Below are 72,089 nucleotides of genomic sequence, written 5' to 3' on the forward strand. Positions count from 1 at the left end.
TCACTGAATTAGGGGGGAAAGCTTTGAGACCCATGGCAGCAAATATGAGAACAAAGAGAGAGAGTAAATGACCTCTACGTACAGTTAGCCAGTTAACAATATTTCATCAGACTCTGTGAATGGGCAGTGACAATAAATATAATAATAGTGCAAATGACAGAAATGTATAGTGAATGGTTTGTACCCTGCCATTGGTTTGAACATTCTGACTTACTTTTCACCTTCAACTCACTTTGGTGTTCCTCCTGTGAATCAATTATCCGCTTGTCGTGTCGATGAGGAGTAAAGGGAAAAAATGATCTTCTTTGTCTTACCTGCTACAAAGAGCGCCTAGGAACCAATAAATCAAAAGACATTTTTCACCAGGAACTTTAGTGCTTCAGGTGTCAGCCAGATTAGATTGCTAACTTACCTCTATTGTCAAGTATGTATTAGTTATAGTATATTGAAAGCCCTGACAGTCTCTTGTCTACAAAGAGGAGGATGAATAATGCAATACTGTTTCCAGGACCTGAGGAAACACTTTCAAGCGGGGGTCTGATGCAGCCGCAGAGGAAAGGAACGCCACGGCGGAGGAGGGAAGTAGTAGTTCCATCTCTGCGTTTTGCATGGGCGTGAATGCCAGTGACAGGGCCTTTCAGGGTTTTGCCGCTTTGACAGATCCCTCTCTTCATTACTGATGTGCCCATGATACACAATGACCCCTTTGGGCAGACGTTTTTCAAATGTGTTCGCTGGAACTGCATTTGGTGCACTTAGTTTTTGTATTCAGGCAATTTTTACAGCTCATAGGTTTTTAATTAGTATAGCTATCAGACATTGTCCAGTTAAACATTTCTGAAAAATGTAGAAGCAAATTCACAAAAAGCCACAAGCATTTTGAATGCCTTAGTCAAGCTAGATTTAGGGTCAGGGTTAAAATCAGGTTAGGGTTAACAAGCCACTGGGCTTAATTAGCAAGGATTAGGGTTATACTGCTAGTCTGTTTGATGAAAGGTCTAAATAGTGTGGGTTAATAATTTATTACAGGGCTCAAAATCTGACACTCTTGTCCTCTCTTTTCAAAAAGAACATTAAACTAGCCAGAGAGAAAATACCCCAAAAAATTTAGAGTAAGGAATCTTCGAACAGCAGTTTTTGAGAGAAGGAAAAATCGTCAGTCCAAATAAGGACTTCTCATGAGGACTTAAAATTAGGAGCTGTTCTAATTAGCAACGATTGTATAAAGTTTCTACAGGAATGTAGCCTGTAGCAGAAACAGCAATTTTCTGTGTTGTACAAAATGACAGGTTTCAGCTTCCAAACTGCTTTGTGTGTTGGTGGGAATACATCCTCTGAACTGTGGCTAGGACAAGAGGGAAAAGAGCAGCAAAACAGTGCACTTTTATGTGTTTCCATTATTGGAGCCTTAGATAGAGTTTAAGCATACATCATCTATTATTAATGTCTTCAATGTTTTGTTTGACTCTGTATTTTCTTTTCAATGGAATCTGCATCAGCAAAGGGACTCATTAGTGAAGCGGTGCCATGCATTATTTATGTACACAAGTCCACTTTGTTGAGTGCACACTGAAGATTCAGTGGGAGTAATGACGTCCCCTCAAGATGGGGTTTGTCTCTTCTAAGATGACAATCTACAACTAGAGATGCATTTCCATGTATGATTGCTCAACAGCAGTAGTACAGGATCGCTAACCCTTGCCCAGCAAATGACAGATTATACAGCCCCAACGCTGGTTATTATAATTATGCAATCTGGAAAGAATGAGCATACAGCACACAGAAGGCCTTATGATTAATAAAACAGTATTCAAAATGTGTTGACAGCCTTCCGTAGTTGTGTGTAATGAGCTACTTGCCCAGGCATGTATTGTATCATCTGTCCATTTAGCCCAACTTCCATGCAAGTGTAAAAAATGTCAATGATACTTAGATAACTTAGAAATTCTCAAAGTCAATGTCACTGAGTCTGCTGGTGCAATGAGTGTTAATTTAAAGTCCGGATAAATAGTGACACTGTTGAAAAGTCAAACAGTGAAAAGTGTTTTTTCCAGCAGGACAATGGTCCATGCCACACATGTGAAAGACTGGTAAAGAGAATGCCAAGACACATGATAGCTGTAATTGTAAATCAAGGTTATTCCACCAAATATTGATTTCTGAAACCTTCCTAAGTTAAAACATTAGTATTGTGTTGTTTAAACGAACATGAACTTGTTTTCTTTGAATTATTCGAGAATATTCTGAAAACACTGCATATTTTTTGTTATTTCGACCAGTTGTCATTTTTCTGCAAATAAATGCTCTAAATGACAATATTTGTATTTGATATTTGATAGAAATATTGTCAGTAGTTTATAGGATAAAACAAAAATGTTCATTTTACTCAAACACATACCAATAAATAGTAAAACCAGAGCTGTATAGTCAATAAAAGAAAGCCTAATGAAATATATCAAGAAACAATATCGGGTACCAACTAGGTAGGTCATTCCACCACAGAGGTACCATGAATGAAAAGAGTCTTGACTGCAGTCTCATGTTGTGGAGAGATGGCAGAGACAACAAACGCTCATTAGAACAAAGTGGTTGAAAGGGGGAATTGAGCTGAATCATAGCGTTTAAATAAACAGGTGCCAGTCCAGTGGCTGTCCTATTTTTCCTAAATTCCTAAATGAAATTCTAGCAGCTCCAGGGAGCCAGCGGAGCCTGACCAGCAGAGGTGTTACATGTGTCCTCTTGGGTTAATCAAAGTCCAAACGTTCCGCCACATTCTGAATCATTTGCAACGTTCTCACTACACATGCAAGCAGGCCTGTTAAAATTGCATTGCAGTAGTCTAGTTTAGACATAACCACTCAAGCACTCAAAGGCTGCTGAAGTCAAGTAGAATCAGAACTGACTTTGCAGAGGCCTTCGTTTTCTCTCAATGCTTCCGTCACAGATAAAAGAACAGTTTCAGTCGAATGACCACTCTTTAAAGACTGGTTTGGGTCTATCAAAATATTCTGAGACAGAAAGATATATATAACTAAAGGAAATATGGTTCAATTGTTAACTCTTTCAAATAAACCATTTAACTTATTTCAAAGAAGAAGACGGTGTATGAAATCCACTATTAGAGATCTACTGGATTTCAAAATATTCTGAGACAGAAAGATATAACTAAAGGAAATATGGTGCAATTGTTAACTCTGTCAAATAAACCATTTAACTTATTTCAAAGAAGAAGACGGTGTATGAAATCCACTATTCAGTAGATCTCTAAGTAGATCTCCAGGGGCCGGTATTTCAAAACTTGTAATCCAGATCAGAATGATCCGGATAACCAAATCCCCCTGTCTTCAGCCACGGATCAACCTGATCTATCCCGGTATTTCAAAACTTTGCTGGATTGGATCAGAGTGATCTTGATACCGGCAGATTGGGATGTCCAAATCCGTCCCGCCCCCTGGATCACAGACAGGAAGCAGGAAAGGGAGCTAACTTTTTACCAGGAAAAGGAGAAGCTAGCTCAACTTTTGTCTCTAAATTAAAGTATAATCTTGGCCAGTGTTGATGCGTCCTTAGACTAGATGAAGGGCAATCATTATATTGAGTTAACCAATTACTTAAATCAGCACAAAGTTGAAAGAAGAGCTCGGCGATCTCTAATTAAGCAGAGTTCGCGCTAATGCGAGTTAACGCTGCTCCATTGACTCCTGTGTTAAGGAGCTAACAAGCTAGTAAATAGGCTAGCGTCTGTATGTCGCGGTCCACAGTCCATTTGAATGCATTCACTCGCAAGGCATCGAGTGTAGATTTCAAAATGTGTTGTACATATCTTTTTATGAAACAGTTGTCAACAAAAGGGACAGCCCTAAAACTTTAATATTAGTTTTTCTTTACAGATGTCTGTGGGAAGAGAAGACAGCCAGTTAACAGACCTGCTCCAATTGGCATAACCTTTTGAGTTTTGGCTATGAAAATTAAGTGTGTGTGCTGAATGCATGTTAATAAATAAATTTGACTGATTTTCAGTGGATTCTTTTATCAGTAAGTATAACTTAACAAAAAACTGTAAGGCATTCATATTCAAACTTTCGCTGTGTTTTCTGAAAAAGAAAGGAAAGTGCAACGAAAATAAACATTGATCAAACATCAGACAAAGAAAGAACTTTGGGAGCAGTTACACCTAAACTCTTCAAACCTTTACATGTAATCTCCCTCAAATCCACCTCTGAGGTGGGATCAGGGTGATCCTGATTTTAAGGATCAAACTGATCCAGATTTCCCACTTAAATTTTGAAATACTCAACAGCAGTGTTTAATCCAGATCAAATGCAGGATTGGATTCCCAAATCTGAATCTGAATCTTCAGGATCAGATTTGCTTTGAAATACCCGTTTTTAGGATCTGATCAGGATTTAATCCAATCCAGGAGGATTAATCCTGTTGGATCATTTTGAAATACCGGCCCCAGTAGATCTCTAATAGTGGATTTCATACACCGTCTTCTTCTTTGAAGCAGGGACGTGCTTAGGAGTGGGCTAAGGTTGCTCGGGCAACTGCCTGTTTGCCCTCCTAGTCTGTAGTTGCCCCTCCGAAAGAAATATATATATTTGCGATCAGGGGACGGGGGTGTGGCAGCTGCGGTTAGTGAGAGTTTAAAATGATATTGGCAAAATTTGCGATCAGATGACGGGGGCGTGGCAGCGGCGGTTAGTGAGAGTTTAAAATTATATTGGCAAAATGTGCGATCAGATGACGGGGGCGTGGCAGCGGCGGTTATTGAGAGTTTAAAATGATATTGACAAAATTTGCGATCAGATGACGGGGGCGTGGCAGTGGCGGTGACAAAATATTTTCCAGGGGAGAGCAACTGCCCTTCCAATTCCTGTGCACGTCCCTGGAGATGAGCATCGGGATGTGACCACAATAATCATTCTTTGACCTTATTTGACAGCAGATACTCATTTGACAAATGGGAAAAGATTGTTAGTATGTGGTGTGTTAAAAGAAATTATTTGTATATGATTTGAAATTTAAACAATGTTATCTTTTAAAAGACTTAAGCTTAGCTTGACCAATTCAATCAAGGCCTACATGAGGAAGCTCTCCATACACACCCATGTTGACCTGGCAGAATGGGATGTTTAATGTTGAGGCTACCTGGTGCCTGACCTCTAAGCATTACAGGTAGGCTATGTTTAAAATATCTAATCAAATAGTCTAAGCCAACAGATGCTAAATGTAAGGTTAGGCCTGCTGCTACTGTAAGCTACCTGCTGGTTACTTTGCGGGTCTACCCTGTCAATGTGTGCTGAGTCACAAAAAGCCACAAATAGCAAACAGCTGCAACTGGACTTGCACTCCAAAAAGACTGATATACTCTCCTCTCAGTCAGGGTTGAGAAAGTTGAAATTTACAAATCTGGCTGCCATGGTCAAGCATACCTCAAAAGGTGTAATACTTCGAGGACTCAGAAAAAAAAAAGCGTTGCACATATCAAATGCTCAAAATTGAAAAGAGTCTGATACGACTCTGGCAGCTACATTAACTTGAGTGAGTGAAGAAGAGATACCTCAAGGGTTACATTTGAGATGTGAATGGTGCCTGGGTGGACAGGACACTTTTTACACTGAGCTGGTTTCAGACAGAGATTCAGCATCATTAGCCATCAGTAGCAAGGCTATGCACGTGCACGTGGTGCAGATTCGTGTGTGCACACAATGACACACACACACACACACACACACACACACACACACACACACACAGAAAATACAATCCATATCTTATTATAATATGAGCATATTTATACACTGAATGGCCTCTGGACTGAGCATCGACTTTTACTGAGCACATCTAAAGTAACTTAACCCACCACTTTAACTAAGTGGCCGCCATCATTTGGAATGCACAGCACAATTTGTCGATTGTTATTTGCAGACAGAACTTTCTTTCGTACTAGATACAAACAAAATAAAGGATACACATACAATAACCCCCCTCAGATATAGCTCTCTAATCAGCTTGCTGAGAGAGTGCAGCATGCAGACAACACAACCTGAGGCTGTTGATGGAAACACCTTATCACACAGGCTGCTCAGGAAGTCTTCTGTGGCAAAGAGGCATCCTAACAGGCTAGTAAACAAACAAACCAACCATATAAAAAAGGTAGACACTCAGTGCAGTGAACTTTAATGACAATATTTTCATGAGTGGCACGTTGTGTTTTCTGTTTAGTTTCAGGACAACAGCAGCATCTGATTAGGACTGAGTGTCCAGATTTTGTCCTTACAGTAACAGAGACGGTCTGTAAGTGCAACCAAAATGTTACCAACAACTGAAAACACCAGGCTGGAAGGTTGACATATGTCATAACATTTTGGGACAGTAGGATGCATTAGAGTGGTAAATATAATATAATAAAATGTAATATATAATATCACATTTAATTAATGTTACTAATGTAAATCAATAATATTAATTATATAAATGATTAATGCAATAAACAGTAAGCTTAAATGTTACAATAATTTAATGTAAAATACAAATGGAGAAGTACAACTGCAATTGAATAAACAGGTTAGATGCCAATTAGACCAAATACTTGAATAATCAAGTTAACGTGAACGCATGAGATAGAAAGAACATAGACCCAAACCTGAAATGAATGAGTGAGTGAAAGAGAAGGTACATAGGAAAAATGTATAGACAAAGAGAGCAGGAGAGAGGAGAGGAAGAGAGGATCAAGTTCAAACATAGAAGAGGAGAAGCAGAAGAAGAGACCAAACGCTCTTAATGAATCAGGTTTTTTACCTCAAGACCCATTTGCCACAAGCCAATCCCTTAAAGAGGACATATTTTGCTTTTCCATTTTTTCCCTTTCCGTTAGTGTGTTATGCATCTTTTTGTTCATGTAAACAGTCTGCAATGTTCCAAAGCCCATCGTGCATGGCAGAGGGAGTAACTCTGTCCCACAAAAAAAATCAAAGAGTAAATAGAGATATACAGTATGAGAAGAATGTTGTTTTTAGAATACTAAAGAATGTAAATATATTCTAGTAGAACCCAAACCTAAAATGATGTACAATGACAACGAGCATAATAGGTCCTCTTTAAGGCCACATTCTTGATCTGCCATAAGGGACACTAAAGGCCAATACAAACTGAAACTAGAGGGTCACTACACCACCACTGACACCCAACACATGTGGCAGAGATTGGAAAGTATCACAGGCTACAAAAGCAGAAGCTGGCATAAGATCATTGGCAGTCACATCACACCAGATGAGCTTAATGAATTCTATGCCTGCTTTGAGGCCCTCAACACTAAGCCACTGGGAAGAGAAGTGGCCAGAAGGAGCAAGTTGAACCCACCAATCACAATTTCATCATAGATGGCTAAGTTCTAAGAAAATAAACCCCCGGAAGGCAGCTGACCCAGACAACATTCCTGGACAAGCACTCAAAATCTGCCGATCGATGCGAGCAGATGTCTTTGCGGACATTTTCAACCTGTCCTTCTCACCAACCTCAAACCCCACCTGCTTTAAAACAACCATCATCACATCATTGCCAAAAATGGATAAAGCATCCTGTCTCAACGAATACTGGCCCATTGCCCTGATATGAGCTATATCCAGACGATTGTATCAGACCCTCTGGACCCTCTCCAGTTTATGAACAGACCAAACAGGTCTACAGAAGACGCTATTAGCACATCAATACCCACAGCCCTCAAACACCTAGGGCCTGATTTACTAAGATTGCGACCGCAGCTTAATCTGCGGCCGCACATTAACGCACTGTGTTTTTGTGCATTTTCCGTGGTAATTATCAAACCAGATCCGCGCTGGGCAATCTGTGTTTACCCCGCCCTATAGGGCCTGATTTACTAAGTTCCCTATCGCAGTGGGACTGCGATGTGATTGACGGGAAATTACCTGTTCATTGACCAATCAAAGCACTTTCTATTCACGCCGGAAGGCCGAATTGTGGCAAATCACCACCCTGAGCCCACCCCCTCAGGTCCCTATATATTGAAGGTGACTATGCCCCCCATCCTCTTTCGACCCTTCGCCTTTGAGGTTACGGACTATCGAACAAAAACTCTACACGCTTGCGTATCCTTTTGTCTTTGTGTGCTTATTACGCTTTCGAGTTGGTGAGTTTGGATTATTTCCTTACTAGCTCCGAGTGCTACAAGGATATTCTACGCTTAAGCAAGTTGCTGTCTAGCTGGTGACCACGCTCGTCTTCGACTAGCTAGTTCACTACTGCTGGCAACGTGCTACGTTGGTTAGCTCTTGTTAATTGTGTCTCTTTTTCAGATCAAGATGTCCAGAGTCTATCCAGACTGTGGCCATTCCCAGGAGAAGGGTGACCGGCATCGCCGCTGTACGCTCTGCCTCGGCAGAGAGCACGCTGAGGCGGCGTTGTCCGGGGAAATCCCTCCTGCTTGTGCGCTCTGTGCCGCAATGACACCGGCACGAGTCACGAGGCGCCTCTCTCTATGGGAGAGAGAGGACGTGCATCCGGGGGCGCAGCCTGTGCTGTCCGGGGTGGTGTCCCCCGACGGACGAGGCTCCCCTCGCCCTGGAAGCAGCAGTGGGCCTGGCGGTTTCCTTCGGGTAGCCGCTGGGTCCTCCTGCTCTTCCCCAGCGCGCACGGTGGCCCAGGTCGCGATGACTGCGGAGGCCGCCGAGCCGCTATCTGAGCTGGACGTTCAGCTCGACGAGTTGGACGTCGACGCCGGAGGAGAGAGTCTGTTGTAGGATTCGTTCGAGGACTCGCAGGCTGGGGTGCGATATGCGAAGGATATTCTGTGAACGGGCTCTGGTCATCAACGCATGCCACGTCACATATAAATGTGTTGGAACTGCGAACGATTTTCCTAGCGCTTCGACATTTCATTCACATTCGAAGCGGGCGTCATGTTCTCGTCAGAACCAGTGGAGGCTTCTCCATTGAGGAGAGGGAGGAAGATCCTCCTTAACATTTTGAGAATAAAAAGTGTGCTTTGCCCAGACTACTATGATTAATTAAAACCCTTAAATATGACTACTTTAATACCTTTGTATATGTAATGTTAGTTTCCCTGGGTATAGATGACATTAGCACCCCCTATCGCTATCGAAAATTACAGCCGGAGGACCTTCCTCCCTCTACCCTCCATTGACTCTGTGAAAAGATTGCGCCTCGCGCTAACTCCCACACCAGGATGGTGGCCCTAGGACTTCCAGAGGTCTTGGGTGAGGGTGTGAAGAACACGGCAAAACAAGGTGATATCCAGTGAACTTAAGTGAGAATTTATTTACAGTGCAAAAACAATGATGACAAAACAGTGCAGTGACAAAACGCCAGCAAACACACTCTAAACAGACAAACAAACAAACTAACAAACAAAAACCAATTACTAATGCACAATTCTCCTTCACAATCAAAATCACTTCTACTTGCTTTTCAGTCTACCTGCTCTCCAGACTCCCACCCAGAAGTGAGAAAATCCTGAGCTTAAATAAAGCCTTCCAATTATCTTCATTGGAACATACCATCTACAATAGGGTACTAAACAGTCTGTTTACATACAAGTAAACATGATACACAATGACATTACCCCTGCACAAATCATTCCCTTTCCCCCATCCCAATTACACAATTATCTCAGCATTTAATCATGCAATTGTCCAGAGCTCAGGTTTCTTGGGGGACGGAAAGTTTGCGGGACCAGGAAGTGTGTGTGATGTCAATGCTTGTTTGTGTGGTGCGACAATGTATGGATTAACAGCGTGAAATGAGTTATGGAGCGGATACAACTGGTACCAAGCTGATCGCTATGATGGTGCATGGTAACTGGGTGAGTAACAGAGCGATTTGTGAAATATGATCGTGCTGTGTTGGAATGGATACACGGTTGCCGGCACCGTGCAACATTCCAAAGTAACCGGGTTGTGTATGGATGCGTGTGTGCGTGTTTCCGTGTGGCAGAGAAGTAGCGTTCAGTTTAAATGTCGCGGGTGGTGTCAGGTGCGTTAGGGAAAAGGAGGGGCTGCCTTTTCACATTTCCTTCCACCTCAGGAGGCTCGACACTGGGGTGGCGAGACAGGAAATCAGCCACCAGGTTCTGTTTTCCGGCCCTATACTGCACGGTAAACCTGTAAGGCTGCATAGCCAAAAACCATCGGGTTATACGGGCATTAGTGTCCTTCATTGTCCCCAGCCACTTCAAGGCTCTGTGGTCTGTCTCTAGCACAAAGTCTCTACCCAATAGGTAGTAGCGGAAAGTGTCCAAGGCCCACTTCACCGCCAGACACTCCAGCTCCACGGCTGAGTACCTCGTTTCCCGGGAAAACAGCTTGCGGCTGATGTACGCCACCGGCCGCTGCTGCTCTCCCTCCCCCTGGAGTAGTACTGCCCCCAGACCAACTCCAGAGGCATCAGTCTGCACCGTCCAAGGCTTTTCAAAATCAGGGCTCTGCAGTACAGGGTCACTGCAAAGAGCCCCCTTCAAGTCTTTGAAGGCTTGCTCATGTTGCTTCTCCCACTGGACCTTTGGAGACCCAGCCTTTCTGGTCAGGTCAGTGAGAGGCGCCGCCCTTGTGGAAAAGTTTGGCACAAAGCGCCTGTACCACCCTGCAAGCCCCAAAAAGGACCGGATATCCTTTTTGGTCTGGGGCTGCGGGCAGTTTTGGACAGCCTCCATCTTTTCTTTCTGAGGCCGAATCACCCCACGGCCAACAATGTGGCCCAGATAGCGCACCTCCTGCTGGGCAAAAGCGCACTTCTTGGGCTGCACAGTCAGCTGTGCCTGATGAAGTCGCCTGAACACCTCAGACAGATGCTGCATGTGCTCCGCCCATGTGGCACTGTAGACAACAATGTCATCTAGATATGCGCCTGCGAAGGCGCCAGTCCCCTCCAGCACACGGTCCATTAGCCGCTGGAACGTGGCTGGCGCCCCCTGCAGGCCAAAGGGCATCATCTTAAAATGGAACAGGCCCTGGGGTGTTCTGAAGGCTGTGTAGGGTCTGGCCTCCCTAGCAAGAGGAACTTGCCAGTAGCCTTTGCTTAAATCCAACGTGGTGATAAAATGAGCCCTTCCTAGGCGCTCAATGAGGTCCTCCAGTCTGGGCATCGGGTAGGCGTCAAAGTGTGACTGAGCGTTTACCTTCCGGAAGTCGATGCAGAAGCGCATGCTGCCGTCCTTCTTCGGAACCAGGACAATCGGGCTGCTCCAGGCGCTCTCTGACCGCTCAATCACACCCAGCCTTTTCATTACCTGCAGCTCCTCCTGGAGGGCAGGCAACATTCGCTCCGGCACCCGGTACATCCGCTGTCGAACCGGGGTGGAGTCCTTCATGCGGATATGGTGCTTTGCCAGGGACGTGTTCCCGGGCTGCTCACTGAACAGGCCATCGGGGATGATGGCCCGTAACTCTTGCTGCTGTTGTGAGGTGAGGTGTGAAAAATCCAGCTCCCCAGCTGGACGTTCAGTTGGGAAGAACTGCTCCGGACTGTCTTCCTCCTCCCTCACCGCTTGCACCAGCAACTGTTGACTGGGTGGCACTTCTCTGTCATGCCACTCTTTCAGCAGGTTTATGTGGAACACTTGCTTCTGCTTTCGTCTTTCCGGCATTTCCAGCTCGTAGGTGGTGGGCCCCAGCTTCCTGCTTATGCAGAATGGTCCCTGCCACTTGGCCAGTAGCTTGTTCTCCTCCGTAGGCAGGAGCAAGAGAACTCTTTGGCCGGGCTGGAAAGTCCGCTGCCTCGCTTTCTTGTCGTACCAGCCTGTCTGGGTCTCCTGGGCACGCTGAAGATTCTCCCCGACCAGGCTGGTCATCTCCTCCATCTTCTCCCTCATGGCGATGACATAGGTGAGGATGTTGGTGGTGGTGGACTTTGGTGACTCCCAGGCATCCCTGAGAAGATCCAGAGGCCCCCGCACCTGTCTGCCATACAGGAGTTCAAAAGGCGAGAACCCTGTTGAGGCTTGGGGAACCTCTCGATAGGCAAACATCAGGTAGGGTAGCCAACGGTCCCAGTCCTTGCCATTGGCAGCCACAAACTTCCGCAGCATGCCTTTCAGGGTCTGGTTGTACCGCTCCACCAGGCCATCAGTCTGAGGGTGGTAGGGAGTGGTCCTAATTCCCCTTATCCCTAACAGCCTATATACCTGCTTCAGTGTGTTGGAGAGGAATGCTGTTCCCTGATCCGTTAATATCTCCTGGGGAATCCCTACCCTGGAGAATAATTGTAGGATGGCAGGGGCAATGGTTCTGGCCGTTACCTTACGTAAGGGGAAAGCTTCGGGGTAGCGTGTGGCGTAATCACAAATTACCAGAATGTACTGGTGTCCTGACTGTGTGCGCTCTAAAGGTCCAACAATGTCCATCGCTATTCTAGAGAACGGCACCTCTATGACTGGGAGTGGCTGTAGTGGGAACGGCTTGACCTTGTGTTTGCTTGAGATCTGACACTTGGGACATGTTCTACAGTGTTTGTGGACATCAGTATACATGCCTGGCCAATAAAATCTACTGGCCAACCTCTGCAGGGTTTTAACATTACCCAAATGCCCAGCCCAAGGAATGTCATGTGCCAAGCGGAGGAGCTTTGGTCTGAGACTACAGGGGATCACTAACTGCTCAGTGCTGCCACCCTCAGGCTGATGATACAGCAGGCCATCTTGCACAAAGTAAAACTCCCCAGAGAGAGCCTTTGGCTGACCTGTGCTCACCCCATCAACCTCAGTAGCCTTGCTGAAGAGCTCGCTAAGCGACTCATCCTTTCCCTGTAGCTCTTTTAGGTCGGTGGGTATATCCCAAACGTCCTCACCATCACAAGACATAACTTCCTGATCTGTGCTACTCAACCCTCGTACAGTACCAAACATCTTTTCCCTTCTGCGCTGCACACGACTCTTTCGCTCTTTGGTCTTCTCTGGGGAACTTATCTCTTCTTGCCTGAATGGCATTAACTCCAACCATTTCTGTGCTTCTGTCTCCTCAACTAAGGCCTTCTTAGTCTGAGACCTGGTAGCAACCATACTCATTGGCAGAGTAGACTGCACCAGTTCTGACAGAATCAACACATCCTGGCCTAACACAACTGGATGACTCAACCCCTTGACTATGCCCGCTTTAAGCTTATATGTGTGCTCCCTAACCTGCAGACATATCTCGGCTATCGGGTACTCATGCTCATCCCCGTTCACACAGCACACCCTGAGGCGTCCCCCTGTCAGCGATTCCGGCTGATCCACCAGGTAGGGGCGCACCAGCGTCTGAGTGCTGCCTGTGTCTAGCAGAGCCCTGGCTGGCCTGCCATTAACAGTGACATCCATCACCTGCACTTTACCAGCACCATAAGGTTCCTTAAACAGTCTAGGGATAACACACAATCCTGAAGCCTTGGCTTTCTTAACAGGGCAGTCTCTGATTAGATGCCCTGGATTACCACAGTAGTGACATCCATTACTGCCTCCGCTCATGGGGGTTCGGGTTGTCGGTGTAAATGTGGGTCTGGGTGGGGGTGAGTGTCGTGCTGTGCACTGTTGAGGGGGGTAATATCTAGTGATTGGCCCCCTATTCTGCTCACTAGGAACCACTCCACTCCCATAACTCTCAGACTTACCCCTCATCACCGGTCGGCTGGAGCTTGGTGAGCGGAAGTCTTTTCGTCCATGTCGGGCAGCCAGGAAAGACTCCACAAGCTCCGCGGCTCCGTGTCCTGTGAGGGGGTTGTGCTCCTTAACCCACACTCGCACCTCCGGGGACAATGAGCTAAGAAACTGCTCCAATATGAGCAGCTCCCCTACCTCTTCCACTGTTCTCTCCATCGGCTTAATCCATTTGGTAAACAAGTCTTTTAGTCGGTTGTAGAACTCCCTTGGGGTCTCTCCCGTTGGGCAGTGTGGGTCTCGAAACCTCTGCCGGTAGACTTCATTATTTATTTCATATTTTGCCAAAATTGCCTCCTTCACCTTGACATAATCCATCATCACGTTTGGATCCATGGCTACATACGCCGCCCGTGCTTTTCCCGTCAGGTAGGGCACCAGGAAAATGGCCCAGTCAGCTGGAGGCCACCTGTAGGCTGTCGCCAGCCTTTCAAAGGTTGTCAGGTACTGCTCCACGTCATCACCTTCCAATAACTTCGGCACTGCTGACCTGTGCCAGGCTGCTGGCGATAGTTCTGGAGGTGGGGCTGCTGGTGGTGCTATTGGTAGCACGCCGGGGTGCGCTGCTGGTGGTGGTATGTCTATCGGCGCCGCTCGCGCTGCATCTCCATGCAACGGCTGCCTCCCCCGTTCCAACTCCAGCTCATCATGGAAGTTGTTGAGCTGCACCTGGACACCTCGCCACCTCTGCTCCTGCTTATGCGCCTCACGTTCCTGGGTCTGTAGGGACTTCTGCAGGAGACCATACAGGGATGTGAGGTCAAGCGCCTCCGTCTGTCTGTCCACGACAGCGACAGGCTCTGTCACTCCCCCTCTGGCTCCTTCATCCTCTTCCTCACCTGGCGGAACTAGGTCATGAGGGACCAGCTGTTGGTACGCCATGCTACGTACCAGGGTCCGTCTCGTCGACCCCTTCCTCTGTCCTCTAGGAGGCGCCACGATCCCACTTCTGACACCAACTGTGAAAAGATTGCGCCTCGCGCTAACTCCCACACCAGGATGGTGGCCCTAGGACTTCCAGAGGTCTTGGGTGAGGGTGTGAAGAACACGGCAAAACAAGGTGATATCCAGTGAACTTAAGTGAGAATTTATTTACAGTGCAAAAACAATGATGACAAAACAGTGCAGTGACAAAACGCCAGCAAACACACTCTAAACAGACAAACAAACAAACTAACAAACAAAAACCAATTACTAATGCACAATTCTCCTTCACAATCAAAATCACTTCTACTTGCTTTTCAGTCTACCTGCTCTCCAGACTCCCACCCAGAAGTGAGAAAATCCTGAGCTTAAATAAAGCCTTCCAATTATCTTCATTGGAACATACCATCTACAATAGGGTACTAAACAGTCTGTTTACATACAAGTAAACATGATACACAATGACATTACCCCTGCACAAATCATTCCCTTTCCCCCATCCCAATTACACAATTATCTCAGCATTTAATCATGCAATTGTCCAGAGCTCAGGTTTCTTGGGGGACGGAAAGTTTGCGGGACCAGGAAGTGTGTGTGATGTCAATGCTTGTTTGTGTGGTGCGACAATGTATGGATTAACAGCGTGAAATGAGTTATGGAGCGGATACAACTGGTACCAAGCTGATCGCTATGATGGTGCATGGTAACTGGGTGAGTAACAGAGCGATTTGTGAAATATGATCGTGCTGTGTTGGAATGGATACACGGTTGCCGGCACCGTGCAACATTCCAAAGTAACCGGGTTGTGTATGGATGCGTGTGTGCGTGTTTCCGTGTGGCAGAGAAGTAGCGTTCAGTTTAAATGTCGCGGGTGGTGTCAGGTGCGTTAGGGAAAAGGAGGGGCTGCCTTTTCACAGACTCCCATTCATTTCTCTGCCTGCGCTGGCGGCCGGTGGAATGCGTTGACTTCAATGGCAGAGAGGAGGACGATCCTCCTCTGAGAGGGTGTGACTAGTTTAGGGGTCTGGATAGCGCTAAAATCTATTAACGAATAGGCTGGAGTCACGTCTGCGCTATGAACCAATAAGCAGAAGCCCTGGATATGGTGGGTGGGGTTATCCCCTCAAATCTAGGCTACGAAAGATAATCTGCTCAGTTTAAGAGACACAGTTAAGCAAGAAGACCTGATCATTTTAATAATGAGAACACATTAGCAAATTAGCAAATAAAGTAAACTATGGAAACCGAGGACATTGTTCATGTTTTATTACAGAAACCATTCCATGGGGTGAGTTACAATGACAAGTTGGCCATTAAAGCAACAGGTAGACCAATTCCAAAGATTGAAATCACCAAAAGCAACGGCAGAGTCAGTGTCGTGAGTGCTACATGGTTTGCTAGGTAGGCTACTCGTGGGTGACTGGTAGCATTACCAACAATCGGTTATATTGCTGGCCCTGTTTACTAATGAATGTCAACTCTCCAACGTGGTCTTTTCATGGATTTACTGATATAAAAAATATTGACAGGGCAACCAAGCGCCACGACAAATGTCAAGACCACGTTGGTGCTGCTATCCGCCTTTCATTGCTAGGCGGCACCATGCCTATAGAGTGGTTAGTGGATGAGGGTGTGCGGCTGCAAATTCAACAGCATAACGCTAAAGTGCGTGGCAATAGGGAGGTGGTAAAACGTCTGTTAGATGCAACGGCTTACCTAGGCATGCTAGAGTTGTCATTCAGGGGGCATGACGAAGGGGAAAATTCTGACAACAAGGGCAATTGCAGGGAACTTGCGGAGGTGATAGCTAAGTATGACCGTGTTCTGGCAGAACATCTGGAAAGCTCCACCGTCTTCACAGGCATGTCAAAAACAATCCAGAACGATCTAATTGCAGCCATTCACCATTCGATTGAAACAGAGCTAGAAAAGGAACTTAACAGGGCACACTTCTTTTCCTGGCAAATTGACGAGACCACAGACCATTAACTGTCATTCTAAGCTGTCTGTCATCTTGCGCTATGTTGATGACCACGGTACAATTCAGGAACGCCGTTTTTCTAGCCAATAATACTTGCGCAAAACGATGTAAGTGAATGATTCAGAGCACGATGCATTTGAAATGGCATCAATTATGGTATTGTGTCTTCATTCTTCTTAAAACAATTGTAGCTGAAAATAATCAGACAAATTACAACCAATAGCTTCAGTCATTGAGTGGAAAAAATAGGCCCAATGATTGGCCCAGAATCTTTTATTTATTTTTACAAATCAAGAGTAGTCCTGATTTGAATAATTGGCTTTGCATCCTTTCCTTCTGGACTAGTCCATCAAAGACATGCTGCCCACCAGCTTTCAAAGTACAATGCTGCCACTGGTGAATGTATCAATTTTATTCACATAATTATCCCTCCCGGCTATTTTGTGCTGTAGTTCACCAAAACACCCTGAGTCTCACATACTTATGCCACCAACAGTACAAACGGGCCAATGGCAACCAAGCGCGCAGTCCTTCCTCCCTCACTTTAAAATCCACCAGCCGCCACTGGTCAGAACAGACAACATGTCCGCCATGGCCTACATAAATCGCCAAGGAGGGGTGCGCTCCCCTGCGCTTTATCATTGGGCGAGCCGACTGCTCCTGTGGGCAGCGAAGCGCATTCGCTCTCTCAGAGCAGTGCATATACCAGGTCATCGCAATTACGGAGCCGACCTTCTGTCGAGGGGCAACCCTCAAGCAGCAGACTGGTGCCTTCACCGTCAGGTGATCGACCAGATTTGGCTTTGGTTTTACAGGGCACAGGTGAATCTGTTCGCGAACAGGGAAAACGCATGCTGCCCTCTGTGGTTTTCGCTGGGAGGCGACAACCCTCCGTTAGGCGTAGACGCGCTGAGCCAGCAATGGCCCAACACGTGTCTTTACGCATTCCCTCCGATTCCTCTGCTACATCAGGTAATCCGCAGAGTGGAAGAGGAGGGTTTGGAGTTGATATTAGTGGCACCCCATTGGCCCAGTCAGCCATGGTTGGCGGATCTAATCAGATTGTCAGTGCAGCCTCCGTGGAAACTCCCTCTGTGGAGGGATCTCCTCTCACAGGCTCACGGGATGGTTTGGCACCCCAGGCCAGAGCTGTGGCAGCTCAGGGCCTGGCTCCTGAGAGCAACAGGCTCTTAGCGTCAGGCCTGTCGGATTCTGTAGTGAATGCTATACAGAGCGCTCAGGCGACGTCTACCCGATCTCTGTATACGCTCAAGTGGCGCATGTTCGAGCGATGGTGCGCTGCACGTCAGCAAGACCCTATTGATTGCGCCTTGGGCATCATCTTGGAATTCTTGCAACAATTATTTGATGAAGGAAAAGCTGCTTCTACTATCAAAGCGTATTTAGCAGCTATTTCCGCCTGCCATATTGGCATTAACGGCAAATCTCCAGGTAATCATCCATTGGCTTCGCACTTTATGGCTGGAATAAGGGGCCTTAGAGTGCCTGTCAGGCACCTATTGCCTTCTTGGGATTTGCTAGTGGTGTTATGGGCACTCACGGATCCTCCGTTCGAGCCCCTAGAAACGGTGGACTTAAAGTTTGCTTCTTTAAAAACCGCGATGCTCCTGGCACTAGTGTAAGCGAAGCGCGTTGGTGACATGCAAGCGCTGTCTGTCAGCCCATCGTGCATTCAGTTTTCGATTGCCGGGGACAGGGTAGTATTGCGGCCTAACGCAGCATATACACCCAAAGTAGTGACAACTCCGTTTCGTAACCAGGTCATTGAGTTGGCTGTATTCTCGCCCCCTCCTTTCGCATTAGCGGAGGAGGAGCGCTTGCACAAGCTCTGCCCAGTGCGCGCTCTACGCATTTATGTAGAGCGCACTGGTTTATTCAGGCAATTGGATCAGTTATTCGTATGCTTTGGTGCAAGCGCCAAAGGCAAACCCCTGGCAAAGTCGAGCCTCTCCCGGTGGCTGGTGGAGGCTATCACTTTGTCCTATACAAGTTTGTTATTGAACCCCCGGAGAAGCTTCGTGCACATTCTACTTGTGGGGTTTCGTCATCCTGGGCCCTGTTTAAGGGTCAGTGGATGACATTTGCAAAGCTGCAAGCTGGATGTCTCGCCACACCTTTATTAATTACTACATGTTAGATGTGGCGGAGCCCGGTTTCCTGCAGAGTGTGTTGCAGACGAGTGATCTGTGATCATATGCAACATGCGATGTTTTATTGACTGCATGACTGTCTCCCTTTATGGATTAAAGGCGGACGGCGCAGATGGGTGTAAGTATTCATAAGCATGGGATTGGTGGTCTCGTTTCTCTTATACTGAATTCATTCCCCTTATAAGACACACTGCCGCCGCCACAGGAACCTCTATGAGGGCAAGGCGAATGGGTTGGCGTGTGTGTGTATGTATATTGGCCGACACTGTTGCACGCGGGGTTAGACACGGTCCCGTCAATCACATCGCAGTCCCACTGCGATAGGGAACATCTCGGTTATAGATATAACCTCGGTTCCCTGAGTTAGGGACCAGATGTGATAATGTTGCGTGCACAGTGCGTGTTTTTTTTCTGGAGGCTCAAAGGCTCAGAGTCTTCAGAGGATGGGCGGCATAGTCACCTTCAATATATAGGGACCTGAGGGGGCGGGCTCAGGGTGGTGATTTGCTGCAATTCGGCCTTCCGGCATGAATAGAAAGCTTCGATTGGTCAATGAACAGGTCATTTCCCGTCAATCACATCTGGTCCCTAACTCAGGGAACCGAGGTTATATCTATAACCGAGATGATTGCGACCGCAGCTTAATCTGCGGTCGCGCATTAACGCACAGTGTTTTCCGTGGTATTTATTTAGGAAGAGAAAATGAAGTTTCAGCGAAGAGGAGATAGATATATTGGTTCACGTTCGCTCAATCACTGAACCTGATTCAATGTGTGAATATTGTTGTTCTGCCCGCCATCACCTACAGCGAGATGTTTAAAAGAACACGATTATAAAGAATATGCTATTGGTGGCATTAATGCATAAACTGTCTATTATAACAATATAGATGTGTACATGGCGAGATTAATAATTTCTACAAGGGACATGGGTTTACTACAATATATAGTGCAATCAATGGTTCCAATTACGTTCGGAACGTTTCGTTCGCAATACATCATTAGGCGCACTTACCTTCTCTCCTCCCATTAAATTGCGCTTTACACCCACGTTCCACCCACGTTCCCACGTTCCCACCCCCAAATAATTACACTGATCTGGGGATGACTTGTTAGCATACAGTCGGGAGGTGGCTGGCCTTGTGAAGTAGTGTCAGGACAACAATCTCTCCCTAAATGTTAGTAAAATAAAGGAGAAGATCGCTGACCCAAGGGCGAGGAGGGAACAGTACCCATCACTGCACATTGCAGAGCCTTAGCACATTCAAATTCCACAGTGTTCAAATCTCACCTGGACCCAGACAGCGTCTGTATTTCTTGAGTAGGCTGAGGAAATCTGGCATGCCAAGCAAAATCAGCAGCTTCAGCAGCTTTTACAGACACAATCAAGAGCATCCTCACCAGCTCCATCACAGTCTGGTTGACAAGGCTCTACAGCGGGTGGTGAGAGCAGCCCCAAACCAGCACTGGAACAGCCTCACCAACGCAGGGAAACATCTACCAGACTAGAGTCATCAAGAGGGCTTCAGGACAGTAGCCCCTCCCAACATAACCTATTCAGACTCCCTCTATCAGGAAGACGCTGCAGGATTACAACTACGAAACACATCTATGCACATGTGCACATATACTTATATTGTACTTATGGAATTCATTTGATGTTGCTGGAAGCATTTGTATAACAAGAATGTCATCCTACTGTGTGACAGACCATTTCCTGTACACATAAAGTTTGAATTGAATTGCCCCTGATGCCCTAAGATAGCATTCTCTCCCCATCAACCCATTGATTGGTCATCTGAGAATGACGAGACAGAGGTCAAAATTGGACTTGTCAAATTATACAACTATGGCAGGTACTCCAGATTGCAATGAAACCATGATCAGACTGCTGCCCACATCACAAGGATCAATCCAAGACGAAACATTCATACACATTTACAAAGAACTTGGAAATCCCAATCATCCTGAGGTTCTCTCTGTGACAATGGGGGAAGGCTGAAACAGGCAAACAAGAGCTAAAAGAACGCAGAATGTGGTAATTAAAGTGTGACCAGACCGTGGTGTGCCTGATAGCATCCCATGCTTGGGGCTTGCTGTGAATATACATGGCCCTATGGGTGAAACGCCGAGGTGTGACCGCCGACCTTTGAACCCCTGTCCAAACACTGTGAATGTCCATTTTCTGGGATTGAATCAGTCTCAGAGTGAATTTGGCCTTACAAGTTGTCTTTGTTACGCATTCACCTGAGTCTTTAGAGGTATCAGCCGTACCGGACTGAGAGCAAAAGGAGTGAGAGAAGAGAGAAAAAACACTGCAAGCCAGGGATACAGCAGATGTAGACGCAGACACCAAAGCCAGAAGCACAGGATGAATGGGGAGCGGGAGGGGGGCTGCGGTAAAGCAACTCCACCTGCTATTTCTGGGTGATGAATTTTTAAAGGCCTTGTTTGACAAACATACAGAACAGCAGAGGGGACGTTGTTGCAGTCTGAGTGTACGGCGCCCAGGGGTGCTGTAACGCGGGGGCAATTAGAGATGCCTTAGATCAGGATTACATGCCACTCTCACCAGATGCCTGCTGATTACATTGTGGCAACATTGTCATTAGCATCTAGTGATTATCTAACCCTCCATGGCCATTGGTTAACTTTGTTGGTGATGTTAATAGTAGGTTTAGGGAGCTCGCTCACTTAAACAATTAGGTGAAAATTAACCGTTTTTCATTCAGAGTGTCTAGCACATAAGCAGGCATGTAACAGAAGGTGATGTTATTTTCTTTTTCTTTTCATCTCTTGTTTTGATGGAATCTCTTGCGGAAGTAATTAACTGATTCCCATCTAAAGCAGTTCCTCTGCCTTTCAAATGTAAAATACTCAGATAACTTTTATTTAAAGATATAAAGTATAATGGTTGAAACCTATAGGTTGACAATGCACTCTGCTTGTTAGCATCCCATGTTTTAGGAATCTGATTTTAAAGATGCCATAGTACACTAGGGCTCCAGAGGAGGGGCTGGGGGCACAATGTAATCTAATCCATGTCAAATTCACGATACTGTCAGTTTTAGAGTGAAGGCTTCCATAATTTAAAATCGAATGTCATTTGAGAGGAAAAATGTAAGGCATCCTTATTTCTTGTGTATTCTTTACGGCATCCGAATTCAATTCAAATCATTCACATGTCATTTGTAGCATATGTTATTTTCCACAAAAGCCAATCTTACAGTTGCCATTCAGAATGATAAAGTCAGACACAAAAAGCTTGTTTTTGTTCGGACTGCTTAGCTGTTTGGGTGCATTATTTACAGAGATTGGCAGTTCAGACATTAACTGTAGGCCTTGGTCTTTCAGTAAACTTTTTTTGCCACTTTTTTCTCCCCCCACAGGAAATAGTGGGCTATCACGTTGACATACAATCACTTCCATATCAGCGCTGGCATCAGTTCTCATTTGAATTCGCCGGGTCGTCCCAGCGCAAAATGTGTTTCCACAAGACAAAATATGTCTCCAAACTCCATATTCATTTATGTAAAACACTCTCTAGAAGGAGTGCGGGCAAAGTTCTGCACATTACATGTGATGCATATTGAATCAGAGGTTTCTTTATCTGTGTGTGGGTATCTCAGAAATCAGTTTTGAAGATTACTGCCCTGTGAATTTTGGTGTCTTCAAATAATGGAAGTTGAAATATCAAAGCGTCAGCTTATCAACTTCGAGCAGTAAGGCTTTCAAAAGGACTGGATCGGTTGCCATCGACAGTGAGAAGAAGGGACACCATAAGTAAACAACTCTCAGACATTACACGAAAATGATGAAAGGCTTTAATTTGCTGCCTGGTCAGACTCCACTCCTCACCTTGATACTTTATGAGCACCAGAAACAAATGAACCCTAGACTAAATGTGTGGATGATAGGCACCTCTCAAAAAAAATACCTTTAAAAGTAAAAATGTAAAAGGTGTGAAAGGTGGGCATTATATACTGTATGTATATCTACAGTACGTTTGGTCAGGGTTTCATTTGCCTATGGTGATGACCAGTGGCGGTCCGTGCATTTCACGACTAGGCCTTCAGCGATGTCCTACACGATGTTAAACTGAGTGAATCCACCTCCTAATACCATCATTATGACGCCATGGCTCTCGAAACATTATATTTACACAGAAAGGCAGCATTGTATCACCTTAACATAGTCGAGTACAACAGACTTTATTAATATTTCCGGAGCATTTAAAATCAATACACCCGTATTAACAATACATTAAGAGTAGTAAACTCTCAGTTATATGATCGCTTGGGTATTACTGTCACAACTTAAAAATAAAAGGCGATTTTCAGGGATTAGTCTACAAAGTTTTATTAAGTCCACCGAAAGTACGTAGCCTATGTGAGCTTTAACAAGTTTGTCCACTAAACATCGCATTGTCCCACCTGCTAAGCAGTTTCATTAAAACTTCCCATCCTCACAATATCCAGTTTTTCTAGAAAGTTCCATCTTGAAAATGGCGTTGTAATTGTGTCAAAAACTGGAATTATCAAGTTGGTGTAAACTAGTTTATTTGAGTTGGTTAATGTAATTATATTTAGTCTTACCAATTGAAACAACTAGCATAATAAGCATTGAAACCGATGTACGTCGTTTTCACATTAGCCAGCTAAACTGAGCACTGAAGCGCTGCACCGGTCTGCCTCAGTATCCAATCAAAGGACGTTTACGTGTCACGTTCAACGCGAGGAAAGAAATCTTCCGGGCCTTCTAGAAGGCCCAGTGTCGCCAACTCGAAATCTGATTGGTTGTCACAACTGTCTGTTTCAGTTCATTCAACTAAAATGAACTGAAACAGCCAGTTGTGATAACCAATCAGATGTACACGGGCCTTCAATGTGAATTCTGAAGGCCTCAGGGAAGATTTCTGTTCTCGGGGAAGATTTCTCCGAGCGTGGCAACACATGATAGCTGAAATATGATTGGATGAAAGCTCTAACATAAATTAACAAAGCTGGAAGCTATGAAATGAAGATAATGGACTATGGGGAATAATTTAATACATATTTATGAAAAGAAAATATTAAAATTAAATTTATTTTATTACATTTATTTTCTGATGATGTTTAGGCCAGCAGAGAAGGCCTTGAAGGCCCTGACGGACCACCACTGGTGATGACAAAGCAGAATCTTGTTTTTTCAAACTCCATTTTCAAAACAGTGACCTAGCCTGGCAGAGTCTCAAAAGTAGGTGATCACTAAATCTGCAAGAAAATTTCCAGAAAAAAACGTCACTGCCACTGGCCCTCGCATCTGCCAGCGAAGAGCTTACTGATGTCTCTTCTTTCAGAACACGGTGACCTGCCTGTTGCCGGGCGCCTCCTTGGCACACTGGCGTTCATGCATCATTATTAGATAGAGCTGGAGGCCGACGGATGAGTTGGTGATAAAAAATGTCAAAGTTAGCCATGACAGAGGTCCTACGGGTCATTATTCTTGGTGGTGCTTCCAGATACTATTGCCCATCAATGTTTCCTTTTTCTTTCTCTTTTTTTATGGAGAGCTTGCCCTCTGGTGCAAGGGATTTGACTTTGGCTGTGAAGAGGAATGTCATCCCTTGTTGTTTATGAGCGTGCCATAACAGTTACCGACTTGCGTCAGGAAGCTTCTGTCACCGCCAAAGTTACTTCTACACGCTGTGAGATTGAAGGTAAATTCACAAAATAATAATAATATAGAAAAACATTTACGTTCTGAGCTGCACTGCAGTGTACAATCTAAAACTTGTTCCATTGTTTCATTTAAATTATTGGCATCAACTTTGGATTGAATAACTGATAGTGACAAGTACTTCACAAGGATTATGGTTCCATCGGAGAATTGAGAAGCACGAGGCATACCTTTCAGCTTATTTTTCGCAAACATAAATCAATTCATTAGAGACAGCCTTTGTAAGGCAGGACACTGAGTATATGAAACACTATACAAAGCACTGTGAGTTACTTTTCTTGTTGTGTAGGTTATCATCATGACTGTGCCGTGAACAGTTATTTCATATAAACGCACAGGCTCTCACAAATCCATTACAGCTGTGACTTTGTCCTAATCATAGCTAGAGCTCATTTTGTGTTTTAAAGGTAATTGTTATGTGTCCTTGTGAAAGAAATCATCAGTTACAGTGTTATGAGCATTGAAATGCTGTATGTGTGTTTTTTGTATGTGTGCCGTTCTAGACGTTTCTTGTTCTATAGCCCCTTCAGCCAAAATATGAGAGTCGTGCTGTATTTCTGCTTTCGAAATTGAGGCATTATATATTTCAGTGAATATATAATGTTTCGCTGTATTCACTTATAAAAAGTGTATTGCGGCCGCCACCATGGGGATGAGATTCTGAGTCCCTAAAATAGTCCACCTCCCATGCTTATGCAAAGCCCCTACTGGGGTGCACACTGCAGTATGGCCATTCTCCCTGGGAGAAATAAAAAAAGCTGTTAAAATTACCTTTTTCAGTTGTATTCACTTTAATACTCTTTTAGTTGCTTCGGCTGCAGTGCTATTAAATGGTCCTGCTTTTTTGTCATAGCCGTGAGGTTGAAATAATGAATCATGGGATTATTTATATTCCACTATTAATAATGAACATTATCTCAGAGAGCTCTTACTGAAAACAACCCCCACCCCCTTCTCCCACCTTAAAAGAGAAAACCAAGGACAACAGTGTCAAGAAAAACAGAACCTGACTCAATCAGCATGGCCCCTGTACCCACAACTGGCCCAGGGGAAAGGTAGAATGAGGAGAGAGGCAGGAAAAAAGACACACAGTGAAGACACCATGGGGGAGAGGGGGAAAAGGTGAAACGAGAGAGAGAAAGAGAGAGAGAGAGAACCATGGAGCAAGGAAAGGAATTAATAGATGAAAGCAGAGAATGGACACACACATATTCTGCTAAAGATACATATGTTTGTACATATCCAAAGGCATTGGAAATAGAGGGACAGGGCACCCTCCCAGGTAGAGCGGATCCCCCCCACCCACCAACCCACTCTCAAAACAAATAAATAATATATTTCATATAATTCAATTATAATTGTATAGTTTATTTGTAATTTTTATCGAATTGAGTTTTACCAGTAAAACAGGTGAACAGAGCAATGATGACAGTAAAACACCTCAGAGCCAAGGGACTGTGAGGGGAGAAAAACTGATTTTATGCAATCATGTTTCCTTTCTGTGAAGTTTCAGTCTGAACTCCTCCAATCTCATAGTTATTGTCAGACAAATTGTTCAGTGGGCAGTGAACACATGGCAGTAAATGCTAGAAACCTTAGAGGTAAGTTGACTGAGGCAGTTCGGTTCTCCCCATTCAAGTTTTGCTGATGTTGACAAATGGGGGAGAGGGGGAAACGAACAAAATTTGCACTCCTGCCCTGCATTTTGCATTTTACTTTCTAATATACTTTTTTATTTATTTAAAAAATAAATATATATTGTATCCTATATACTGTGTTTTATCTGAAGTACTTCTCTCATATGTAGTACTAAGTATGTTTTAATGTTTATGTTATGTGTAGTCCATATTGTGTTTGTATGTTTTATGTTAACTGTATGCACCTATACACCAGAACAAATTCCAGGTAGGTGTCACAGGTGGGGAGCGCTGGGACCTCCACTTCACCTAAACTGTCACTTGACTGAGGAGCGGACCGTATACCCACCCCCAAAGATGATGTCAGACACACAAGGCACCAGGTTAAAAGTTATTTTATTAATAAATATTTAAAAGGAGTTTAATGCTGTGGACGAGGGCCAGGGAATGAGGCAGCATGTAGTAGGCCGGGGCACGTCTGGGGTCAGCCGCGTGTCCTGCAGACGGTCTGGGGCAGTCGATGGCTGCTGTTCCACGCTTCCTCCAGCAGGAGATCCAGGGCTGCGGGGGCTAGCGAACAGTATCCTGTCAAAGGTTTTAAAAGTCCTATAGCCTACACAGACTTACTTAGACTTAGACTTAGAAAACTTTGTCCCCGAGAGGCAATTTGTTTTACGGTACAGACACTGACATATATACAAACAGACATTGAACCAGACATTTCCAGCACTATATATCTAACACATAAACATACACATAACATACACGCGTTAATAAATATAATACAGTGAACAGTACAGTAAGAAGGAGTATTTGTGCAATACATCATACGCACATCAGTAATAAAATACAGTAAAAAGTATATTGCACTACCCTAGAAGCCTATGTGTCATAAATAAGTCTAATATTGTTCTAGTCGTACTTCTCCCCCCATCTTATTTAATTGGGTTATTGCCATTGGAATGAAAGAGTTTTTTGCTCTGTTGGTCCTGACGTTAGGGTATCTGTATCTACGACCAGAAGGGAGCGGCATGAATTCCACTGAGAGTGGATGGGTTGTGTCCATGCAAACCTTATCTGCCTTCTGTTGTAATCTGGTCTGATACAATTGGTACATGTCTACCTGTTGCTTGCCAATGATTTTTCCACAGGTTTTAACAATCTTCCCCAATTTGTTCCTATGGGTGATTTTGGAATGCCCATACCAGCATACAATACAGTAGGATAAAATACTCTCAATAAAGGACTTGTAAAACATGGTCAGAATTCTGTTATCAACATTAAAATAATTCAGTTTTCTAAGAAAATACAAGCGCTGTTGGCCCTTTTTAAAAACAGCATCAGCACACTGATCCCATGATAGCTTGTGGTCAATTATAACACCAAGATATTTATACTCCGACACAATCTCTATCTCCTCTCCATTAATCAGAGACGGAGTGGGTGAGGGAGCCCCACGTCTAAAATCAAAGATCAACTCTTTGGTCTTAGAGATATTCAGTTGCAACTGGGAGGCTTCACACCACTCAACAAATTCTTGCAGCACTGGACCATGTTCAGTTTCGTCTCGCTCCAATAAACTGATCACAGCAGTGTCATCTGCAAATTTGATTATATGATGTCCAGGGTACTTACTGCGACAACAGTCAGTGTACAGTATGTACAGTAATGGTGACAAGACACTACCCTGTGGTGTCCCAACTGAAGTGAAGCGGACCCCAGATAATGTGTTCCCCACCCTTACTCTTTGTGGCCGCCCACTCAGGAAGTCCAATATCCAATTTATTAGTGTAGAGTTCAGCAGGAAGTTGTCCCGAAGTCTGTTTGCTAAAATGTGTGGGTGTATTGTATTGAATGCTGATGAAAAGTCTGCAAATAAAACTCGAGCATGTGTTTTGCAACCCTCCAGATGTGTATACAAATAATTTAACAGCACTACAATGGCATCATCTGTCCCCCTCCCAAATCTATAGGCAAATTGTCGAGGGTCAAGGGCATAATTGCAGGAATTTATGATGTGAGTTTTTATGATCCGCTCAAGTGATTTAACTAAAAGAGAGGTAAGGGCAATGGGCCTGTAATCCTTGGATGAGGATGGATGGGAGACCTTTGGAAGGGGGGTCACAACTGCTGTTTTCCAAAGCAGTGGGACCACCTGGGTGTCCATTGAGCGTTGGAAAAGGGAACAGAAAATTCCACTTAATTGGGCCGCACAGTGCTTCAGCACTCTGCCCCCGATGTTATCCGGCCCTGGGCTCTTCCGCACATTGGTCCTTTCAAACACTCGCTGGACTATCTCCTCCTTGATGGTCAAAGTGCTCTCCATCCCAGCATTGTCAATTTCAGTCTCAATCTGTTGCCAGGCAGAGACGTTACCACTGTCATTAGATTCAAAGCGGGTGAAATGTTCATTTAAGTTGTTGGCCAGCGCAAGGGATGCTGTGTCATCCATGAAGTACATTTTTTTCCCCGTCTTAAAGGGGGCATTTGCCATCAGCTTTATACCAGTCCATGCAGCTCTTGAATTCCCCGCTGCCAGGGTATTCTGTACCCTATCCCTGTACTGACACCTGGCCTTATAGATCTCCTTATTGACCTTCCTTTGCATGTCTTTTCTGTTCTGTAAGCTACCTGAAGCAAATACTCTTTTTTTCTCATTTAGTATATCCTTTAGTTCCTTTGTCACCCATGGTTTATTGTTTGGGTATACCTTGATGGTCTTAGTTGGAATAACCGTACTAACACAAAAGTCTATGTAGCCTGAAATAGCCTCTGTCTGTTCATGCAAGTCAGCTGAAGTGTCCTCAAAGATGGTCCAAGATGTACACTCCAGGCACCCTTTCAACGTCTCTACACTGTCCTCATCCCACACCTGGATCTGCTTTTCCACAGGCTTAACCCTTTTCAAAACTTGTTTATAAATGGGTCTTAGAAGGACTGTGTTGTGATCTGAGCCACCCAGGGGGGGCCTTGCGATAGATGAGTATGCCTTGGGGATGGAGCCGTAGCATAAATCAATTGTTTTGTTTTTTCGTGTAGGACATGTAACATACTGCGAGTAGGTGGACAGAGTTTTTTTGAGGGTGCAGTTATTAAAATCCCCCATAATGAACTTCGGCGCATCTGGTGAGATTTCATCAAATTCCTGGGTGATATTATAAATAATGTCTGCTGCTTTGTTTGAATCAGCTCTTGGATGTATATAGACAACAGTCAGAACAATTTGTGGGAATTCACGGGGAAGGTAGGATGGTCGCATAGAAACTGATAAGAGTTCAATATCAGGAGTGCAGATCTTTTTCACCACATTTGTTTTGCACCATCTGTCATTTATCATGACGCACACGCCCCCTCCGTGTTCCTTGCCTGTAGCCTCACTGCATCGGTCCAAGCGAATGATACTAAATCCATCGGGACAAACTTCGGAATCTGGCACGGTAGCATTGAGCCAAGTCTCGGAGAAGGCAAGGACACCGGCCTCCCTGTATTCATGCAAGTAACGAGTGTTTGCTCGCAACTCGTCTGCTTTCCTTTTAATAGATTGGACGTTAGAGAGAATGATAGTCGGAAGTGGGACTTTTGTTTTCCTCTTCCTGAGTCTTTGACGCACTCCCCCCCTCTTCCCTCGTTTTCTCTTGTATTCCTTGTCATATGAGGTTCTTTTTATCTCCGTGGGTATATTGACATCGGTATAGTTCCAATCGCCTGCATAGGCGCTCAGTTGTAGGAGAAAGTCTCTGTTGTAGCGTACCTGTGATTCCGCGTTGCAGGCCGGTTCACTCGCCACGCTAATAATAAACAGTATCGATCCGACTATTAAAACAAGTTCCCATACGCGACTCATAGTGACTAACGATCCGTTTAGTTAGTTCATCTAATGATACTTGTGCTGAAAGCGATCGCAAACAAACAACTCATTCAAACCAACAAACAACAAGGGACGAGACAGACTGTACTGCAGGTCGCCACTGAGCAGCGCCCCCCCCACACACCAAGGCCATAGGAGCACGCTCAGTCTATAGGAGCACGCTCAGTCCATAGGAGCACGCTCAGTCCATAGGAGCACGCTCAGTCCATAGGAGCACGCTCAGGTTATGGGTGGTCCGCTACCCGGAACTGTTCGAAGGTCCACGCTATAAAAAGGTGCAGACAATTTGTGAAAACACTTCAAATTTGGCACTCAAGGTGAACACTGCACACAGCACAGAACAGTCCGGGCAATAGCTTCAGTGGCTGGCTGGGTGGGACACCAATGTAGTTCAGGAGAGCAGGGATAAAGATAACGCAACAGGCGATAAAATGAAGCGTCCTCGAGAACAGTACAGATTAACCGTTAGCCGGCGGCTAACCTGCAATTGACAGTCTGTAAAACAAGGAGGTTGGTTACTTAGCGTTATAGGGGGGAGCTTGCAACATTCAGCTCCGGCACAATGCCGGTTTCCTGTCAGGGGAAGACCACGATGTTCGGCTCCGGCAGTATGCCGTTGTGTGAGCTCCGTTCGGTGGCTTGCATGTCGGTCTTTCAGTCCGTCCGACCTTCCTTGGTCGTCTAGGACTGCAGCGCCGTACCCCGTTCAGATACCGGCCTCTCTGGCTCCTTCTCCTCCATGCTTCTTCCAAGTCCTTCCCCGCCTCGTTTTGCTCTTTTTCGTGTGTGTTTCCCCACCCACTGACTATAGTCACCCCGTGACATAGGTGTAAACCTACTTGGCAATAAAAACTATTCTGATTCTGATTCTGATTTATAGGATTCACTGTTTTGACAGTAATATTGTTTAGTTGTAGTCTGTAAACCGAGACTGTGAGAAGGTGAAGTCCCTCCCCTTCTCACTGTAGCCCTACGGGGGGAAAAGGACTCCCTTACCTAAATGGTTGGGTCCGGATTCCTCCACCCCTGTGGAGGGGTCAAATTACCTTTTAATTGGACCAATGTAGCCTTACTTAAGGTGCACCTGATTATTGAGGGATAGGACAGACTGAACATGCTGGATGGAAGCTTGGACAAGGTACTACACAAAACCTTTACGCACAGAGTTGTACCTTGTCTAGAATAAGGCTTTAGTTTGGTCAGTTTGGGTTTATATGTTTTTTTTTTTTTTTTTAAACCCTGCTTGTAAATAATTATTTTTAAGGAAGCCACTGTCTCCTGTGCCGTGTGTTCATACCTGCAACCCCATTCCTACAGCCTACATCCCACATCATGAGATGGCCGGCTCGACCATTCTCACAGAGACTTATTTAAAGTAACACTATGGAGTTTCTGGAGCCGCCAGGTAGGGAGCTACTTTCTGTTTGACTATTCAGTAACTTATTTGCTGTCTTGCCTTGTCTTGTGTTGCACTTGCTTGATTGTGTTAGGAAAGTTGTTGACTCGCTAGTCTGTCATTATTACGGATTGCAGGGTACTGTTCGGCGACGCTCGCTAAGCGGTTTAGCGAGCTAAATTCCAGGCTAAAAAAAGACAACACCGCTTTAGCGAGTTCGGCGAAGCAACTTTTTATTAATAACCATGGTAACCAATCGCTTAGCACTAACCTGCTCCAGGGCAGGCTAACCAAAGTTTAGCTGTTTAACACCCACGCCAAAAGGAGGGATCCCATTGACAAGGAGTCACATTATAGTTTGATTAGCGTAGGAAAAGTTCTTTGCGATAGCCAAGAAGATCCATTTTTCCATCATGATGAGTTCTTGTATGAGCACTACCGATCCACCCGACAAGGAATAATTAATTTAGAAGACCTTCTCGAGTCATTTATTGCATAGCCTACACCACCGTAGAACATTGAATGTCTTCACTTTCTTGCGAGTCGTAGCCTTCATTATTGCAATGTCGGCGTTGCGGAGAACAAAGCACTCATAATTATATGACAGTGGTAGCCTATTAGTACAGTTGAGACATTGGTACAGTTGATAAACCCGAAATAACTTTCATGCTCAGCCTGAGACGTGATTTTTAGTTTGCATGAATACTAACGTTTTCTTTGATCCCAGGAAATTTGAGCACATAACCCATCTCCATTATGGAGATATTGGCGAAAGTTGTTCAAGATCTTGATTTTATGTCCCTTCTACAATCACGATGTTATTAACCATAAGTCATCAACAAATGCAACTTACATCATTGCAAACGTATAGTTTTGCAAACGTGTCTAGTTTTTCTGCAGTAGTTAATAAAGTCTACCTCAGTCTACTTCACAGCATATCATTTTTGTAGAAAAGGTGGATGGATGATAAGAAGAGAGAAATACACACAATATATTTTCATTGCTTCAATTTATTGAATTTCTTATAAATACATTTACATTTAGTCATTTCGCACACGGTTTCATTCAAAGCTTTTTACAAGGACATGTAAAACTACAATTACTAGAGAAGCGAAAGGGTTCAAACCAGCGATCTGTAGCATGCAATCCATGAGCTCTAACCTAAAAGATATCACATTTTAGACAGCTTAAAGACAGTTTCTTATATTGCTGTCACAGACGCGGCAGTGTTGAATTTTGACATGATTATGGTCTTGAATTCTTCATAACGCGTTCATGGTCATATCCTGCTTTGGCGGAGAAAGAAATGAGTCTTTTTCTTTGAGTTTAGACTTTTGTTCGTGAAAAGAAAATCATGGTTTTGGTGATCGACCTATCCTGCCTTTTGAAGCAGGACGTGCACGCGCAATATTTAGCCTGGGACAATTTAACCTGAGGATTTTTTATCTTAGCGCACGTCGCCAGACAGGCTTGACCCTTCAGTTGTACGCCAAACAGGGCCCAGGTGATGTGTAGAACTCAATCGCACGACTCAGACAACAGGAGTAGAATGATGAAGAAGTCCTAATACAGTTCAGCTGTTGGCAACACGAGAAACATAAATAAATGGAGGAACACGGAGGAGACAGAGATCCAAACACGTAACAAATATGACGTGAACGCAACGAGAGACAAGAATGCATGGACTATATACACACACACACACACACACACACACACACACACACACACACACACACACACACACAACAGATAACGAGGGAGAGGTGAGAACAATCAAGGCGGGGCAGACAATGAGACACAGGTGGACTAAACAAGGGGAATTAACAGGACACAGGAGAAACCAATAAGACAAACAAACCGGGTGAAGATTGGGAACAGGTGAGGGGTGAAGACACGGACAACAACAAGAGGGCACATGGCATACACAAACAAACACAGTAAAGCACATGGCTGGAACAAGGAAGCACAATGACTAGACAAGGAACAAAGATCACATGACAACATAAGGGAGACAAACTAATAAACAGAATAGGGATGTGCATCTTCATTACTGAGGACGATGCGATACACATCTCGATGCACTGCCAACGATCCGATACATTAAAGATACATAAAAGCAGCTATAATGCGATACGATTCACCCCTATTGTATTCATTTATTTGTCAAACAACCAGGGGCGGCCCTAGCAAGTTTGGCGCTCTAGGCGAGCCTCACTCCTGCCCCCCCCCCCCAATATTCCCCCCCCCCACGAAAACAGATTGCACCTTTCAAACGCTATTTTGCCCTGTCAGACTGCATTTCTTTCACAAAAACACAACAACAATCGCAACAATGAACAAACATTTATTCAATAACTCAAAACACTGAGAAAATATCTCACCTGTGCTGAACTACACTCCGTCCATGCCCCCCTGTTCATACTCTTCAACCCTGTATCAACATTTATGGACACACACACGTCATCTTCCCAATCGCCTGCAAATAATGTTTCCTTACGGTGCAAACCCATGCCACCGTTATGAGCGACGCGATTTCTAAACCCAATGCATTTCAACGGGAGCCAATCCATTGTGACGTAGACCAGCGATCTGGGCGACGCAACGATGAACATGTTGAAACTTATGCAAATGAGGAGCGATTTTTCCCGGCTGCGGTCAATGAGATTGTTTGGTGTCGTCTTTGACGGTTTGAAAATTGTAGGACTGTATGCTATTTCCACACGCTACGCCACGCCCACTCAAAGCGATGGAATTTGATCCCGTCGCTGTCATGGGTTTGCACCGTTAGTCTTCTGTTCTGTTGATGGCTGGCAAATATAAATCTTTGAAGGTCTGGGTCACTTGTGGCACATATTATTCACTCATATAAAGCCTATACACTATAGAATCAAAACAAACTTTTAACAAACAAGCCTGACATTCTTTTTTCATTCTAAGATGCATAGCTCTTGATTAGTAAAATCATGTCTTATTAAACTGGCTAGCTCGCTCCACCAAACTAACGTTGTTATGGTTACTCAAATCATTATTTCATGACACATCGAAAATGACGCAAATTGCGGTAGGCCTACAGCTGAACTTGAACTGATGTTTCGACTGAATGGCAATAGCAAGGAACGTAACAAGTCACTGGCTAGCTAGCGTTTGCTGACTAGCAAGATAACATTCAATCCATTCGCTTAAATGACAATACAACACTTAGCCTGGATACCAGCCTGAACCCCGCCCACAAAAAAATTTGGTCGGGAAGTTCAGTCTGGCTGTTCGACCGTTGGTCGAAAACAGTACAGCCAATCAAAGTGCCAGGGCAGGCTTTATACGATGATGGACAGATGATCAAGCGGTAGATTCGAAATCCAACAAAGATGGCGGCGTCTCGTGAGCCTGTTAGTGGGAAACATTTTATGTGAATTAAGCTATCTACACAACTTTTTTAATGTCTAAATTGACTCGGTTAGTTGTGTATGTGCAACACGAATGTTGCAGAATATTGTTGGTTTTAACTAAAGCTCTCTAGACTATTATTTTTAGGTTATTGCTAACGCTTACACCAAAAATCTATTGAAACACAAAGTAGCTAGCTAGCCTCGCTGCTAAACGTATACTATAACGTGATCAAGCATATCTCACAGATATTGACGGCGCATTCATTTTGAAAGAGGAACAGAGAAACGCGATTAAGGCATTTGTCGATCGAAAAGATTTTTTTGCCGTCCTTCCTACGGGATCCGGTAAAAGTTGAATGTATCAGATGGTCATACTACGTTGCTCTGATTAGTTCTAGGTATCCAATTGAGCGACGAGGCATCTTCTTTCCTGGTTTGTTGAAACACGCCCCATAATCACAGCTCAATGGAGCAGACTCAGACTCATATTCTGACTAGAATTATGAGTATGACATCGTCAGGCTATACAACACTTGGATTTTCACCAGTATTTCTCACTTGTTGACAAGTTGCCGTGTTTGTGTTCCTTAATGGGTGCAACGAGTACGAGTTTTGTAGCGTTGTTGCACTGCCTATTGGCTTTATTTGTGCGCCCCTATTTTAATCATGTATTTTTTGTATAATGTAGAATAAATGCACATCATTTTTTAAATAACCGCCTCTGTAAAATCATTAATGAACTATGTGACAGGGAGTAGGAAAACTTTCAATGATACGGTAGGCATACTATACATCTTTTCCTCTTTACTCCACTAAAGTGCCCGCGGAAATTCACGCATTCATGAACGTTTTCTTATCTGGAATTCATTCTAGTAGTCCAGGCAAAATAGCCCATTTTGGAGCCAAAAATGGAATTAATTGTAATAGAATTTTTTTCAGCATAGATCATTTCTATGAGGTGTCCAGAACAACATACTAAAAGTCCTAAGAAATCCAAGTTGAGGAAATATGTTTAATTCTCATCAATCTGAGATGTGTGCTAATAATGCATGGCAAAAATACACCTCAAAATTTTTTTTTTTTCCTTTACTCCTATCAAAATAAAACTTTACACAATGAAAGTACCCATGAACATTTACATTTTTTGTATTACAAGTTTCTTTGAAAATGAATTTGAATATGCAAATGAGCTATACACTAATCGAATATGCCCAAAATACACCCAATGGGCTTAATTTTTTCCTTTACTCCTACCACAGTAAAACTTTACATAGTAAAAGTATACATAAAAAGTAACTTTTTTTGTATTACAAGTTTCTTTTGAAATGAATTTGAATATGCACATGAGCGTCACACTTATTGAATATGTCCTGATTGCATAGTCAGAAACACCATACCCCTGGCAGGTACTACCAAGCCAGGCAGTTTTCAGGTTAGAGGCCAGTCTAAAAGCAACATTGCCATCTCCCATTGGCAGTAGGATGATAGGATGAAGATTTGGCCGATGTATTTGTCATACATATGAATGGTGTTTCTGCCTATGGACATATTCAATAAGTGTGGAGCTCATGTGCATATTCAAATTAATTTCAAAAGAAACTTGTAATACAAAAAATTTTACTTTTCATGGGTACTTTCATTGTGTAAAGTTTCATTTTGATAGGAGTAAAGGAAAAAATGTAAATTTTGAGGCATATTTTTACCATGCATTATTAGCACACATCTCAGATTGATGAGAATTAAACATATTTCCTCAACTTGGATTTCTTAGGACTTTTAGTATGTTGTTCTGGACACCTCATAGAAATGATCTATGCTGAAAAAAATTCTATTACAATTAGTCTGTCGTAAAACGCTATTTTGCCTGGACTATAGGCTAAGAACAGGATTTACCTTTCTCCTTGGCTCGTTTCTCTTCTTCTTCCTTTCTTTTCTTCCTAAATTGCACCCCGGATGGCTTTTGCCTCTTCATTAATTTGTTCTTCAAAGTTTCTTGAACACACACACACACACACTAACCAAACGCCTTACTGTACTAGCAAGTTCTGACGAAACCAAGGAGGTACCCCTTCCGTTTTCGATTTTTGGCTCATTTTACCCTAATGTTAGATTTATTTTTTAATGTCAAAATATTGGTTGGAGATATAAAAGGGGCGCCAAAATATGTACCCAGGGGGAAAAAAAAGAAATTATAATTGTGTTGTTTTTTTTTTCCGGGCGCATTATTTGGCACTCCCCCTCTAGATGGCGCTCTAGGCGGCCGCCTATACCGCCTGTAGGAAAGGCCGCCCTTGCATACAACGAATCATCAACAAGGTGTCTAACAAAAGATAACATGTATGTGTATATGTGTAAGTGTTCTTTGAATTAATTTTTTTTTTAAACTAAACCTGGCAGTCACAACACAGTTTGCTTCATCCTAAACGTGTGGATCATCTGGATGAAGCAAACTGCGCTGTGCTGTTACTGTCACCAGCTGTGCTGAACACTCTTTCAGAGGGTACACTTGTTGCTGGGATGGACAGGTAGCTCTTTGCCAAGGCTTTATAACTTTTGGCACAGTTCCTATCAGAACAAACCTCTATTTCCCCCTTTGTGTGGGCTCCTGTCAACCTCTGTTTCATCTGCCTGGCCCTCAATCAGTGGGCCACTGTTACTTGCCTGACAAAAATCAGTATAATGGAGACTAGCTGCTAGATTTCCATTTCCAATTTAAGGAAGACAGTTAAATTCAAGTAACAAATAGAGAGTTTAGCTACGGTATATGGAGTATATTCTTACCTCTTCCTCCATCATCACCGCCTCTGCTATTATCTTAATGAATATCATGTCTGGTGCCGTGGTCTTCCAAGAAAGCCAGGTCTTTGAAACGTGGATCAAGCACCAGTGTTGTGTCTGAACGCGTTTATTGAAAGAAAGTGCATGAACTCGTTCATAATTTTGGTGAACGTGAAGTAACGTACTGTATTACTAACGGATGGCCGATACTGTGAACGTGTTCATTCTGGTGTCTGTGAACGGCAAGTTCACTCTTTTTAATTTCGTTCAATAAGGTGCCAGATTCCTAGAGACTTCCAGGCGAAAAACAAACCGTTAACAGTCCTTTATCCAGGGTTACCGCACTGTCTTTGCCTGTGAGAGCGCTAAAATTGCCTAGAGGCCGAGAGCGGTATTGCATACAGACTTTGAAAAAGTATAGACTTCACGAGAATCGGCCATTGACAGCAGTGGAGATGAGAGCGTGCTTAAGAAACAGTTAGAGAGGAGGAATCTATCTAAATGTAAAATTATTGGATATATATTCGGATTTTACCGAACATTTTAGAAACGATGCATCGCGATTCATCCCACTGTCAGGGCCGGTGAGGCCAGGTAAAAGAAGTGAACTCAAAAGTAGACAAAGGAACGTTAGAGGAGTTATTTAATAAGGAGAAGCAGTCAGGCAAGTTGGCAACACAAAAGTCAAAAGGGAACTCAAAAATCCAAACTTCACAGCAGAGGTACAGGTAAGGTTCAGGCAAAATCTAGTCGTCAAAAACAGGCAGAGAGGTTGGTACACAGGTAGGCAAAAACACAGGCAGCGGTACAAAAAGGGACTTGGCTTGACTCATACATTGGCTTGACCTAATACAGAAAGAGGTTGGCAACAGATTGGCAGATGGGCAAAAGTCTCCAAAACACAAGGCAATAAACAGAGTCCAAAAACAGGCATGGGTCGAGAACAGGCTTGGTTGATATAATCCAGTAGTAGTCTCTCCAACAAGGCTCAGGAAAATGACGCGATAATCTGACACTGAATGTCAGTCGTGGTGTGCTTTTAAAGCCGTGGCAAACGAAGAGAGTGGAGTCAGGTGTGGTAGAGCAGGCACCAGTGATGGGTGCCTCGCTTGTCAGTCAAGAGAAAGGGCAGAGGGAAAACCTGGCACAGCACTCATACTCCAGATCACAGACTACAGAGGGCGTGAACAAGGTCGGGCTGTGACACCCACATTGTATCCGGTGTACACTTTTTTGATCCGGGCCATCGCATCGTGAGCTTTTATGCCGGTGCATCGATGCGAACCGGTGAATCTTCCCATCCCTAAAACAGAACAAGGACAGAGCACAGACCTTACAGACATAAATAAAGTAAGCAAATTTCAACTTCAATTTCAGGCAAGACATCTCGTTAGCGATTTTAGCAAGCTTGTTTTAACAGGCTTGGACATTTAGGCCGTAAGGTGAACACGGTTTTCGTTTCAGCCCGTTCCACTCACTGGCATCTACACAATCTTTAGCTTATAAAAAAGAACGAGTCGTGGTTAGTTACCAAAAAAAAGTTCGTCGCGGATTTTCCAGTCGATTGTCTATATGGCTTTGTTTTATGCAGAACTAGAGACTTCAGAGCGTAATAAGATTTTTGTCGGGAGCCGTGCCACGGTTCGACACGTGATCATGCTACACCAATGAGAAGGCTGCATTTGTCAACAGAATGGAAAAATGGCGGCTCCCGTGCGGTTAGAAACAACGTTACGATAGAGGAAAACACTAGTCTGGGAAGTCCCGCCCCACTTCTTCCGGCCAAATTGATTTTGCCTCTGCAGTGGGTCTGGTCAACTTCGGATAGCCGTTCATTTCAAGATTTCCAGAATCCTTGGAGCCAATCACAAACTGGCTTTTGGCTACCTGGCGCGCCATTGGCGGATTTAAACTTACCACGGCTACGTTACAAAATCTACTGCACGGAGAGTTTTTAAACATTGGACATGGTGGCCGCCGAAGCACCGCAAAACTTCGATAAGGCAAGTTTTCTTTGAAAACAGAACAGAAACTTGCCCTGGAACAATTCATACAGAAAAAATATGTGTTTGCTTTATTACCGATCGTTGTATCGTTGTATAGTATCGTTGGTCTGATTGGTTAAAGGCGTGTCCAATTACGTGAGTGAAGTGGATCGCTAATGAGTAGTTGGCCAGACCAACTGAACAAATGGAATGCAGTGAAGGGGCAGGGAATTCCCAGACAAGGAAAACACCCGAACATCCTCAAAAGTGGGCTAAATTAATTCTAATTAGTGCTGTATTCATAGCCGCGTCCAAGAATAACAATGAGGCAACTATACGATAATGTTATTTTTTATGTTAAGTCATTTACATCAAGTTTGACATACATGGGAATACACATTACTGACGATCTTACATGGACTGTGAACACCCAGCACACCGAAGAAATCAAGGCAAAGACTGTACTTCCAACATCAGCTGAGGAAGTTCAGCACCATCAGCTGTGTGTCCTGACAGCATCACTTGGTATGGGAACTGTACAGCCTGTGACTGCAGCACCGAATCATCAGAGCATCTCTCCATATTCTGCAGGAGACCTAGGCTACAAGAAAAGACTCACCTACCAGCGCCCAAGGTATTGTAAAGGATTCCTAACATCCTGACCATGGACTTTTCAAAACACTGAGGTCAGGCAAACGTCTCTGCTGCTACAAGACCAGAACAGAGACTGAGGAGGAGCTTCTTTCCTCCATTCCTTATCCTGAACACACACAATGACTATAAAACATCAATTACACCTTTTTTCACACACTGCTCTTTAAGCTCCCTCTTGCTATTTATGAAAAATATTTCTTGATCTTTCTTTCTTCACACTCGCACAGAAAAAACAGTAGAATTTCTATGTATGTGACAAATAAACCTCCATGTATCAATAAAAGGCAGTAATTGTAAATACCAATGACCATCTGTTTGTTCATTCATTCATTCTTCCACAAATGAAAACAACACTAATGAACCATAAAAACACTCTTTATGAAACATGAAATATGATATATAAAACTGTACAAAACTGAATAAGAAATAACAGATTAGGGACCCTCAGTCCTCACTGTTAGTGTCAGTGTCAGGACAGTTATCTTCCAGTTCCTCAGATTCTTTTGTGTTGGCACAACTACAGCAACGACATAGGTCAACTACATGCAACACAATCCTGCAGAAAAACATCTGTCTGTCTCACAGGCACCTTTGCAGCCACAGTGTATCACATGCAAAACACTGTCAGGGGGCGGATTTCTAGTCATCCAGGTGACGTGCAAGTTCCCATCCTCTATTTGCCAACCATGTCCAGCAGGTGATGGAGCACTTATATTATGTTTGAGACAGGACCTCATTGTTGCAGCCTGGTAGTTTGCCCTTTTGCAGTGCTGATGGAGGGCATCAGTGGTATGGGGGAATAGATAATTCTGGCAAGGCTGATGATGTCATACAGAAAGCCTTTATTTACATTATCAGCAGCTGGCTGATCATATAAGTGGCATACATACTGGCAAAGAAATGCAAATGTTGACTGCTCCAAGTTAAAGTTAGTACCTAAACTTTTAAAAGCCTTTAGGTACTCATCTTTCTCACATGCAACAGAAAATGTCTTTCTTTTTCCTTTGCCATAAAAGGCACTTGTGGAGTCACACCCAGAGAATGTTTGAATTCCGATCAAGGCTGAACACACACTGGTTCCAAGAGCTGATGACACCTTGGTAATGTCAATGATACATGTCCTGTTGCCAGTCCCTGTGAAAACATATAAAGTGCATGGCAAATCTGTCTGCACACTTACAGCAATGACTGCCACATCTGTAGATGCCAGACAGTGGAGCGGGTTGAAACGAAAACAGGGTTCACCTTACAGCCTATATGAGGATGTGCATGTGTGTGAGTGTGCACACACTGGGCACCTCCACGAGGCTTCTCTCCAGTCTTCTCTTCCATACACACACACACACACACACAAACAGAGTTGAAGACCTTGTAAATGTTTTCCCACATAGTATGTTTTTGCATATGAAAATGCCAGTGAAAATGCCTTTACATATTGTAGACGTATAAAAGGTCAGGCACATTTATGTGGACCTTCCCTGCCATGTACTATCAGGTGACGTTTTAAAGACCCAGCTTGTTTAGAAGTTTTTCCACATTGGCATGAGTATCAACATATGCATTTGAGAAGGGCAAACTTCACACTTCAGAATTCAAGCATTTACGTGGCTTTTCTTCACTGTGCAACCGCTGATGGCATTTCAGACTTGATGTCCTAGTGCAGTGTTTCTCAACCACTGGGCCGTTGCACTTATCATACTTCTGTATTTTGTGCTGTGTCTTATTGATATAATGTATTTAACCCTTATTTAATGTTAATCACAATTACAAACGAGGTTCTGACAGGGCTTACAATTAGGTGTGAGTGCCCAGATCAATGAGGAAAAGTCAACCCCCTCGCTGGATTTCTAAAGTTGGGATGATTATTGTATTTCTGTAAGTGTGTGTGTGTGTGTGGGAGAGAGAGAATCTGGGAGTGGAGCTGTAATGTTATAGGGGAATGAGGGTTTATTGTTGTGAATGAAATCTCACCTGTGAGTGTGTGTGCGCGTGTGTATGTGTCGATGTGGAGTGAAATGTGTGAGTAGCCTACTGTATGTGGGGTGTGTGTGTGTTTGTATGTGGAGTGTGTGTGTGGTTGTTGCCACCTTAAGTTTTTGCCCATTTTCTTAAATCCATAGTGTCAAAGTTAGTTAAACTCGCAGGCAAACATACTTTTTGCAGGGGCAATGAACCAGCTCAAGGATCACCTTTGGAGCTGGTGGAAGTGACATCCAGAGTCATAATTCTTGTCTTTGTTCATCTGTCAGACGATGTCCTCATTTCTTTGTGATTTCGGTGTGCTGGGTGTTCACAGTCCATGAAAGATCATCAGTAATGTGTATTCCCATGTATGTCTTGATCTAAATGACTTAACATAAAAATAACATTATTGTATATTTGCCTCATTGTTCTTCTTGGACGCGGCTATGTATACAGCACTAATTAGAATTAATTTTGCCCCCTTTTGAGGATGTTCGAGTGTTTTCCTCTATCGTAACGTTGTTTCTAAACGCACGGGAGCCGCCATTTTTCCATTCTGTTGTCAAAAAGCAGCCTTCTCATTGGTGTAGCATGATCACGTGTCGAACCGTGGCACGGCTCCCGACAAAAATCTTATTACGCTCTGAAGACTATAGTTCTGCATAAAACAAAGTCATATAGACAATCGACTGGAAAATCAGCGACAAACTTTTTTTTGGTAACTAACCACGACTCGTTATTTTTTATAAGCTAAATATTGTGTAGATGCCAGTGAGTGGAACGGGATTCATTTTCTAAAGGACTTTTCGTGCTTCACCTTGCGGCCTAATTAGGGCAAAAGGGCACTTGTCAAGTTAGAGAGCAGGTGCTTGAGCATGCGCATTGATATTATTATGGTTCTTTCTAACTGTAAAAAAGTAGAGTGGGCCATATTAAGTGTAACGAGGTAGAAGGAAAAAGGAAGGAGTTCACTGTCTTCTTTTGTTCAGTTTCTTCTGCAAATACAGATTCTGGACAGTTATCATTCTTCATTCTTAAGGTTGACACATTCATCATATTCAGACAGGATGATATATAACTAATGCATGTTGGCTTCCCGTTAGGGTGACCAGGTGTCCTGCTTCGCCAAGAATGCTTTGCGTGGCTTCTTCAAGATCCAGTTTCCTGTGAAAGATGGTGGTTACTGCAGCGCAGATGCACTTGTTGCACCCTTACCCAGTCGTACCCTTCAGGCCTACTAAAACTTTGAGTGCTGCAGCCAATAGAATATTCTAAAATTCTCTCATAAAAATGCATTACCAAACTGCGAGTCCTTGGGTTGACGGTTGCTATAGTTAAAGTCACTGTTTTTGTGAAGGTTTTTTCCTATTAAGTGTGATGTATATTCGTTTTGGCACGAGTCCTCTGATAACTGCCTTATTTGCTCTTCCAAACAGACCATTAAAGATAAAATTGTTGGTGTTCGTGGGAAATAGGGAGAAAAAACTCTCAGCTAGCTCAACTAGTAATACATGTCAGTCATTTTCTGTGGGGTATGCGGAGAGTGCCCTGTTGTCATTGTGTACACATTATGTCTACTCCAGCAGATAAAGATGCACCATTATCAGCAAGGAGGCAGGTTTCAGCCACAACATTTCAGTGCAAAGAAGGAGCTCAGATTGCGTCTCCATTCTCTTTCATAATGACGCTGTTGCTCCAAACAAGTCATAAAACACATCCTGAATAGAAGTCATTTTCTAAAGCATTTTTGAAGAAGGCTAGAAAAAGAGCCATGTATGCCCTTGTAAGAGAAGCCATTAAAAGGACAAGGTATGAAACCCCTATACCAACACCGTTTTAACGTGAGGCATTTCATTTTAATGACTTGGCATATTAAAGTGGCCAAAAAAAGTCAGGATAATCAAATTTAAAGGATTAATTGACTACTAGGTTCTTGTATGTCTCGCTACCCGTTGGCAGAAGAAATCCAAGCTGAATACACAGAGGTAGTGATAAAAGTGTGCTTATCATTAATAGACAGCAGAGATTTCGGGCCAAAAAATATGAGAATGAATTACAATCCTCTGTAGGCGAACTTTAATTAGAATACAATGATGCAGTTGCTGCTTAAGGTTAAAGCGGGGGTAATTGAAAACCTCCCAGATAGCCTCTCATTTCTATAATGGTTCATTTATTTTGGTGCATCAGATGGAGCCACTGACAGCAGTGAGCAGCCCTGCAGCCGAGCATTTGACAAACCCAAGGCAAAGGGATGTGGAGAGATGGAGACAGACTTGGGTGTACTTTCTGTGTGTGTGTCAGTGACTGAGATAGCGTTTGAGTGTGTGTTTGTGTGAGTGTGTGTGTTTGTGTGTGTGAGATAGTGTTTGAGTCTGTGTATATGTGATTGTGTGTGTGTGAGTGAGATAGTGTTTCAGTCTGTGTATATGTGTTTGTGTGTGTGTGTGTGTGTGTGTGTGTGTGTGTGTGTGTGTGTGTATGTATGTGTGTGTGTGTGTGTGTGAGTGAGATAGTTTTAAGTGTGTGTGCATATACGTTTTGTGTGTATGTGTATGAGTGAGATGAACTGGTGTTTGTTGTGTATGCGAGGTACATGAGGGAGTGAGAAGTCTGTGTGTATGAGAGTGAGTTTGTATGCATGTGTGTATGTGATACAGTGTTTGAGTGTGTGTGTGGGTACGCCTTCAAGTGTGTCTGAGTTTCTCTAGTTCCTCAGGAGAATGCTGGCATAATTACAACGTTCACTATCACCTGAAGAAATCAGTTTAGATCTATAAATCCAGGAGAGGCTCCTGGACTTGCTGAAGAGTGGTGAAACCCTGACAGCACTTGGCACTGGCACCGGTTCTGTTAAGAGCATGGGTTTAGTGCTCCTCTCAGATACAAATTTACTCTCTGGATTTTATTCTCTGAGCTCTGTTAGTTCTATTAACAGTTCTTTGTTAGTTATTGTAGTGGCACTCCGTCTGGTCCGTCTTCTGTACCACAATTTAGAGTTCAGTCTATTAAGCTATTAATTGACACGCGAGTGAGACAAGTAGCCTATATCTTCAATAAAAAATGTTACTAGAAAACATAGAATTAGAGTTCACACGGTCAAAAAACTATGTCGCTTCCAACATCCCTGAGCTCAAATCTAAAATAAAAGTTCCATACACAGGTAATTAAACTGATGTGACGTCATCCTATTGGAAGCCTACAATCCGACAAGCCATTCAGCTTTTAAATACAAGAGCAAATTATACATTTTAACCTAAACATTCTTTCAAATTCTAATGAAATGATTTATGTTCAGATACCTTTTTTAATCTTTTTTAACTAAATTATTATATCAGAGGCAATCATGAATTTGGCTCTTACATTACGTTAGATGAAATCGAAGTAGAAAGAACTACTTGACAACTGGTGGTCTTGTTTGGCTGAAGTGTATTGTTTGTTTATTGGTTGTTGTTGTTTTTTTTGTTTTGTTTCCTGTTTTGCATAATAGGGTGAGTATGCATCTAATTTACAGCTGAAGTATGTCTACTTGATCCTTGTCTACATCTAATCTCCAGGCACCTAACTTTCTCTTCTGGCTTTTTTTTTTGTTTGCTCTATTTTCATTCTTGGCTACACAACTCTGATTAACAATGGTTCCATGATGAGACAAGGATAATTTTGTTAATCAGATGTCTCGTGAAACCTCCCTCTACAAAATGTGAGCTGCCAGTGCCACGCTGGGAAGTCTCCTTAGAGGGAAGGCTTAAATTATGCAGACATATGTCCACACTTTTGGGACGAGCTAGTTTGGAAAGCATTCGTGCACCAATAGCTCCCTTGATTCAGAGAGAGCTTGTGCCTCTATGGAATAGACCGACAATACCCAGCACTGCATGAATGAAGTGAACAGACACATATAAGTGCCAAATCTAGTAAGTACCTCATGGCATGAACATGGTCGCAAGTGGTCTTGAGACTTGCTTTCTACATTGTTATTCACAGTTATTCTTGTAGCAGATGCTTTTATCCAAAGCAATATACAGTAGAAGTGAAGTGCATATCTAAGGAGGAGGTATGATATACAATAACTACATGCAATAGCCACGTGTACAGGAAGCAGGCATGATCAGTCCTGTAATTTGCATTTCTCATGATATTTAATTGCAGTGCAGTCAAAATTCCTCCTTCCTTTTTCTTGAAATGAACATGATGACTAACACAATTAATTAAAGTGTTAATTAAAAAATATTTTGTTGTGATATATTCAACAGATCAACACTGCCGGTTACATAAATTCAGTTTTGAATGCTTTCTGCACAATGTTATCACCAGCCTACACTATAGCATACAACAATAGAGTGACAAAAGGTTTTCGGTGCCACTGTTGCAGAAACCACATGTCAGATCCGCCTATCATTCTGGTTCATGCTTGTCCAGCGGATGGACAGCAACTGCAGCGCCTGACTTCAAAAACAGCAGCCGCCATGCTCCCACGAGGTTTTACTGTCATGTGACATGCTCACATTCTAAAGCGCCAGTGAAGGTTGGACAACATTTCTTACAACTAAAATATAAGAGGTTTTGTGCGTTATGTGTGGTATTTGCGGCGCATTATCTTTCTGATAGCAATCTGATTCTACTCCAAAAACACTGTCCTTGAATCAATGCAGAATCAACGCATCTTACAGAATTTCTTTTACTAATTCACTCATTTAAAGTCAAGTTATTTGCCACCTCTATATAAAAGGTATGCAAAAACCTTGCCAACCCTGATAAAAGCTTGCTAGCACTAGTGTCTTTAGGCGTTATAGTTGCCGGTGCTGTGCTATGAAAGTTTTTCTTCCATTTCCACTGGGTCGTCCAACTGCAACCACAGAACTGCACGCTGGTAGGGGTTTAGCAGGAATGAGAGATGTGCTAAGCTGTCCCTCACATGACCATATACCATCAAGATGAATTTCAAGATTGTACAAAAATGAAATGCCTATAAAAACATACCTCAATTGTTGCATACTGTTCGAATAACAGATTTGAAGACCTCACATGGACTGTATATAAAATAACATCACAACACAACAATGTTATACAAAACACAACACACGGATCTTTTAAACAAGTGAATTTAAATTTAAATGTAAATTTAAATGTAACGAATGCAAGGCCCTGAAAGCTAGGTCATTAACATCATAGTGTCATAGATCAGAGAAGCCCTCATAGCTGCATAGAATGATGTTAATTGAACATCAAGAGCCATGTCATCATGCGATGAAGCTTTATCCATCTTTGTGAATTATAAATCCATTGGAAATGCAAGGGTGGCTAGAGGCAGAGACTCACACCAGCTGGTCCACTTCCCATCTGTGTTTTGTCTTGGGCAGAGACAAATGGGAGGGCTAAAAGTCGTGCGGATGATCTATCCTGTGACCCTAGCCTTTCTCAGCTGAGCTTGGCTGTCACCTTACCCCCACTGCCCTCGTTCTTTAGAACAGGGGTTTTCAACAGGGGGTCCGTGGCGGGAATTGCATTTTCATTTTTATAAATTCGCTTTGATATTTCAACACGTTTCCAGATAACGCTGAATATGTGCGCGGGGTTGGGGGCATGGTGACGGCGGTTAGTGATCTACCCTTATAACTGCACATATCTAAGTGTTTTAGGCAGAATATCTGTGCAGGGGCAGGGGGCGTGGCAGCGGCTAGCAATGTACCCTGATCATTTCACATATTTAAGTGTTATAGGCAGAATATCTGTGCAGGGGGAGGGGGCGTGGCGGCAGCGGTAACAAACACACACGCGCATGCAGGCACATCAATGGGCCGCAAATTACTTTCTAGTCAGAATGGTGGTCCCTGGGACAAAACCAGTTGAACACCCCTGCTTTAGAACACTTAATTTGGGTATACGGCAGGCACAACAGACTTGTGTGCACAGGAGTGCAGGCATACCCAGGATTTTGGGCGAGCCACGATAACAATGCTGAGGAGAAGCATACTTGGCCTCAACCTCCTAGTACATTGTGCACAAACACACACACACTGTACAGATTGGACATTTTTAATGGTACTTGTGTTGACATTAATAAACTAACTGACATGGTCTCGACTCACAGTACATTCTGAGCTATCCCAACAAAAAAAGATTGTTATTAATCCAAACAGCAAGCCTTGGGTGACAAAACAGTTTTAAATCAGTTATTAACAAAAGAAAACAGACCTATTCCACTGGTGACCCTCTGAAGAAAAAGATTATCTCCAGAGAAATGCAAAATGAAATAAGGAAAGCTAGAATTAAATATATGGAAAAGATATAAATGCAATACGGGGATTAAAACAAAAGCCTCCATTAATCAACGTGCAAATGAGGCAGAACAATCCATTAGTGTAAATGGGGAGGATGTTTCTGACTTACCAAACAATGTTCTCGCTTTAAAAGGTCAGAGTTCTATGAAAACAGTTTAATAGAGGGTGTCTTGTACCTCACTAAACCTGGCCAGGTCTCTACAATTTGGAAACCCCCCACTATAATTACCAAGCTGGTAAGGGTGTGGAGGATGCAAAACTCTTTATCCTTGACAGAGCATATAAGCACCTTGAGAAACCCAACTTCCATGTGTTAAAGGTCGGGATAGCCTCGAGATTAGAGCTATGGTGTCAGGAGGGAGAAGATGGTTAAGATGATGAGCATTTTTATCATAGGCCTACTCAACTAAGGCCCATATGGCACTAAAAACAATGGCAATAATAAATCAATATAACTAATACAATTTTCAATAAGGACAAATGCATGGGCATCAAAGCCACAAACAACTAAGCAATTCACAGTTGACTATATGCATAAAAGACCACATTAACTGGTCTGATGGGAGAGCTCATAAGGCTTACGCCTTATTAACACGGCAACTCTTGAAATAAAAACAAAAGGCAAGTAAAAGGACCATGGAAACTAGTCCACGCAAGAGCTCCTAAGACTAACGTCTTATTAACAGGCAACTCTCCAGAAGCAAAGAAAAAGCATGTATAAGTAGCCTAGACTTCCAATTGGCTCATGCCAATTATTAAACTGCAGGTGTGTCATCGGTCCAGGCAGGCACCAACACCTGTGGCTCATAGCAGCCATACTCAAGCAAACAAATACACATAGCTGGGAAAATGGACTACACCAACGTAGTATACAGGCTCGGTGACGGCATAGCCGATACATGATAAATAAGCCATTAACAATGAAAAAGATTACTCGTGTTACCCGGAAGTTATTAAGAGTTTTAAAGCTCTCTCTTAATCGCGCCATATTCACTTCACGTTACAAACAGACAGGACTTAAACAACAGTAAGACAGACACTATGGAATATGAGAATATGCTGTGTGCTTTTTAAACTAATAAATCGGAACATTGCTGACAGGACATTGTAATTGTGTGGTGATTTTTAAACAGCAAAACTATACATATGGATGTATTTCTTAACTGTTAACGTATACGAACATAGAACAAGCAACACACACCCGCACCCAGTCCAGTAAAGGCAGCAGCCTCTAGGCTGCAGTGGCGGGTCACACAGGTGCTTTTATTTAATGATTTTTCTTCAGATTTTAACAAGATGCAGCCTCATCTTTCGATTAAACGACCGGCTTCCTTTTTTATACTGTATTACCTGATCAGCTCCTAGATGTTCTAACATAATTTGGCAGGTATGGGTGAATGGACATATTATCCAGCACCAAGGTCTCAAGCTTGTGTCCTGTCTTGTCATATTATGTACGCAGAAAATCACAGGGCTTCTCTGACAAGAGGCTTGACTCTTTTCGTGTTAGTGATACTATTTCAGACCATTTGTATTGTGCTTCCATTGAAAGTCTTCTATCTTGTCATTTTTTGCTGGTTAATTGGGTTATCATTGAAGGCCAAGAACAGCCTAAATGGTTTTGTCAAAGTTAGCTTGAAGTTATGGAGTCAAGCAGAAAGAATGGATGGCCCAGAAAGCAAAGAGATTTGTTGGCCAATTGACCATGTTCTGTCTAAAGAATTTTCTGTAATGCCTTCAAAGTTAATGTCCCTCTTGTAGATCAAACTGCTACTCCCAGTCTTTCATTATTCTGCTATCAGGCTACTAAACGCACAGACTAGTCATCTTAAATGACCATTACTTTTTAAACTAACTAATCATTTTGTATTTTTAATTTTTACTAAAGTAAGTTGTACTGCTGACCTGTTGACCTGTGGCCTCTGACATATAACTACTTGCCTGTGTTTGAAGTTGTGGGTTTATGGTCTGGGCAAACAAATTGCCATTCTTGGGATCAATAAAGTAGTTTGAAGTGAACGAAGCACACACACTCACACACTCACACACTTGCTCACTTCACCAGTAATTTAATCACTCACGCACACACATGTTATACCGGACACTGTTTATCCCCTGAGAGGGAAGAGGACTGTTATGAGTTATGAGTTTCTTTTGTCATTATCTGTGTTTAACAGAAATTTATTTGGTTTGGTGTCATACCGTTCAATCTTGGTCAACCTAGTCAGCTAGGGTCCAGAAAGTAAGGCTGTAAAGTCTGTGTTGCGTTTACTATTGTTTGTTGCGAAGACCACACCAACATACAAATGTGGGCCCTACATATTTTCCTCATAATGACAATTCTTAGTAGATTCATTCAGATTATCATTAGAGAGTAATGGAAAGCACATAATATGCCGTATTAAAAAGAGGTCAGTCAATGTCAGTGTGGGTATAAGCTTAGGGCATGAAAGTGTAATATAATCAGGCTTATGCCACGGCAAAAGGAGAAAGGAAAATCCAAATAGGTTTTGAACAGGAAAGATAACAGGAGCCTTTTGTGATGTGTGGCGTGTTCATACGCTCGTGCAAACTTCAATCTTATCAGAGTGACAGATATACAGAGCACAGTCAAGATCATCCAGGGCTGTGAATGTATCACCTGTACATCAGCAGATAGCAGTTAAGTTAGCTAGCACCATGCCATATCACTAATTATCAACAAATCAATTCCAGTCCACCGCAGGAAATCTCAAACCTGTTCCTCTTTATGATGATTCATATCTAATGTAATCTTATACTCTTCTAAGGTGGAGAACAATGGCAGGCGGAGAGACTTTTAATGTTCATGTCTCCAAGTAAACACATTGTTATTCTACACCCCCTCCCCCACACCCTACCTCACCTCACCCCAACTCATCTTATCCCACACTCCAACCTACGCTTACTGCTACTCTGTTTTTTTTTCTTTTGCCAAAAAACAGCAAAAATGTCAAGGCTGTAGAGAAATGATGTTGTGTTTTTTTTTTTTTACCCCTCGCTCCCTTCGGCAGAGCTGTGAGGAGATGCACTGTCAAGTTTGCCATTGAAATTCTGTTGCAGTGTGAGGTGCCGACATGGAGGGCTAAGATAACAGGCTCAGCCCTAATCTCCTTAATAGTGTTTTCAGCAGGTCTTGTCCAAGAAGGAACGCGAGCACACATAGATCAAGTACGGCTTCCCGATTCCCGGAATGCCGTCTGCTTACATTCCAGGAGCCCTCCCAAGCCTGGACGCCGTAGGTGTGTTGCCAGATGGACAGAGTAAATATAAATGGCACAGAAAGAATAAACAAGAGTCAGAGCTGTCCACTTTTTTTTTCATCTTTTCTTTGGGTTTTGAATATTCTGCTCATAACAATTTTGCCAGATAGACTAGTCTTTTGTAGCATCAAACAGATTTTCAGTGGCAGTGCCCATACAGGGGAGATTTGTGCCGCGGAAATTGGATTATTGTCATAAACATGTCAGAGTGTCCCTGACAGAGCTTATTCAAATGTGACACTACTGCCAGCCCGGTTCTAAACCCTCGCTAGAGAGATTCTTCTTTGGCAAGGTTGACTAAACTGTCCGACCAAATAAAGAAAAGAAACAGAGTCTATTTTTTGCGTCAGTGTGTGATATGCACTCCTACCATTACTTGCATTTGACTCCTAAAAGAAACTAAGAGACCTGTTACGCTGGTGACCTTTGGAAGGAATTTGCCAGAACGTACAATCTAATTTCAGGTTTTTCGAGTTCAGTGTTTTGTGAAGACTTGGCACCCTCTGATAGAACTCGGTCTGTCCCTTTTGGCCTGAAAGCCTCTAGCCCTTGCACACACAGACACACACACACACACACACACATGCACACACACACACACACACACACATACATACACACACACACACACACACTATTGCTCACTAGGGTCTCATTAGACATTTGCGAGTGACCTTTCTGTTTCACCCTTACCCAGGAATCTCGTTAAATGCATCAGGTCAGTCTAAAAAACCCACTCCAACAGCAAGTCTATGTTCTGTACCCTAGTTAATGTAATTTATGTTGCCTAGGAGTAGTTAGCACAGAGCACTGAATCTTGCTTTCCATACTAGTGAGGCACAGGTCAGGGTTTTTTAATACCCAAACCAACCCAAGCTGTTATGAGAGCCAATCCCCACCGTAAAATATGCATTTAACAGCCCCTTGAACCTGACCCAACTGCAAACTTAAGTTATAACTAACGTGATTGCCACCATATCCTGGACTAAATGTTTCCTTATTTAAGGCGCATTGTAAAATGGACAAAATAGCACTTCAATGATATTCAACAAGATTGAATCAAATTCTGTAAGATTGAATACAATTTAAATTGTACAATTTTACAATCCTCATGGGCTAAATCCAATGTTGTTCAAAACATGCATTAACAGAATTGGCTGCAGGCTATTGCAACAAGGTTTCGCACAAGCCACCACTAACAGGCTCCAGCAAATGTAATATGATATATTGATTTCAAGGAATAATCTATACCCTAGCAATAGCATCTGGGTCAAGCCTAATAAATTAACAGACAATTTGTTCCAAATAGGGTTATTTATTGTTGTAGCAACAAAATAAGTAGCCCCTCAGTAAGACCCAAACTGTCTCTCTCCCTCACTCTCCTTCGATAGCGCACACAACAGCCTCTCTTACATCTTTTAACTGTGAACTTAAGCTTAATAGTAGCCTACTACATTATCTCTCTGTAGTTTTGGTAGTGGAAGCTTAATCTAAACAAAAAGCTACGGATACCACTCATAGGCTAAAATCGCAATTGCATATTGATAAATATGTTTCGGCCTCGAACCTCCATATTTTCTAGTAAGCTTCCCCGAACCCACCCCAGCTGCAGGTTATGGGTAAACCAACACATCAGTAGCCTACTCCATTTAGTGTTTGTGTGAGCTTGAAACAAATCATAACTGTGTCCTTGGACAAAATATGCTTTGGCCTTCATGCTGGATCTTTTGTTTAGTCTTTTCCACTGGTTTAAATCAGGTGTGAAATCTGCTTTGTTATTCTAATAAAGTCGGTCGGCGTGTGCCATGCATGCTGGTGTGTTCCTGTCGTCCTTGTGGGTTGCCGTAGACAACCCCTCCTCTAAGACAACGAGGCCATGCATGATTTTATACCTATGTGTAAATATCTATATTTAATAGTCCCTGTTAAATATGTATGGCATGGAGAACATTGTGTCATGCTTGGGTGTGTGTTTGAAGGCTATTAGGTCAGAGTGGGGCTTCAATAATGAATGGAGTAAAGCAAGGCTCTAACAGAAGGAGCTTTCAGCTGAAAAAAAAAGAGTGACTGCATGTTTACACTAGCTTTTGTGAAAACTGCTCAACAGATAAACAGCAAGCTTTAAAGAGGCTCTTGGTGCTTTAAGGATGGTCTCTGTGGACAAATCACAATGTCATATTCTTGTCCTCGGTTCAATCAGATGTGTGCTGTCTGTGGCTGAGATCTCGAGTGTCAGAGCAGAGTTTAATCTCCTCGCCTTGCTATAAAAAACCCCAGACATCTGATAGCCCTTCTGAGTTTTTCTGAGCAGGTTGAGTGGCAGGGAGAGTGAAATGGAGTCCTGCCCATCCCTACACATGCCGGTACTCAGGAAGCGGTGTAGAAGTGGACGGAGCATTGTTTGCCAGGCATTGACTTGCCCCGGAGTTAGCAATGCTGCTCGCATCCACACAGCAAAACAAATCAAAAGGCTTGACCATATGCTGCCGTCTGCATGAATTATCTACAGCGGAGAGGCTGATAGCTTTGTCTAATGAGTGTGGTAGAGCGGGGGGCACCCCCCTCATATCCACCCTGTTGGCCAGGTTTGTCTCTCCGATACCGACACTCGGCTTCGACACACTCTCTGTTACTCCTTATTATCTCGACTGTCAAACACCCTGGTTTGTCACAGAACTGTTTTTTTTCCCTTCATGGTGACTAAATAGAAACCAGTGATGAAAGGTGGTAAGAGAAGGTGGCAGTGTGCCGGTTGCTGGATAAACTTATTTGTATTGTGTTTTAGAAGCGAGAGACTTAGATTTTTGAACCTGGCCGGAGCAAACTTAAAATGCACTGTGGGTCTACCTGTTCCACTGCTGGTTGTTAAGATATTGCTTAATCCTGGATTACATTTGAATACCACTTCATCCTTGAAACAATCCCTCCGGTGCTTCATGAAAACACAACTATTAGCAAACAACATTCAGCAACGGCTGGCTATTTCTTTGCTGTTTCAGAAGCCAGGTAAACAGGAAACAGATACACAACTCAACATAGGCCTATATCTCATCATTTTGCCTATCGAGCTGTTTTTGTTTTCCCACAATTTACCACCCTGTTTTAAAAAGACAGCGTGGCAAAACAAATCACTGCAACCTTGAGGCTTTCAGTAGGGTGTCTAGGACAAAAGATTATAAAATGATCTGGTTTCTGGTCAGGGTTCATTTTTAATAATGACGATGTTGATTAAACTTGTGACCAAAGAATTATGATTGATTACACCAGGGAGATCATTTTTCAGTTGCTTCTACCCAGCAAAGATGACCTCCCAAGAAGTACCTTTGTGGCTGACTCATCTGACTAAAATCACAACATGATCCAAACGTTTTAATCCCCAAATGTGTCAAACTAAAATGTCCTGACCAAACATGAAACATCAGACGTCGTCACATGGATGATTCACTTGATTTATACTCGAGTCATGAATCATTACTCCATTACCTTCTGTTGTAACATTGCAGCTATATTAGTGTTGTGATAATCAACACGAAATATCTTCCTCGTTAAAATATTAAAGCAGTCAGTGGTTACACTAGTCAGGAAAAGACCCCCGACCCCCCCCCCCCCCCCCCCCCCCTATCTGATTACCACTCTTACGTAATTTGATTTTGGTGATGTCCTTAAACATGTAATAAAGGCAATTTTTAATGTGATGATGATTATGCATCCTTTGAGAATAGTACTTCCTGCTAAAGCATGAGGGACCAAGCAGAGAAGACACCCACGCTACAGGCAGGCAGACGCAGCCGTGAAATCTGGATTTGCCTTCAGAAGCAGAGGGCACACGTGTGTGCTTGAATTTTTTTTGCCAGCCAGACGTAGAGGTTTCCTCCGATTGTTTTTATTTATAAGTGTCTGTGTGTTTGTTGGTCTGTGTGTGTGTCCATGCGTGTATAATATAAGGGGATTGTGTATGTGTCACCTTTTTGTAATATGAACCTACCCAATGTAGGTTGGAGAGCCATCTGAAAAGGAGTAGATTTGAATTATGTGATTTCTAAAAATGCACCCCTAGGCTGCCCGTCACAGATCTATAAAAGCAGTCCTTTATTATAGATAAGCAATGAAAGCCCTGCATGCTATTACCTAAAACAGACTATTGTGCACAATATTATACTGATGTTATAAGTTTGCTTTCTACTTCACAGGCTATGTCAATTTTATGTCATTATGGAATATTTTGCAGGGGGATTTGAATGGGAATATTATAAAATGTGAAAACCACCAATGCCTAATTACATAATTGTAGAATATGGCACCATATTGTGATGGCAATACATGCAGGTCTGAATCAGTCATGTATGTTCCCCTTTTTGGACTCAATGCTGTGGGATGTAATAACATTATGAATGGCATGTGTTTGTTGAAACACATCCAGGATTTATTGCTGATAGATTATGTGCATTATAGCATTGATTTTTTTCCGTATCAAAGTGCTTGAAATGACAATTATAACGTAACACACTCATTTTCCGTTGAACTCCATTAGGGGTTATTTATAGGAAAACATTAAATGGAGATGCTCTGAACAGCGGCACACAATGACTGCACTCTCATGCACAGACTGTATGAACAAAATGTGTGAAATACAAATGCAAAATGACAGTATATACCCGTATCAGCTTAAACCCTCTCATTCGGTATTCACTGTGAGTGTGTGAAGCCAATGCCAGAAACATTTTTAAAATGCCAAACTCAAACTCATCCTCCTACTGATTGTCAGTATCATCCTCTTGTTGATATACTGGCAGCAAGATATTTTTTATTGTTGATGTCAACTTTCACTCTCAAACCTTCAATAAATGAGGGCCTTACAGATGCCTTGTTGTATGCCTCATATTTTCTCAAGAGGATCTTCATGCTGAAAGCCTCGCTCCACCATCCGTCTACACCATTCCCACAACCTTCCTGCACTAGAACGGCAAATTATGTCTGAATGCAGTCAGCCTCCTGTTCAGCTCCTGATATTTCAACCAGGGAGATCTGTTCACCAGGCCGGCAGACGTTTTCACTGTGAAGGGTGGTGCCTTCCAGGAGAACTTGCCTGGCTAAGGCAGCCTGTTAGTTCCCCAGTTAAGTTTTTTATACAGGATGACAGTCTGAAAGTGAACAAAGACAAACCAGGTTCCCACACTGCTGTTTGGGGACCACCAATCAACTTGATCCACTGTAAGAAACACTATGCAACAATTTGACACTTTTTGAGGTATGGTTTTACAAGCAACTAGTTTAGGTACCATTCATTTTGATAGCATTTGGTCATGTGAAGGACAGAAAAATGTCTTTCACATTAGCCATCCAGGATATGCCCTATGTAGTTTTAACGGGCTGGAATACCTTGCAAAAATGGAAGAAAAGCTTTCACAGCCTGACATTGCCAGTTATACTGTCAAAAGACACCAGTTAGGCCCAATCTCAATACTTCCCCTTACCCCTTATCTTTCCCCTTACCCTTGAAGTTGCGCGTTCATGTGAGAGCTAGTGGTGTCTCAATACCCAATTTGATCAAGATTAAGGGGTAAGATTAAGTGGTGTATGGCCCTTGTTTTTAAGCTGATCGGAGAGCTACCTTGCTCCTCCAAGGGCTATCCCAGAGCACACAGCGAAACCAGCTCAGGAATTAAAAAAAAAAAATGGCTGCTTGAAGCGAGGAATATTTTATCTACACAACATTTTATATGTTTATAATGACTCGGTTTGATCTGAAATGTGCTACACGAACTATGCATAGTATTGTAGGTCTTAACTGAAGCTTTCAAACGGTAGTTTTAGGTTACAATTAGCGCGTATGCCACCACTTCATTGGATTATATGGTAGCTTGCTAGGACTAGCCTGACTCCATGCATGTGTACAGATAACTTTATTATCCACGAATTACGTTTGATATCTGTGAATGACAGCACTTGCTTTGGAGACATCGATTTACATGTACCGTCCACAAAACAATTACGACAGTCTAGTTTTGTGCTCTATACAGTCGTATATATATTTGCAACCATAATTGAAACTTTTTTTAAATCGCTAGTTTCATAGCTCATACAGTCACGCATGTCTACAGATAACTTATCCGCGAACTCCGTTTGATATCTGTGAATGACAGCACCTGTTTGAAGACATCGACCTGTGCTTTACATGTACCATCCTGTATTATCCAGCGACGCCAAGTGACGTACCCGAAACCGAGTGGCGTCTCATTTCATAGGGGAAAGTTTTCAGCCCTTGGCCCTTACACACTGCAAAAACTGATTTTTAAGAAAGTAAAAAAAGCCTTATTTCGAGAAAATTTGTCTTATTTTAAGTCTTAAAAGAAGAAAAATCTTGCCAAGCATATTTCACATAAGAAAAATTGTCTTATTTTGAGAAAATATATCTAACTTTTTCTTAATAAGATTTACCAACTAATATCAAGCTCGATTTAACTAGTAACAAGGTGTGGGCATATTTAGCTAATTATCCCAGCAAAGGAACAAGATTATCTTCCTTATTTTAAGATTGAGACCAGGCGCACAACTTCTCAATTTAAGAATCTTAAGAAATGACAGCAATTTATTTAATTTACATGACAAACATGAAAATACAGTTTAACATGACCGTTGACTGATTGGGAAAAAGATATAAAACAGTTCTGTGTTGCCCACAGTACCTTCTTACCAAATATATTTCAAAACTTTCCATAACATTTCTATAACTTTTTGCCAAATTTCCATGTATATCTTATGAGCCACAGCTGTTGTAATAACAGAATAACAGTGTGCCTTTTACAATACATCAGATGAGGCTTTGTGTAGCCCAATCACATCCCCGAGGTAATACTTCATTGGGACATAGACCATATCCTTGTGAGTAAAGCTGTAATACGGAGTGAAATCTACAAGGTTATCGACAGATACCAGTTCAGTTGCTTGTGCCAAGTTTGGGATCTCTATTTGATATGCCATATAATCTCTATCATAACAAATGGTGTTGTACGGCATGAACTCAAAACAATACAATGATGAATTAATCACATAGATATTTCTTAAAAGTCCAAATTCTGGCAGATCAGAATTAACATCACTCACAAATAATGACTTTTCCCGTATATATTTGTTGCCATTTAGATTAATCCATTTTACAGAAACAGCATGGTTAACCTCATCATTTCCAAGGAAGGCTCTGGTTTTCTCTTTTAAGTATGACATGTTTCTTATTTCTGATATGGGTCCTAATGTACAATCATTTGAAAAAATGGGGTGTTCAGAACTACTTACATTCTGACAGCATTCATACATTTGATTATGCTTTATTAAGGATTTGCACACATTTTTAAAATTGAGTTTTGAAGCCCACTGTTTGAAAAAGCAATGCTTTGATTCAAATCTCATGCACATATGACGAACCATTGGTCCCAGTAGCTTAATCTGAGATGGCACATGGATCAAATAATGTTGCTTTGGAGTGATGTTGTTATCTGGGAAAAGGTTCTTCATATGTTTTAGGTGCTGTTCAATAAGTGATTTCAATTTGTTGATAGTCTGTAGACAAATAACAGGAGCAAACAAAATTTGAACTATCTCTATCAGCTCAAGAATGAGTGTGTGGTACTCATTGCCTTTAACTGCATCTATCAGAAATGGCAGAATTTTAAGTAGAACAAGCATTTGGCCTGAGGACTGCTTTAATTTATTGTCACTGGATGCTAATGTACTGTATTTTATAAGGCTTGGTTTGTCTCTGACATCATGTGGAGAGTAGGGAAATGCAAGTAATGCACTATTGAAAACATCCAAGTCAAGTTGTCCTAAAAGTACTAAGTGTTTCATCACACACTTTATTTCTAATGGGGCAATGCCTTCCAGTATTACGTGCATGATGTCTTGGGGTGTTTGTTGGATCAAGTTAAAAGCCGGGAATTCTACCAATTTACTCCTTCTATTGATCCCAAATGTAGTTTTTAAACTGTTTCTAAGAGACTCTGTATTGGCAATCTCAATATCACTACACTGACGCATATGTCTCTCTATTGTTCTTCCTTCAAAGTAATCCTCATCAAAATACAATTGCATTTCCTCAAATGTACATTCACACTGCCTACATTTCTTGAAAGCAAAACCAACACCCTCTTTAAAACCACAAAGCTCATGCTGAGCTAAAGTGTCCCCGCATATCGAAAATAATGCTCCATGTATTTCTCGTTCACCATTCCCGATTTTAATTTTAACACCTTCATATAGCCTTACTAGGTCCTCATGCAGCCTTCCCAAAATTCCATCAACTCCACATTCAGAGAGTTGGCTCCTCTTTGCAATGGCGAGTAGACGAATCGAAGCCAGTTTTGATCTATATTTTGGATTAATGTTTCCAAGTGTATAATAAAACATTGTCAACTTATTCTTTGAAGCATGAGACCCAAGTGGGTTACAAAGTTCAATGTCATCAGTGTAAAGGATTATCTGTAAGGCAGAGGGCCGGGCAGAAAATAAGGGGTGTGATTTCATGAATTCACCATCTGTAATGTCATACAAATAGCCACTTCTGTATTTCTGTGGCTCATCTATCATTGCCAGGACTTTTGGATGGGACAACAACTGTTCCAGACTTTTGATCAGAGGAACATACTGAAAACATTTGGGTATGGTAGAGAGGACTCTTTTTGCTCCTTTTTTAAGAAAGCAAGCAGTATACCCAACAATAACTTCCTCTGACTCTACAAAATGGAAACGGTCCTTAATCACACAGTCCTGCCTGTACGTTGTTGAAACAGAGGCAAACGGATCCTCCAATCGGTCGAATACTTCCAGAGCCTCCTTTTCAAGTTCACTTCCCTGATGTTGATGGAATACTCTTTGTAGCCGACTCCTCAGATTGGTTACCAACAAAGCTTGGTACTGTTGCATTGCCGCCACAACATCATTCACACCAGTCTGAAAAACAGGCCCAAAAGGACAGATAAAAATAACATTACATCACAATAGTCCAATATAAAACATGTTCATGTTGTCCTGTCCTCTAAAGGGCAAGAGAAATAATCTATGCATGTGATGCTTGGTAGACCGTCAGATTCACTACACTCAAGAGAGAGGCTATAATTATTTAGAAAGTTTTTTTGGAGCACTCCAGACTGTGACAGTTTAAAGACTAATGTAAATATTATCTAATGATCAGATTTGACATTGCAGATGATCAACAAGGCCAAAGAGTCTGTTAATGTTGCATGCGGACAGACCTGCGAAAGATGGTGTCTTTCTCTTGCAGTCAACACAATAGCAGTAGCTTGTCTGGTCAGAATGTCCTGGCTGGAGTCATCCTTTAAAAAGAACAGTCAAATCAGATGTGTCTAATAGGTTCAAGTATCTTTTGGTCATTTTATTTTTCTTGAAGAAACAGCAGCCGCATACAATGAGTTACACTTTATGTTGCAGATATATGTCTTGTATGCCTTAGTGATTAGCATGACCAGTAGTATTTGCGTGGAAGACCAAGAGGATAAGACTCACTGCTCTTACTATTTTAATGAAATGTCAGTGTCTCTGCTTCATCTTCAGAGTAACCAAGCCACATAACAAAAGATCTTGCTATATGTTTTGTGTAACCTTGGAGTGGAGCAGGTAATGTGTTTGAGGAAATTAACCTGCTCTAATCGCAGTATTGGCTGATGGTGTGGGAGCAGAGGGCTGCAAGGGCCGTCAAAATATGAACTACTGACCATGACCAACAACTATATACCCAGAAAAGTCAAATGACAAGAAGATACATGCAGCATTATAAAAGATTGTTATTGTGTGCTCAAGAAAACTATTAATATGCATACCTCAGATTGATGTGATGCAGAGGGGTCATCTGCAGGCTCACTTGGAAATTCTGGTATATTCAAAGGTATGGTACAGTCACAAGACTGGGACGTAGTAGGGTGCCGTGGAGCGGTGAGGTTGCTGTTGTCAAAGCCAGAGTACAATGACACTGAATTGTCAAAAGCACCAAAATGCTCTGGGATGACAGGATCAGGACCGGGTTGCTCTCTGTTCTCCATCATTGCAGCCTCCGTTGGTCGCTCTAAGTTATCCACCGCATGTTCTGCTGGACTCTCTCTGTTCTCCACCATTGCATTAATTGGCCTGTATTTGCGGACATGAAAACATTAGAAGAGCAGGGGCCCAAACTCAGTCTGTGCATCAAAATACTTTTGCTACGATGGAATAATAAAAGGTATCTATTTAAAACTAACCCATAAATGGGGTCGGATCCAATGTTACAACTCACATCATATTGGCCCAATAGCCTACTGCAACTTTGACATCATGCATTAAGTCACAATTTTAAAAAGCAACACATTGGCAAAACATTAGTTCTGAAAATAACTTTCTATCTCTCTTTTTCTATCTATCAAAACTCTATCCATCTATCAATCAGTCTCTATTTTATTGCACTTTAATCATCCGGGTGAGTCAAATTTATATTTATAGGCCCGCCGCCGCCGCTGGGGGGGGGGGGGGGACAAACGGGTCTGTTGCCCCGGGCACAGGGTAGGGGGCAGAACTCTGCCCTCATTAAATTATTATTATATTATAATTAAATATAATTTCATCTAAATTATCTAATCCCGGACCCAGGCAAGAATGTCATCTGGCCTGCTTATAGGCTATATTTCCCAGAGCTTCCCTTTGGGCACTCCAAAGGGATGGGCAATGCGCGCCAAATACGCTGATTTAAGTAACGCAGGTGCTTTACCTATATGCCCACACGTTGTTAGTGTTTCGATCCATCGCTGATGTGAAGTCCAGTCTTGAGGTTGCTGTCGTTCCTTGTCTCCTTAAATTGGCGCTGCCACTGTCAAAGTGTTCAGAATGGGTTCTTCGAATATGATACCACAGTGAGTTGTAGACGCGATATTCTTTGCTACAACCATCGATTCCACAAACAACACGGAAATCTGGACTACGACTATGAGACGAATTTATATGACTCAATAAAGATTTGAGGGTTAGACCTACAAAAACAAAGCAGATAACGCAGCGCCAAATCATGATCTTATGTAGTAGCTAGTTAAGCTAGCTGGCTTGTTGACGCAGATATGAACAATTATGTTCCTACTTCCCACGGCACGCACTGTTCCAAGGTCAGGAAAGCCGAAGGGTAGTGTGTGTCCCCTTGGGGCGACCTGGTTGGTTTATCACATGAGCTCATCAAGGGGAAGTGACCATAAATCTGTGTCTCATAAGAGCAGCAACCAGTCATTAATTAATTATCTCATACACAGGCTTAATATGTATTGTATTTGAATGAAATGATCTAAAGTAAATTCATTTTTATATAAAAAAAATCCCTGCAAACCTAAGCTATTTCGGCCGGCTGCACCCCTATCCTACACTGGAACATTCCAAATGTTTCAGCGCGATTCTGTGGATAATTGAGCGCCAGCGTCTAACGGCAATTGTTGGATTTCAAATGCAGGTACATTTTTTTGCAACCAGAGAGTTTTTGGAATCTTTGAACTAATGGATCAACTGGACGAAGTTACAATTGCTACACTAAGAGGTAAGATATATTGTTATCTGTTTCTATTAACATAAACGTGTTTATATTTAATTTGTCTAACCTGTATTGCTATCTTGGCGTGTGTACTAAAACCCATGAAGTTAGCTAGCTAGCTAGCATGGCTTAAGATAACCTTATGCAGGGCTCCAAACTGCGACCACACCGTTTTTAAGCCAGTACTGTACTCACACATGTACGACGTACACATTTTTAATGTATTGGGTGTGCCCAACGAGTAAGACAACGATATCAGCTAGCCCTCAGCATTAAACTACTAGTAGTACCGTCGCTAGCTAAAAGTCTAGGAAAGTTGAGGCTATTTTTCGCTAGGTTCCTAGCTCTATAAACGTAGCCTAGCTACGTTAAAAGTCTTGGAAAGTTGAGGCTATTTTTCGCTAGGTTCCTAGCTTCATAAACTTAGCACTAGCTAAAAGTCTTGGAAAGTTTGGGCTATTTTTCGCTAGTCATGTCTTAATATGCCAGACAAGTGGGTTCCCCTTCCTTCTTTGGATGAGCAGTTTCACGAGCCCTTCTTAACCGGCGTCATGGAGCCAAGCAGCTAAATACTTATTCAGCACTAGCATTGTTAGCTAGCTCTGCCCATCCGGTGATGTCAGCTGGCAAGTTGAATACTGCAGTACAGTGTATACTGCTCTGATTTTTTTCTGAAGACATATCATATACGTATATAGGATTTATGTACACAAGGCTGAATAAAGTCAGTGATGAGCTCAGTGTCTTGGCACTAACTGTATTTTCTATAGCTGCCAAGATTGGAGAAGACATACTGCCTTCCCTTTCTCGAGAGGAAATCAAGGATCTGTTTCCTGGTCCTGAGAACTTTCACAGGCGGCGGGCTATATGGCTTGTTGTTAATAAAGATGAAAAGGTCAGTTCCATGTTATGCACATTAAGTTTAGATATGATGAAATGTAGTGGAGTGCATCCATAGGCCTATGTGATACCATCAATTTACAAATCTTTTCATTTTAAAAAGTATTTATTTTAGCCAAAGCTCATTCTTTGGTAAAAAATAAATAAAAGGTTTGACCTGTCAGTGAAACAATAGTGTAAGTCCATATTTAACCTAAATTCAGCAGGATCTTTGTTTTTTCAGTTCTGTTGTATGGGCTTTACATTTTGGCTGGGCCATATTACAGAGCAAAAAACTAATTGCGTGGGAATACATTATGACAGAAAATGATCCTATGAAATATTTCATTGTGAATGTATTTTAGGTGGAGACTGCTGTGGAACTACCACAGCCATCAGCGACTAGAGGCAGTGGTCCTTCACAAGAAGAGCCCAACATTTCTAAGTTTGTGGTTATGTCCAGCCCAGAATTCATTGTTTATTCAGACAGTGAACTTGAACAAGTGCGACGATCCTACTTCGAGCAGAAACGGATGGGGACTGAGAGCGTTGTGGTTTTATCCAAGGAGCTCTTCTGCCGGCTCATCAGAAACACTATGTGTAATATGATTTCCATTGCAAGAGCCACAGAAGATGCCAGATACCCCACCAAACCAGAGGTCAATGCCATGGCAAAGCGATTGGTGGAGTATTATCCAATGGTAAAAGACTGGGTAAGTATTTTTTTTATCTCCCCTTTTGATAGTGGTTTTATTTGTATAGTGAAAACATTGTCATGCGTCATATTTGGATGTTTACTGTTTTTACCTGGCAGGAGCATGTTGCCAAAAAGATGATAAAGAGGTTATCAAATGTAAAAAGCCCAAAGAAGGCCAATCCTCCTGCAAAGAAACAACGGCGGGAATGTGGAGAAATATCAACTAGTGACTACGACGGGGATTCGAGTGCTTCTACGGTCATTCTTCATCGGTCGCCAGTCAGAGCCAGTACCCCAGTGCAAGACCTGGATAGCAGTGATGAATGTATGTATTCAACTTAATACATTTTGTTTGTTTTGTTTTAGTTTTTTTTGTACAGCTAGCCTCAAGTTGTCGTGATGCATTTTTGATTACTGAGATGTGTGGGAGAGATTGCTAGAAATGATAGACCATGGGTAAATGGCCTTGCAAAAGTATGAGTCCAGGGATGTTAGTATTCTAACAATGCAATACTGTAATAACAAGTTACAGAGAATGACTGAGTCCCGTTACCTGCTATGTTCTTCCAACTCAATTTGGAAACCTAATGTTGCTTTACACCTCTAACCCCACCCTCTATTGTTTTTTTTTACCCTTCAGGTGGTTCCGGTGACGTCTTGGACAGCCAGAAAACCCAGGCAAGGCACTACAAGACACTCCAAGAGATATGCCGGTCCAAGAAGCCAAACAAAGCTTCAGTAACCCATCTGCTGAACTTGGAGTTTGAGTCGAGAAGACTCTTTATAACCTCGGACACTCTAAAGGAGCAAGACCGGCCCAGCAAGATTCTGGAGGCATATTCTTGTTTCAAAGACTTGGATCATGTAAGTGAATCCCCTCGTACCCAGTCTTTACCTTTTTGTAGCTTTCAGTACAGATTTGGGGCCATTAGGGCCTTTAACATATCATATCATTGGGCAATATTCAAATGATGTGCAATAACCCACACAGCATATCACACTGTATATAAAACCATACTTATATTTTATATAGTGTCTCAACTGTGCATCTCACCTTGAAGAGACATCAGTCATCAACAGGACCAGCAATGGAAATTATTTAAACCTGTTTTTTTTTATGTCTTTCAGGTCTTAGATGAGTTGCAAAGGATACTACAGCCAAACAATGCCCACTACGTCTCAGAGATGCGGAATAGATGGAAAGACTTCTATTCAAAGGTCCAATTTTATGGGGCGATGAAGAAAGTGATTAAACCCCCTAAAACGTTGGATGGAGGTGAGATCACTGTATACCTTGATTTGTCCAAGTTTATATTTTGAGATCTCATGATGAGTGGTTACTCATACTGCCTTGTGTTGTGCTCTCTGTCGAAATAGTGGAACATGCCACTGCTGTGTTCAGAGCCCTGCCACTGCTCTTTCCGTCCAGCACTTTGCCACCTAAGAAGCTAGGCGAAAGCAGCGAGGCTGTTTTCCATGTCCTTACGGTGAGACAAAGTATTTCAGTTGTTTCAGTTACTCATGCTTACCATGCACGCATGGCTGCTCGATTATGGGAGAGAGAAGAAAAAAATCAAGATTATTCAACACGGTTACTCATTAACCTTTCGATATAATGGATAGTGTCCAGGGTATAATGTTAGTGTCCTTTATCTCACAGAAAGACTCTTTGGATAGGAATAAAATCAGTTTTGAGTCAGTTCAGCTTTACAGATATCACACATACCAATACCAGACGGTTAGGAAATCTGGCTTTTAATCAGAAGGTTGCTGGTTCGATTCCCGGACGTGCTATATGACATTGTGTCTTTGGGCAAGGCACTTGCCCTGGGGGGAATGTCCCTGTATACTGTAAGTCGCTCTGGATAAGAGCGTCTGCTTAATGACTAAATGTAAATGTAAGTGATTCCTTCCGAGTGAACACAGTGAATCTTGACTGCAGTAGATCTAAAAGAAATGCATACATGTTTGCTAATTCAGCTCTGTTTAGTTCCTGTGTTTATTTACAAACAACAGAGCTACGTGTTGAAATCGACCGGTATTCTCCTTAAACGTCCCTGTTCATTTTACATACAGTTTAGCAGCAAAACACTGAGGGAACATAACTTTGTGTTTTCATGTTGGTTTTGAGCAGTATGCATTTTTTAGTATCCCAGTCCAGGACTAAGTTTGTGTTACTTGTGATTTCCTAAACTTCCACTCTTGTCATCTAGGCTTCAGAGGACCCTGATGCATACTTGAGCAAGCGACCCCTGTCTTGTCCAGTTTTACTCGTCTGTGAGGACAACTGCATGATCGCCATTGGAAACACACCAGTGACAACCTTTGACACGAAGAAGGTGGATGAGGGCCTGCTCTACCTCTTGGGGTATTACTATTGCCTGCACCTCACTTATCCAAAGTCCATTTCCACCATGCTCTCAGTATTGCAAACTGAGGTTCTCCAGGACTCCCTGCATGACCAAGATTCAACTGCTTCCTACAAAAAAGCCATTGCCGAGTGGAGGTCCTTCCTTGAGTGATTGACTGACATCTCTAAGAAAATGTTTTTCAGTTTGAGAGAGTCAGACCCATTCTAGCCACATGTTTGTTGATGTCATTGGTGGTCCATCATTGAGTAAGTGCGTCACTGGTTTCTTTTCGAGAAAGATACAACGTGTTTGTTGCTGTCATTTCAAATATTCTAACCAGCAGCTGGAATGGAAGTGTTTTTTGTTTTTTAAATTATTTTAACTGTGTTCTGCTGCTTGAATACCTGCATATTTTCAAATGATTTGGTCTTTGTGACTATGAAAGTCTTGGTTCTGTACTCATTGCAGTGCATGTTGTTAATGTATGCAGTGCATGTTGTTAAGAAAGAAAAAACTTTCAAATTGCGTTGAAGCGTTGATTAAAACATCTCTTAATAAAGAAAGAAATGCTAAAATCAAGATGCTTCTGGTGCCTTAATTTGAGACGAATTAGCTTGTTTTTATTTTCCTGTTTTAAGATATTGTGTCATGTTTTCAACTTTTTTGGCTAGTTATTAACCTTAATTCAAGGTATTCATTCCTAAAGTCAGCTCAATTAAGAGAATAAAATGCTTATTTAAGGATTATTTATGCTAGTTATTAATCTTATTTCAAGATATACATTCTAATTGTCAGCTCAATTAAGAGAATAAAATGCTTATTTTAAGGTTATTTATGCTAGTTATTAATCTTATTTCAAGATATAAATTCTAATTTTCAGCTCATTTAGAGACTAAATTCCTCATTTTAAGTTACTTTGTCTCAAATAAATATGATTTCATTGCTTGTAATAAGCTCAGTTTGCTTGAATTCTAGCCTTTTTGTCTAGTTTTAAGGCACATTATGATCTTTCAGTGGCTAGACATTTTTGCTTGTTTTAAGAATTCTAACCTAGTAAATTTGTCTTACCCCATTGGCAGATTTTTTTGCTCAATACAAGATAATTTGACTAGATTTAAGAATATTAGGCTTATTTCTAGAGGGGCCTTTTTTGCAGTGCACTCAGTGGCGGCGCCAGAGATTTTTTTCTGGTGGTGCTATGGGGGTGCTCGGCGTTTTACTGAGGGTGCTATGAATTTAGGGTGATAGCATATGAGTCTCATTTTTCTCTACTACAACACCTCCCCACCATATCGTCACATATGTTTAGACGTTTGATCTCTAACGAGTCTTTGGGGTACATAAAAAGCGTCATTCAAATCGATCGTATTATCATTAGGCTACTTCTGACGGACGCGCACAAAGCTGCGTTCATCTCCGACGGTCAAAATGGATGCAGCATGTTATAGATAACGTAATCCCAAATACTTCACTTACTTCAGTGTGTGGATTTAAGTTTGCGCCACTACCATGTGCGACAAATTAAACTAAACATAACAAGTTCAATACACTTCTAACTAAAGACGGCAGATTAGAATATCAGATAAAATTAACTTAAAAAGGCAAAGAGTCAGAAATGCTTTCAAAAAGTGTAGGCTATATTATTTTAGGTCACAATCAATAAAAACATGAATGAGACCAATAGAAACCACAATAATAAGAGATCAAAAAGTGCGCACAAAACTATGCTTAAAACATCCCTTAATTGTTTCCTAATTATTTCTGCCATTACATTGATCTCATTCTGCACGTCATGGTGCACATACTTTGCATTTGACGGGTTGTTATCTAACTTTTTCTGAACGGTTTTATCAAATTTTCCAATTACAGATAGCAACTCGCGGACATTACCCCTGTTTGCTGAATCCTCATCTTCAATGTGGCCTCGCTGTGAGATCCCCTGACAAGCAGTGAAGCGCAAGCTTTCCACAACATTTTTGTAATATTGGTCTTTTCGGACCATCCTGGGCGTTCATGCTTAAGTCACCCAGGGTGCTAGCAGCATGGCTAGCAGCGCCCTCAGTAGAGGTGAAGGGTTGACTTGGACCAGGATGTTCCTCTTCCTCTTCCTCTACATCAGAATCAGAATCCAACACCTCTTGCATTTTTCTTCCTCTTGAACATCTTATCAACTCGAGGAAATTTGCGGATCAAATACCGATCCATTTACGTGATTTTGTGAACGCTTGACTTAGAATTGACCGCTCGCGAGGATTACTGTTACTTACTACTACTACTGTTAGCCTACTACTCATTGAACAATCACGTTCACGCGTAACGTGTCTGTGTCGTGCTACGTGAACAATCTGTTTATTTCAATCTGTTATTTTCTTTTGTGATTAAAATATTATTATCACACAATACATTTTATTAAGAACTCAGAATGAAATTAAATAACAATAATAGGCCTAAATAAACCATTATTTTCTTGGGGGTGCTATGGGGGTGCTATGGCCAATCTAGGGGGTGCTCTAGCACCCCCTAGCCCCCCCCTGGCGCCGCCACTGCTTACACTTAAGTGCTAGGGTTAAGACAAAGACAAAGACAAAGCAAAAGGGGCAAGGGGAAGAATCGAGATTCGGCCTAAATGCGTTGGCAAGCTTCTATCAGTGTCGACTGGGCTGTTGGTGGAGTTTTATGGAGTTAGATTGCTAGTTTTGGAAAATAACTCCTTATTGCTGCTTTAAACAGTCCTCTGCCAACTGCTGCCCATCCATACCAACTATCATTTCTATTTTGCTTTTAAACATATGATTCATCACATTTAAGACTGAGTGCCAGTGAACTGGAATAGTCAGTGTCATCACTGGCTTGACTCTAGGGTGCAAAGCTCCACTTAACCTGATGATATTATGATATAAGCTTACAAGTGCATTAAGCGTGAAAGATAAGGGGGAGTACAATTCCCCCGCATCTCCTTACATTAACCGAATATTGGTGTTTTCCTGTTGTGTCAGACATGAACTAAGTGCTTTCATTATTTTGAATCGCCTTACAATGTGACTCATCCAGGGCAACACACAGGCTCTGTAGGTTATGCTCCAAAGCTCTAGGGGATCAAACTGATATAATTTCAAATCTCAAGTGTATCCACGCTGAAATAAACTCCAAAAATCCTGACTTCATCTTCAGGTCAATTCTTCAAGTTTGACGTGCTCATTCGATTCTAACAGGCCCCATTAGCATTAGACTTCCATTCATTCAGATACATTTTTTTACATCAAAAAATGTACTTCTCAAAGCATTCTGTCCCATTCTATGACTGTTGTTTTTTACTGAAAGAAACGCAACACTGTATGACTGGCTCCATAACCTTGAAACTTTATGGCCGTGTAATAAACATTTTTCTTCAACTATTCTAAAAAAAAGGGAAATGTTCCAAAAGTAGTAACCCTTAAAGAGCTTAGTGAATCTAAACACTTACCAAAATCAGCTCCTCTCAAAACACTGGATGCCAAAGTGACATTTAGAGTCAGAGTTTTTTACTGTCTATGTTTACAGCGCACAGGGTCTGCCATCTAGGAACATCTGGTTTCGGCACAGTGTCAAAACGAAACATTCAGATATGAGTATCAAAATAATTAATAATTCACAAGTTTGTAAATCCTTTCTTATTGTAGATTTTGGAGTGAAAAATTAGCTAAAATGTATAATCCGGACAGGCTGAACCATTAATGTTAAGGGCCCCTGATTTCATTTATGGCAGCATGTATTGAAATGACAAGAAATTGAAGGAAACACTGTCTCAATACTGGCTGCTCCCATCCACTTCTCATGATTAAAAGATTAGATTAGATTAGATTAAATGTAATTGTGCAGAGCCAATGAAATGCAAGCAGCATCTAACCAGAAGTGCCAAAGACTTATGATTTATTATTTACAGATAAGTGCAGGTATAAGTATGCAAGTATCTTACAGCATAATTGACAGTGGAGAGCAACATATACAGACTATTATGTATGTATAATATATTAAATATATTGTATGTTGAGGTAAATTGGAAAGGGGGTTGTAGGTACAGTATAGACCAAAAAAAGTGCAGATAATTATACAATTTAAATAATTGTCATCTGACACAAGACGTTCAGCCTGCACTGACCAGTGGAAATATAAAAGTACAGAGACAGTGCAGTAATGAGAGCAATAATGCTTAGCGCTTATGGTAGGAGAGTAAAAAGTCCCTGAATAGGAGGAGGGCAAATAGTCCATGGATGGGAGGAGTGTAAAAAGTCCAGGGTTAGGATCGGATACATCCTTGATAATGTTTTTCGCCCTGCCCAGGCAGCGTTTATGGTAAATGTTTTCAATGGTAAGCAATGCTTGGTCCCGGTGATCAAATTTCATCACCGCCAGAGTGCTTTTCAGTCTGATGCAGAGTATTTGCCATGCCACTGAGATCCAGTTGGTGAGTATGCTCTCGCTGGTCGACGGTATAAGTCCACCATTATCGTGGGACGTAAGTGAGCTTCCTTATGGTAGACAAACTTATGGGGGTCCAGGGTAGTGGGCAGATAGGATTTCAGATGTGATAGAGCCAGTCTCTCAAAGCGCTTTGCAAAATGATGGGGGCGTGTGCAACTGGGCGGAAGTCAATCAGAGTTGTAGCTGTGGAGTGCTTCGGCACTGGCACAATGATTGTGGTCTTTAAGCTTGTGGGGACAATTGCCTGGGCCAGGGACAAATTGAAACAGGCTGCACAGGCTCTAAGCACACAGCCAGGTTTTCCATCCTGGCCAGCTGCATTGCATACATTCACCCTGCTCAGGGTGGCGCTAACATCAGAGATGGAATGTGAGTGAGGCAGTTCACCAGGAGGGAGATCAACTTGAGGATGACCTCCTTGTCTCCCTGGTCAAGGAATAGAGGCATAGAGGAAGCTGAGCTC

This window comes from Sprattus sprattus, assembly GCF_963457725.1.
Source record: "Sprattus sprattus genome assembly, chromosome: 9".
NCBI classification, from domain to species: domain Eukaryota; kingdom Metazoa; phylum Chordata; class Actinopteri; order Clupeiformes; family Clupeidae; genus Sprattus; species Sprattus sprattus.